Raw genomic sequence first — 61,833 nt, forward strand, 5'->3', positions numbered from 1 at the left:
TATGTAAAAAAATTTAAAAATTTAAAAATTATAGATTATTTGTGACGAACATATTATGTCACAAATATAGGAGTATTCATGACTAAAACTCATTTTCTATCATAAATACTAAAGTATTTATGATGAAAAATTTTTATCACTAATATTTAAAAAAATAAAAAATTTTAAAAATTTAAAAATTATAGATTATTTATGATGAAAATATTACATCATAAATAATGAAGTATTGACAATGAAACCTAAATTCTCATCTCAAATATATTTTATTTACGATGAAAATTTTTCATCGCTAATATGTGAAAAAAATAAAATATTTTAAAAATTTAAAAATTATAGATTATTTATGATGAAAATATTACATTGTAAATGATGGATTATTGGTGATGAAAACAAAATTTTCATCATAAATATATTTTATTTACAATAAAAAATTTTCATCGCTAATATGTGTAAAAAAATAAAAATAAATAAAAATTTAAAAATTATTGATTATTTATGATGAAAATATTATGTCACAAATACATGAATATTTAAAATAAAAATTAATTTTTTATCATAAATACTCTAGTATTTATGATGAAAAATTTTTATCGCTAATATTTGAAAGAAAATAAAAAATTTTAAAATTTATAGATTATTTATGATGAAAATATTATGTCATAAATAATGAGTATTTATGATGAATAGTAAATTTTTTATCACAAATACTCTAATATTTATGGTGTAATATTTTCATCGCTAATACATAAAAAAAATAAAAAATTTTAAAAATTTAAAAATTATAAATTATAAATTATTTATGATGAAAATTTAACATCATCAATAATCAAATATTAGTGACAAAAACTCAATTTCTATCATAAATACTCTATTATTTACGATGAAAAGTTTTCCTCACTAATAAATGAGAAAAAATAAAAAAAGTTTAAAAAATTCAAAAATTATAAATTATTTATGATGAAAACTCTGTTTCCATCATAAATAACATGTATTTATGATAAGAAATTTATTTTCATCATAAATAATTATTATTTATGATTAAAAATTTTTATTGCTAATATTTGAAAAAAATAAAAAATTTAAAAATTCATAAATTATAGATTATTAATGATAAATTTTTTTTATTGAAGGATGTTTATATATATTATAGTAAATTTTTTTTTATATTTATAAAAATAAATATTAGATAGTTTTTAAAAAATAATATGTGCACAAGAAAAGTATGTAGAATATTAAGATATCCTGATCCTCAATCTTTATAAGGCTCTATCTGTGGCATCTTGAACCAATCCAAAATCAATTCCTGAAAGATGGATCAAGAGAATGATGGTTGGAAATTGAAACTGAGGATGTCATCATTCCTTTGGCTGCCCATTTGAATCTCACCCAGATGACGTTTGATCTTTCAGACCTTTTGCTCAAGATCCTCCTCCCGATGAGATTTTATGAGGCACGGAGAGTAGCCCAAGGTCGAATCTCCATTGGAGGAGACCAGAGAATGTTGGCATTATTCTTCATGCTTGGATCCTGATGGGATGGTGATTGTCGATCGATTAGGACAGAATGATGCGCACCTCGAGGGAGATTCTCTGGAAGCAATTTTGTTGGCTACATGAAGAGGGCACTATTTAAGGAGCATGTTGCGGGGGTTGTCATTGCTCTGTGGTTTGCTATAAATGCTGGACCTATCGAATTAGGTTGTTGAATCATTATGGGTCCTCTATAATAGGTGGTGGTATAGGCCCTTGAGGAGTGGATACTTGCACTGCATCACCCATGCTTCGTGAAGATGACTGTCGATGAGAAGCGACAGAATTATTGCAAGTTTTTGTTCTTACCATAGTTCATCCATTTCATTACTAAAATATTCTGAAAAGTTGATATGTTTACTACATTAGTTATATATATATATATACACACATATATACATATATTATTGCATTATTGTGGCTAACAGATGAATGAAAAATTGTTGCTCCTTGGATTGATTTTGATGATTACAAAGCATTTGAAGGGGTACTAATGATTTTCGCTTGAAAAAGACTTATTGCATTTCAGGGGCAAAATCGTAATTTTACCAAATCCTGATTTGAAAGCATGAAGTGATAGAACAAAAGATTTGTGATCTATTAATAAAAATTTTATTATTTTTGAACATGTATTTTGAAAGATATCCATATTTGAAAATTTGAGTCGACCCCATGAGTCGACTCATGGCACAATGAGCTGATTGGCATGCAAAAATTTTGGCTAGCACAGTCTTGGCACAGTTTGTGAGTCGACCCCATGGGTCGATCCCCAGGCATGAGTCAACCCATGAGTCGACCTCTGCTGTTTTTAGACCAAATTTATAGAACTTTGGTTTTCTGTTGGTTTTCTGTTATTTTTCCACAGAGGTCGACCCATGAGTCGACTCCTGTGACGGAAAAGTTTCACAATGGCTAGTTTTTAACCCATTTTAAGTACTTTTAATACTCATTTAATGTGGTCTAACGGCTCTATTTCAGCCCAATTTATTTCTCCACCATTTCTTAAAGCTATAAAAGTGACAAAAAGGTGGGAATCATCAAGAAGAGAGATTTTTGAAAAGAGGATTTCAAGCATATTTTTCAGCCCTAAGCAAGAACTCACTCAAAGCATTCAAGAAGTCTTTAATTCAAGCTCACCAACTCCTCAAGTGCACATTCAAGTCTCCAACCACCTTGAGAAAATCGAAAAGAGTCTTCTTCTCTTTGAGTAAAGTGTATTTAAAGCCTCATTCGCTCATTAAAGGAGCTTCTTTTGTATTTACTGTGCTATTGATTGTTATAATCTGTTTGAGTTATTATTTTTATTTTGGAAGGGTTCTAAAATAAGGGAAGGTTGATCCGAACCTTGAATCGGAGTGTATTGGGTTGGCTTGTACCCGAAAAACAAGTGGACTAGCTTGGGATAGCTAGAGTCGGAGTTTTCGACGAGTGTATTCAGATTGAATACAAGTTAGTGGATTGAAATTCTGAAGTAGGAGCTTGAGGAGTGGATGTAGGTGCAAGGTTGGCACCGAACTACAATAAATCCTTTTATTTGTGTTGTGCCTAATTGCTCTTCTTTAGAACTTCTTTATTCTCTTACATTCTTGCTTTTAATCATTAGCCTTGAATCAACTATACTCTCCCTATTTATTTAGCTATTGTTAAATATTTTTCATAAGACATAAGTTAAGTTTAAAATTTTTAGAAACCTAATTCACCCCCCCTCTTGGGTTGCATAGCTGGGCAACAAGTGGTATCAGAGCCCGATGCTCTAGCCCTACTTTGATCTAACCAATCAAAGAGCTAAAGATCTATGGCAACTCAAGTTGGCACTTCTCTAGCCGAGGGCCAGTCCATTAACTGACCTCCACTTTTCAATGGGTCCAACTATACCTATTGGAAAGCTCGGATGAAAATCTTCATACAAGCACTCGACTATGATATGTGGAGTATCATAGTAAACGGCCCTCACACACCCACTAAAATTATTGATGGTGTGGAATCAGCCAAACCCGAAAAGGATTGGGATGAGGTTGATAAGAAAATGGCACAACTAAACGCTAAAGCTATGAATGTTCTATATTGTGCTCTTGATGCTAATGAATTTAATCGCATTTCAACTTGCTTGTCTGCTAAAGAAATATGAGATAGATTAGAGGTAACCCATGAAGGAACCAATCAAGTAAAGGAGTCCAAAATTAACATGCTCGTGCATAGATATGAACTGTTTAAAATGGAGCATGATGAGTCTATAACTGAAATGTTTACACGTTTTACTGATATTATAAATGATTTAAAGAGTCTTGATAAGTCCTATTCTAACAGTGAGCTTGTAAGAAAGATTCTCAGGTCCTTACCAAGAACTTGGGAAGTCAAAGTGACCGCTATTCAAGAAGCTAAAGATCTAAACATCCTACCTTTGGAAGAGCTTCTTGGATCATTGATGACACATGAGCTGAGCATGAAACAACATCAAGAGGAAGAAGTCAAAAAGAAGAGAACAATCGCCCTCAAATCCACAGCTCAACCAGATGAAGAAACTGATGACACCAAAAATGAAGAGCAAGATGAAGAGATGGCACTCATTACCAGAAGGTTCAAGAAATTTTTGAGGAAAAAGAAACAAGGAATGAGGAAGAGGCCACTCACAAAAGGAGAACATAGCAAAGAAAAGGATAAAGATCAACCCCTTATCTGCTATGAATGCAAGAAATCGGGACACTTCAAGTCCGAATGCCGACAATTGAAGAAGGGTCCCAAGAAGTACAAGAAGAAGGCCATGATGGCCACTTGGAGTGGGAGTGATGACTCAAGCTCCGAAGAAGAAGACTCAACTGAACAAGCCAACTTGTGCCTTATGGCACATGATAATGAGGTAAATTCTGAAACTCCTAGTGACTTTACATTTGAAGAACTGCATGAAGCTTTTTATGATTTAATTGATGAACTAAAGAAACTAGGGATAAAGAACAAAGATCTAAAATCGAAAAATCAATCTTTACTGAAACAAAATGAAAGCATTTCAATTGAAAAATCTATCCTGCTTCAAGAAAATCAAAATTTAAAGAATGAAATTGCCAAGCTAAAACCAATAGTTGAAAAATTCACCTTGAGTTCTAATAAACTTAGTATGATTCTTGAAAATCAAAAGGCCGTGTATGATAAGGCTGGACTTGGCTATAACCCCTTGAAGAAACAAAAGTATCTGAAAAATATCTATGTAAACTCTTCAAGTAACAAGTTTTCTAATATTACTTGCTTCAAATGTGGTAGAGTAGGACACAAGTCATACACTTGCTTCTCTAACAAATTGTAAACTCAAATGTAAAGAAAATATGGGTTCCAAAAGGAACCATTATGACTAATCTAAAAAGACCCAAGAAAGCTTAGGTACCTAAAGCAAAAATTTGACTTTTGCCTACAGGTGTGTCTAGCATCCCAAGGAGCAAACAGGAAATGGTATCTTGATAGTAGATGCTCGAGACACATGACTGGTGATGAATCCTAATTCATCACACTTGATGCTAAGAATGGAGGGATGGTCACCTTTGGAGACAATGGTAAAGGAAAGATCATCGGTATAGGTAACATTGGTATCACTCCCTCCAAGTACATTGAAAATATTTTGCTAGTAGATGGTTTAAAGCATAATTTACTAAGCATTAGTCAATTTTGTGATAAAGGATATAAAGTTATTTTTGAATCTTCTGTTTGCATTGTAACTAGTCCTATTAATGAAGGCATTAAATTTATTGGACATAGATATGGTAATGTTTATATGTAGATTTGAATGATCTATCCAAGATAAACATGCAATGCCTAGTATCTTTGAATGCCAAGATTAATGAGACTAGTTGGCTTTGGCATCGTAGGCTTGCACATATTAGTATGCATTCACTTTCAAAACTCATTAAGAAGGAATTGGTTCTTGGTTTGCCAAAATTGAATTTTGAAAAGGATAGAATCTGTGATGCATGCCAACTAGGTAAACAAACAAGAGTTTCATTCAAATCTAAAAATATTGTTTCAACCTCTAGACCTTTAGAGCTATTGCACATGGATTTATTTGGACCTACTAGAACTACTAGTCTAGGAGGAAAATGATATGGTTTTGTAATAATTGATGATTTCTCTCATTTTACATGGGTTTTCTTTTTGGCACACAAAGATGAAACTTTTCAAATTTTCTCTAAATTTTATCGAAAAGTCACTAATGAGAAAGGATTTTCAATTCAAAATATTCGAAGTGATCTTGGAACCGAATTTGAAAATCAAGAATTTGAAAAATTTTATGATGAAAAAGGAATAGGCCACAATTTTTCAGCACCTAGGACACCCCAACAAAATAGGGTAGTAGAAAGAAAAAATAGAATCCTAGAAGAAATGGCCCGTACCATGCTATGTGAAAGCAACCTTCCAAGATACTTTTGGACAGAAGCTATTAACACGGCATGTTACATTTTAAATCGTGCTTTGATTAGATAAATTTTAAAGAAAACTCCCTATGAGCTTTGGAAAGGAAGAAAACCTAATATTGCATATTTTCATGTTTTTGGTTGCCGATGTTTTGTATTAAATAATGGTAAAGAAAGACTTAAAAAATTTGATATAAAATCAGATGAAGCAATCTTTCTTGGTTACTCCTCATTTAGTAAAGCTTTTAGAGTTTTCAATAAAAGAACCTTAGTAGTAGAGGAGTCAATACATGTTGTCTTTGATGAAACTAACGATCTTCCTTCAAGGAAGAATGAAGGTGTTGATGATGCAGATCCTCTTATAGAAGGAATGAAGGAGATCACTCTGAAAGATTCTACAATTCAAGATGATGAGGAACATGAAGACAAACAGGATGAGGAAGGTGAAGAACATCAAGAACAACCTCAAGGTACAAATGACTTACCCAAAGAATGGAGGTATGTTTACAATTACCCTAAGGAACTAATTATTGGTGATCCTATGCATGGGGTAAGAACTCATTCTTCACTTAAAGATGCATTCAATCATTTTGCTTTTGTCTCTCATCTTGAACCTAAAACTATTGAAGAAGCTGAAAATGATTATAATTGGATTAATGCAATACAAGAGGAACTTAATCAATTTGAAAGAAATAATGTATGGACTTTAGTATCAAGACCTAAAAATTATTCAATAATTGGCATAAAATGGTTTTTAGGAATAAATTAGATGAACATGGAAATGTAATAAGAAATAAAGCAAGATTGGTTGCTAAAGGTTATAATCAAGAAGAAGAAATTGATTTTGATGAGACCTTTGCACCTGTTGCTAGACTAGAGGAAATTAGACTTCTACTTGCATATGCTTGCTTTATAAAATTTAAATTATTTCAAATGGATGTCAAAAGTATATTTTAAAATGGATACATTGCTGAAGAAGTCTATGTAGAACAACCCTCAGTTTTGAAAATCATGCTTTTTCTAATCATATTTTTAAATTAAATAAAGCTCTATATGGTTTGAAACAAGCACCCAGGGCTTGGTATGAAAGGCTAAGTAAATTTTTACTAAATAATAATTTTTCAAGAGGCAATGTAGACACAACCCTTTTCATTAAAAAAAATCAAGATGATATATTAGTTGTACAAATATATGTTGATGACATTATCTTTGGGTCTACTAATGAATCTCTTTGTCAAAATTTTGTAAAGCTCATGCAGGGGGAGTTCGAGATGAGCATGATGGGAGAACTTACATTCTTCCTCGACTTCAAATCAAATAAACAAAGGAAGGAATCTCCATCACCCAAAATAAGTACACAAGGGAATTACTCAAAAGATTTGGAATGGAGAACTCCAAAGCAATTGGCACACCCATGAGCCCTTCATGTAAGCTTGACAAGGATGAAGAAGGTAAAAGTATAGACTTAAAATATTATAGAGGTATGATTGGCTCTCTACTATATCTAACTGCTAGCAGACCTGATATTATGTTTAATGTCTGTCTTTGTACTCGATTTCAATCTAATCCTAAAGAATCTCACTTGAATGCTGTCAAAAGAATTCTTAGATATTTGAATGGTACTCAAACTCTAAGATTATGGTACTCTAAGGACTCACTAATTGATTTAATAGGATATTCAGATGCTGATTTTGCTGGATGTAGATTAGATAGAAAAAATACTAGTGGAACTTGCCAATTTCTTGGAGTTAACCTAATCTCCTGGTTTAGCAAGAAACAAAATTCGGTAGCACTGTCTATGGCCGAGGCCGAATACATTGCAGCCGAAGTTGTTGTGCTCAAATCTTGTAGATTAAGCAACCACTCGAAGATTTTGGTATCAAACTTAATGAAACTCCCATAAGATGTGATAACACTAGTGCCATAAATCTTACTAAAAATCTAATTCAGCATTCTAGGTCTAAACATATTGAAATCAGGCATCATTTTATAAGAGAACATGTTCAAAACAAAGACATAATTCTTGACTATGTTTGTACTGAAAAGTAATTAGCCGACATCTTTACAAAGGCCCTAAGTGAAGATAGATTCTGTGAAATTAGGAGAGAACTAGGAATCCTTGATCCATCTGCTTAAATGTCTCTCTAATCCAAGGGTTCAATGTCAAAAACTCTTTGAACTCAATTCTCATCATTTCTCTTGGGCTTAAAAGCTCAAAATTATCATTCTCATAATTGATCATTGAGCAAATATCCTTCTCCTAAAGTTTTGAATTTTTTGGAAATTGTTCATCATTTTTTTCTGAATTTCTGTGAACCATGAGTCGACCCCCTAGGATCGACCCAATGGCAAGCTTGTAGGTTTGGCCAAAATCCCACGGGCTTCTTCTTTTTGGTTAAAATCCCATTCATTGAGCCGACCCATTCCACCGTCTTCTTCCTCCCTCCAAAACCTTAAGTCCCCTTCTTCTTCCTCTCCAAATCCAAGTCCTACCCCCAAGATTCTTCTCCCATCACCCCTTACACCTCAAACCGACCCTTAGGATTCAAGTTTTTCCCCTTTTCCTCCCTTGTTTGGAACGGATTAAGCGTGCCCTAGATTCTACCCTTCTCCTCCAAATTGGGGTATCACTCCTCCAAAAATCCCTATCCTTCCCTAAAATCCCTCTATCTCTTCACACATTTGACCTCCTAAGACCCTTGCTTGCTCTGGTGGTGGAAATGGCTCCAAAAATGAAGCTCCCACAAAGAAGGAAGTCGGTCCGTGAGTTGGAAGAAGGCGTGCGCAGGAAGAGATAGGTTTCTCAGACCTCATCAGCTTCCATCCCTGTTTCGACATCTACTCCAGGTTCTTTTCGGTCTCCATTAAGCCCCAGTAAAATTCTCTTATCTATTAGAAAGGTAGAATCCGGAAAAAATATAGATTTCAGATTTTTTTAAAAAGAGGGGTTCTCCATTGGTTCAAAAATCAAAGTTCAAGGTTGGGGGTTCTACTGCTCACTTAAAGAAATTACCTATGTGGATTTGGTTAGAAAATTTTATCTGAACTTGAGCTATGGCAATGGAACAGTAACATCCACTGTTAAGGGTATAGATATCTGTTTAGATCCTGTACTTTTGGGAGAGATTCTTCATTTACCCTGTGAGGGATACTCAAACATGGAACTCCCAGTCAAGGAAGAAGGAATTAATGTGATTTTAGGAGGAACCTTCTCGGGAAGCCTAAATAAACTAGAAGCCAAGATCCTTTCCATTGAGATGAGGATACTACATCAAATGGTAACAAAGCTTTTCTTCCCTAGAAGTGGTAGACATGACCTCCTCTCAGGTCGAGACATCTGCATCATGTTTCATGTGATTACCCAAACCCCCCTAAACCTCCCAGCATTAATGATTGAGGCCATGAGAGAAACACTGAATAGATCCAAGGCACATTTGCCTGTCGGTATGGCCCTCATTTTGGTATTCAGGAGGTTTGGAGTTAGTTTTGAGGGGAAGGCAGCAGCTAGGCTTTCTCACTCTGACACCATCAACCAACATACTTTGCACCGCATGGGATTTACTAGGACTGATGGTGGTTGGATCAAAGGAGTGGAAGAGAGAGCTGAGGATAGAGCTGAGGAGGAAGGACCATCTTCACCCCTCCATTATCTCAGGACAGCATCTCCAGACATTCAGTTCATTTCAGATCCCGAGGCTGGCCCATCAGAGTCTACTAGGAGGCACACTCCAGTCCAGCAGCCAGACAGCAGAGTACATCCCTCAGAGATCAGATTGGCTGATGACCAGATTAAGATGATCTCTCAACGTGTGGCTTCCTTACTTTCTCGATAGTGGGGCACTTCAGCTTTTATACAGGGATCCACATCACATGATGTATCTGATCAGACTTTGATCCCTCACATCTCCACTATCTTCCAGATGATTTTAGATCAGTCAGTTTGCATTCAGCAGCTTGAGGGTTATATATTGAGACTGACTGGGAGGATACTTGACTTGCAGGGGTAAGTGTTAGCTCTGGCACATCCATAGCCATAGGAGTGCATCACTGAGGTCTCAGACCTATCTATGGAGGCAGCCAGACTTAGAGGAGTTTTGGAGAGTAGATTTGATTTTCTGAGGAGAGAGATCAGAGGCTCTAGTGAGCATGCATCCACCCAGTTCACTGTACTGCTACAGTCTGTTTTGAGAGCCTTGAACCTTCTAGATACCATCAGACTCTCTCTTGCAGTTCAGTCTGTTGCTTCTCAGCCTTCAGGATTATCTCACCCGCCCACTCGTGCTGGCACCTCCACTCATGGTAGAGGCAGATGGGGTAGAGGATGAGTCCTTGGTCGTGATCCTTCATCTCCCCACCCCATCTCCGATTCATCTGACTCTGATCCATCCAGTCATGATCTCTACTAGTTCCTAGTAGTTAGTCTTGCCTTTAGTTTCATTCTAGGATCTATCTTTTGAGCCATGTAATGATGTTGACTGATTGACTTTTGCATTTTGGTATATGTATTGAAACAACTATAAGGTATCAGTCACTTTTTGATTATATATATATCTACTCTTTGACTTTCAATGAATGACCTTCAAATTGAGTTGCTTTTAATTATGTGCATGCTTAAAATACTATGAATTGCAATATGCTATCCATGATATCTGGCATATCTTTTATGTTTGCTGTATTCAGGGGGAGTAAAACAATTCGCAACTAAGAAACAAGCAATAAAGAAGGAAGCTAAAGAAGTAACATTCGTAAAAAGGGGAGTAAACAAAAGTAACATTAGTAAAATTAATTCCATCAAAAGAAAGAAATAGAGAAAATATATTCAGAAAAGGGGGAGTAAACAATCTTTGTTGATGCTGTCAAAAAGGGAGAGAAATTTAAGAATCAAAAGCAAATTGAGCAAAATGTTAAGCAAATGAGCAGATTTTCAAACTCTTAGGCATGCTCTGATACCAAAATTAAATAATCAAATGAGCAAATGAGCAAATGAGATATTTTCAAATGAGCAAAGAGTAAATTTTTAAAATTCTTAGGCAAATTCTGCTTTGCTCTGATACCAAAAATTCTGCTCTGATACTAAAATCACATAATCAAATAAGCAAATATTTTCAAATGAGCAAATTTTCAAATGAGCAAATGAGCAAATTTTTAAATTATTAAGCAATAGGCAAATTGTTAGGCAAATGAGCAACACAAGCAAATGGGCACATATATCACATGCCAAAGAATCAATCTTCTTTTCAAGCAAATGTACTTATAAGTAATTTTCAATTTGGTAGCAAATTTCTTATTTATCTTCAAACTACCTATGATGCATTTCATTCCTTTGAAATTCATGCTCAATGTTTCATATATATGCTTTTGCTCAAGTATTTTGTCATCATCAAAAGGGGAGATTGTTGCTCCTTGAATTGATTTTGATGATTATAAAGCATTTGAAGGGGTAATAATGACTTATTGCTTTTCAGGGGCAAAATCATAATTTTATCAAATCCTGATTTGAAAGCATCAAGTGATAGAACAAAAGATTTATGATCCATTGGTAAAAATTTTATTATTTTTGGACATGTATTTTGAAAGATATCCATGTTTGAAAATTTGAGTCGACCCCATGAGTCGACTCATGGCACAATGAGCTGATTGGCATGCAAAAATTTTGGCTGGCACAGTCTTGGCACAGTCTGTGAGTCGACCCCATGGATCGACCCCCAGGCATGAGTCGACCCATGAGTCGACCTCCGCTGTTTTTAGACCAAATTTACAGAACCTTGGTTTTCTGTTGGTTTTCTATTGTTTTTCCACAGAGGTCGACCCATGAGTCGACCCATGAGCATGAGTCGACCCATGAGTCGACCCCTATGACGGAAAAGTTCCGTAACAGTTAATTTTTATCCTGTTTTAAGTACTTTTAATGCTCATTTAATGTGGTCTAATGGCTCTATTTCAGCCCAGTTTGTTCTCCACCATTTCTTAAAGCTATAAAAGGGACAAAAATATGAGAATCATCAAGAAGAGAGATTTTTGGAAAGAGAATTTCAAGCATATTTTTTAGCCCTAAGCAAGAGCTCACTTAAAGCATTCAAGAAGCCTTTAATTCAAGCTCACCAACTCCTCAAGTGCACATTCAAGTCTCCAACCACCTTGAGGAAACCGAAAAGAGTCTTCTTCTCTTTGAGTAAAGTGTATTTAAAGCCTTATTCACTCATTAAAGGAGCTCCTTTTATATTTACTGTGCTATTGATTGTTATACTCTGTTTGAGTTATTGTTTTTGTTTTGGAAGGGTTCCAAAACAAGGGAAGGTTGATCCGAACCTTGAATCAGAGTGTATTGGGTTGGCTTGTATCTGAAAAATAAGTAGACTAGCTTGGGATAGCTAGAGTCGGAGTTTTCGACGAGTGTATTCAGGTTGAATACAAGTTAGTGGATTGGAATTTCCAAGTAGGAGCTTGGGGAGTGGATGTAGGTGCAAGGTTGGCACCGAACCACTATAAATCCTTTTGTTTGTGTTGTGCCTAATTGCTCTTCTTTAGAACTTCTTTATTCTCTTGCATTCTTGCTTTTAATCATTAGCCTTGAATCAACTATACTCTCCCTATTTATTTAGCTATTGTTAAATATTTTTCATAAGATATAAGTTAAGTTTAAAATTTTTAGAAATCCAATTCACCCCCCCTCTTGGGTTGCATAGCTGGGTAACAAAAATGAATGGAAGAAAATAATACGGGGAACAAGACTTGATCAAGAGATTTTTTTTTAAATAAAAAATTATTTTTTATTAATTATTAGCAATGGAAAAAATTTTCATCACTAATTATGTAATTAGCGATGAAATAAAAAATTTTTGTCGTCAATAATATTTTTCCAGGGCTGAATTTTTTTAGTGAATTTTTTTTGATAGAAATTATTAGCGACAAAAATTAATTTTTTATCGTAAATATTTTTTGTTCAAATTATTTGCGATAAAAATTTATTAGTAGCGATGAAAATTTACGTCGCTAATACCCCGTATCCCATCAACTCCCATCGAAAAGCCATTTTTCTTCCTCATTCCCCCCTGACAATCTGGCTTCCTCCCCCTCCCGCGAGCTTCCTTCTCCACGGCATCCCGCGTGCCTCCAGTTTCCTCCACCGTCATGATTTCCTCTGCCACCACCGTCGTTGCCGCCATCGAGATGAGTCGACTTCATCTCTGTTTTTCTTTTTCTTTTTGGGGTGGGTTTCGACTGAGGACCAAAATGGGGAACATGCCGGGCATGGTGTGCCTGGGTTAGGACGGCAGGCCTCTGCCACATGGGGCCAGTGGGCTGCTATGATGACGGTGGGCCGCAGCCACGTAGGATCTACTGGCCACGACGGCGACAGTGACAGCGGGCTGTGGACGGCGATGTGGGCCCGACGATGGGCCAGGGTCGACGAGCCAGAGCTGGAGCCGGTGATGTCGACTCTTCTTCTTTTTGGGGGGTGGGGGGTGGGTTCAGGCCGGGGATGGGGATGGGGAACAGCATGGGTTGGCGTGCCACGGTCGGTGTGCTGGGGACGGTGTGCCTGGGTTAGGAGGCGGGCCGCGACCATGTGCGGGCTGTGGGTCACGGCCACATGGGGCCTGCATGCCGGGGCGTGTCGGGGTCTGCGACGGTAGGCCAGGGAGGAGCCGAGGCTGTCGAGCCGGAGCTAGAGCCGACGACGGCGAGCTGGGATGGGGTCGGGTCATGGCTGTGCTGGGGCCTGCAGGATGGGTCGGTGATGGCAGGCCATGGAGGGGCCTGCGAGCTAGAGCCGGAGCCGGCAATGGTGAGCCAGGGCATGACTATGCCGGGGATGGAGGGGCGGGCACACGTGGCCTTCGGGCCCTGAGGCCTATGGGCCAGGCATGCATGGGTTTGGATGGGTCGGGCCTGGGTTGGGGTGGGTCGGGCCTGGATGGGGCTGGTCGGGCTGCCGCGGGTCGGGTGGAGCTGGGTCGAGTCGGGCTGGAGCTGGGGACGGTGGAGTCGGGGTGGGGCGGCTCGAGCAGGGTCCGATCGGGCTGGGGCTGGTCGGGTGGAGCCGGGTTGGGTCTGGTCGGAATGGTGCGGGTCGGGTCGAGTTGGGGCGGGTTGGGGATGGTAGGGTTCGAGCTGAGTTGGTTCTGGTTCGGGCTGGGATGGGGCGGGTCGGGCTGGCGCGGGTTGGGTGGAGCCGGGTCGGGTCGGGCTAGGGTCGGAGATGGCGGAGCCGGGGTGGGGCGGGTTTGGGTCGGGTTGGGCTGGGGCTGGTCGGGTGGAGCCAAGTCGGGTCCGGTCGGGCTGGAGCAGGTCGGGCCAGGAAGGGGCGGGTCGGGGATGTTAGGGTCTGGGCCAGGTCGGTTCCTGTTCGGGCTAGGATGGGGTGGGTCGGGCTTAGACGGGTTGAGTGGAGTCGGGGTAGGTCAGGTCGGGTCGTGTCTGGTTTGGTCCGCGTCGGGTCGGGCTACGGTAGGTGGGGTTGGGATGGGGCGGGTTAGGTCAGGTCTTCATGAGGATGAAATATGATGCTGAAATTATTATAATTATTGCATATTATTTTTTAGTGTTACTGGTGAAGTTAGTTAATTATTTAACTAATTATTTTTCACTAACACAATGCACATTGCTGTTACATATTATAATTAAATTATTTTATATGCTATTTTTGTATGCTGATAAAATTATAAATAAAAAAAGTATTTCTATTTTAGAGAAAACTCTATTGAAATTTTTGATCAAGAAATTTCAATACGAAGTTATTCCTTTTGATAAATTAGAAATCCATCTTCGAATGCACATTCAAAGATGGTACTTAAATTACATTGAGCCATAGATTTCTGTTCAAGTTTCGATCTTTATGGAGATCGAAATTTGGATGTCCCATATTCGGCCTTTTTGAAAAAGTAATAATATTATTATTATTAATAGTTGATATTTCATTTCATTATGTGGAATTTAGAAGTTATCTGTCCATTGTTCTCTAGATATATAGTGGATTGAGTACGTGGGCACCATATCAATGACAAAAAATATTTTCATCGCAAATAACCATATCAACGATGAAAATAATTTTTTATCGAAAATAAACAAATATTTATGATGATTACAAAATTTTGTCATAAAAAAATTGGTCATATTCGGGTCGTGCTGGGCCGGGCCGGGTTGGTGCAGGTTGGGCTGGGTCGGGTCGGTCCATGACTGGGCTAGGTCGGGTCGGTTCTAGTCCAGGTCCGGTTGGGGTCGGGTTAGGTCGGGTCAGGGTAGGCCGGGTCGGGTCGGGTTCAGGTTCGGGTCTGGTCGGGTATGGGTCGGGTCAGTTTTGGGTTGGGTCGAGGTCGGGTCCGGATTGGGTTGGGTTTGGGTCGGGTCGGGGCCTTCGGGGATGGGTCCGGGGATGGGGCGGTCCGGTAGGTTGGGTGGGGCCGAGATTGGTCAGGTCGGGGTGGGTCGGGATCGGGTTGGGTCGATTCTGGGTTGGGTCTGATCGGACCGACTGAAATTATTATAATTATTGCATATTATTTTTTAGTGTTACTGCTGAAATTATTTAATTTTTGACTAATTATTTTTTTACTAACACAATACACATTGCTGTTACTTGTTATAATTAAATTATTTTATGTGCTGTTTTGTATGCTGCTGAAATTATAAATAAAAAATATTTTTATTTTAAAAAAGAATTATTAAAATTTTTAATGAAAAAATTTTAATATGAAATTATTCTTTTTTGATAAATTAGAAATCCATCTTCTAATGTACGTTCAAAGATGGTACTTGAATTACATTGAGCCAAAGATTTCCGTTCAAGTTTCGATCTTCATCGAGATCGAAACTTAAATATCCCGTATTCAGGTTTTTTGAAAAAATAATAATATTATTATTATTAATAGTTGATATTTTATTTCATTATGTGGTATTCAGTAGTTATCTGTCCATTGTTCTCCAGGTATATGGTGGATAGGGTGCGTAGGTACCATATCTACATTGTATACTTGGAGAACCATGGGAAGATACTGTCGAAATTTCTACGAAAATGAGATGAAATATCCACTAATAATAATAATGAGATTATTACTTTTTTGGAAAAGATAGGACTACACTTGTTAGTAATGATTTGAAAAGGATAGGATCATGCATTTTGTATCAAGTGATCTGGATCTAGATCCGGATCGGGACTTTAGCTGAAATTCAGAATACGATTCAGTCCAAAATTTAGATCGAGATCTAGAATATCATTAAACTTATTTTGGTTGTTAATGATTTTATGTTTGTTGTTAGATAAATATCAATAAAAGTTGGATGAATGCTAGAGGTAATTTTTTGCCTGAATATCGAAAGAGAGTTCGAGATTTCATTGACTTTGCATGACATAAGGCTGACAATGCTAGTCGGATAAAGTGTCCATGCAAGAGATGTGTCAATTTGATATATCATCACATAATACTTGTTGAGGAGCATCTACTACAATATGGTATGGATAAGAAGTATACTTGTTGGATATGGCTTGGGGAGGGTGATCCGAATGAAGTGGTACGCGATAATGACGATACTGAAGATGATAGTACTAATGGTGCTGGACTTATCAAATATAGTGGTATTGGAGAATTGTTAGATGATTTACATCAAGGTGCTTGCTCAAATGTATGCATGAATACTGCTGCATTTGAAAGTAATTTTGATCATGAGCATAATATCCGGCTTGAGGTAGAAGAGACTTCTGAACAATTTGCAAAGCTTGTAAAGGATTCACGAGAGCTACTCTATCCAAATAGTACAAAGTTTTTCAAGTTAGAATTTTTGATAAAATTACTTCATATTAAAATCATGAATCATTGGAGTCAGAAGTCATTTGACCAAATTTTAACATTGATTAAAGTAGCTCTGCCCGATGGAGAGAGACTTCCAAAATTATATTCTGAAGTAAGAATATACATGCAGAAAAAGGAACTTGGCTATACTCTTGTACATGCCTGCAAAAATGACTGTATATTATTTTATAAGGATAACGAACAAGCAACTTAATGTCCGAAATACGGTGAGTCTAGATATAAAATCGATAATAGAAAAGCAAAGAAGATACCTTAAAAGATTTTGAGATATTTTCCATTGATTTCAAGACTTTAAAGGTTGTATATGTTCACAAAGACAGCTGAAGAAATGAGATGGCATTATAAGCAGCAGGTTTCGGAAGAGAACATATTTAGCCACCCGATCGACTCTTTAGTGTGAAAAAATTTCGATGCAAAGCATTCGCACTTTGCGAGTGACCCATGCAATATCTCGCTTGGTCTAACGACAGATGGATTTAATCCCTTTGGCAATCTGAGTACCTCTTACAGTATGTGGCCTGTGATGCTAGATGTATATAATGTGTTACCTTGGGAGTGCATGAAAGAACCATTTATTTTTATGCCACTATTGATTCCAGGTCCGAAAATATCAGGTAATGAAATTGATGTATATCTACGACCTTTAATTGATGATCTGAAGGAGTTATGAAAAAAATGGGATACAGACATATGATTCTGTGAGTCGAAGTAATTTTAAGTTGCATGCTTCGATTCTATGGACCATAAATAATTTTCTGACATATGAAAATTTATCTGGATGGAGCACCAAAGGATATCTTGCATGTCCAATATGCAATAGGGATGCATCCTCTTTATATTTAAAGCACGGATGAAAAATATGTTTCACGGGTCATCGACGGTTTCTTCCTACTAATCATTTTTGGAGGATCCGTTATAATCAATATTTTGATGGTAAGTCCGATCGGCATCCACCACCTAAGGAGATAAGTGGAGTCAAAATTTTAGAACAACTTAAAGTCATTAGAAACATCCAATTTAGAAGAACATCGGATACTCGCAAGCGGAAGCATACTAAAGCTGAGCTGAATTGGACGAAGTAAAGCATCTTTTTCAAACTACCATATTGGAAGCAGCTACTACTTCATCATAATCTGGATGTAATGCACATTGAAAAGAATATTTATGATAATATCATCGGTGTTGTATTGAATATTTTAGAAAAAATAAAAGATGGTACAAAAGCTCATCTTGATTTACAAAAAATGAGATCCGATCGAAGTTGCATTTAGTTCGTCGAGGTGAGATATTTTTTATGCCACCCGCATGTTATTCATTATTTGGAGAGGAAAAGAAAAATTTTGTAGATGGTTCAAAACTGTAAAATTTTTTGATGCATACGCTTCAAACGTATCGCGGTGGTGAGGTGAGGGCAAGGTCCTTCGAAGAACCTTGCTCTGGAGCGTTGGAGACACGAGTACTCGAGACAGCATCTCCAGATTGAGATACTGATCGGCTACACCAGACCCATTAGGAGATGGTGTGACCTATAGCAGACTGAGCTGGGCATCATATGCCACAGTTATGCCCCCGTGATGCTCTTCGATTGGCATCACGTTCTATCAGTTCAGAGAGAGATTTTCTACACCCACTTACAGATAAAATAAATTATATTATGAATATTTAATTTGCATAGTATTCTTCTAATATTTGTTATTGGAAGGGTGTATTTGTTATCGCTGATTTTGAGGAAGGTCGTATGAGATGAGCCATCGACATTCAGTTATCATTGCATTTCAAGGACTATCGCCATCACATGCATCAGCATTGGTATCGGGTGGTGTAGGATCATTGGAAGGAGGCAGCGCGGTAGCAGCCCTATGACAGCATCATCATAGATGATTGGACTACTATATGCCGACAGTACGAAGATCCGGCATATCATGTTACATATTTAAATTTTTTTTATAGTTTAATGACTTAATCATTGATTCTTAAATTAAATTTTTTATCTACTAATTTTATTGATAATTTTACAGAGATGATGTGCCCAGAATGTGGTGAATCAGGCGAGATAGACCGTGCCGCATTGTGGGGGTTCGAGATCGTTTGCTCATCACATGGAGCACATGGTAGGTAATTTTTAATTTCTAATTAGCATATAATTCTCTAGTTATTTAAAATTTTTTTAATTAATTCTCAAATTGCAGAGAGATGCTGAAAGTGGCGAGCTTTCTGGTAGGATCGATGTCTACCAATGGACCCACCAGCGATAGTCGGGGAGTGGACGACAGGGAGCTAGGAGTTCTTTATAAATTTTTTCAATTATTTTTCATTCACAATCTAATTTTTATTATAAAATTAAAATAACTATAATTTTAATTTTCAGGATCATATGATAGAGATTAGATTCCAGTCTACCCCTGAGGGCTCGATCGCATCCACAGATGATAAGATCTATGATTGGGTGCTCGGTATGAGATCCTGTTATGTTAGAGGTCTAGGGTATGGGATCACTGCTCCCTTATCCTCACGCACATCTAGGGCAGACATCCATTCTACGTGCGAGGCTTGACTGACAGAGGTGCAGAGGCAGGCTATCGAGGATCGACAGTAGGCTGTCGAGGATCGATAATGAGCTCAGGAGTTGGCTGCACGTGTTGACGACTAACAATGCTTTCAGATTCAGATGATGGAGTGGATGGTGCAAATAGAGCACACGATACAGCTGATGAGATAGCAGCTGACCGATCTGAGCTCCATCATCGGTCTAAGCTCCGTTAAGCACTCCCCATCCCCAGCTTGTTCTTCAGATACCGATATTTGACAGCTTACTGATGTATTTTTTTATTTTAAATATCTTATAATTTTAATATAATATAATAAATAATAAAATTTATTTATCAATTTATTATTTAAATTTATTATTTTTATTTTTTTAATTTATAAAAAATAATATATATATAAATTTAGAATATATATTCATAATTTTTTTTAAAAAAATATGACTAAATTATTAGCAATGGAATTATTTCTAACAAAATATTCATCGCTAAAAATATTTTACTAACATAATTTAATTTATCAATAAATATATAATTAACAACGATGAAAAAATATTCATCATAAATAATTAAGTTATTTATGATGATTTTTTTTCATCGCTAATATTATTCATTTTTTTCTAAATAATTTTTTTATTAAATTAATAATGATGAATTATTTTTGTTGCAAAAATATTTTTTACGATAGAAATTTTAATCGTTAAAACTTTAGCAAATAATAGCGACTAAAATTTTTCATCGTAAATATTTATTTTTAGATTAAATTTTTTCATCCATTTTTTTTAACGATAAAAAATATTCGTCGTAAACATCTTTTATTAGCGATGAAATTTTTTTTCATCGTAAAATATTATCAACGATGGGATTATTTGTGACGAAATATTAGCGACCAAAATTTCGTTGCTAATATTATTAGCGATGAAAATTGATTATTAGTGATGAAAATTTTTCATCGCTAATAACTTATTTTGTTGTAGTGATTATATGAGTAACAACTATTGTTAGTTTCAAATTATTATTATTATATAATATTGGTGTGTGGAAATTTTTACTTGACTGTAAAGATTACAACCCTCTCCTTCCTCTCTTTTTTTTTAGAGTTACAGGTTATATGTGTTTGGCTTTGGTTGCGATCACGATTAGAAGGATTGATTAGGTAGAGCATTATCAATACTAGTCGGATGACCGTATTTGGTAAATTGTGTAAAGTTTGATATTTGTTAATGTGGAATATTTGTCATGAGTTGAGATCAATAATATTGAAGAGATTTTGAGCTTGTAACAGATTTTAAGGCTTGGCATATTCTCTAGGGCCTTGTCTTAAGGAGTATGCAGCCGTGTTGCATGGCCGACTTGGGTGCTGAGTTTGGAGTGTGACAAGTTCTAAGTTGCTAATACCCACTATATGACCTTCCTTTGATGTTTGGTTGATTCTATAAGGAGAAGTTGTGCAGAAGAAGGTTGTGATCCGAGTATATAGCATCCTAATTCGTAGGTCCCATGTGGGATGGTACCTATTGTGCGATAATATTTTTGACTTGTCACATGCTGGAGCATGATTGTGACTAATCTAATACCAAAAATTAGATCATGACTTTAATATATAATATGAATGGGGCATGGATAGTGTTTGGATTGATTGGTCATGCAAGAAATATAGTGTGTGTGTTGGATCAATTTTGGACTAGGATGCAATATTTTGTTTGGCCTACCACATGCTGGAGCATAGTTGTAATTAGTACAATGTTAGAAAGACAAACATAATTTTGTGTTATTATAAGAACTAAGAAAAGGGAAGCATATGGATGAGTTAGCCATGTGTGTAACATGGCATATCAACCAGGGGTTGAGATATGATTTATGATTACCAGTCATGGCCGGAAGCATGGTGTGTATTTAGCATACCATGGGCAAGAGAATGCTTGTGACTGATCCAATGCTGAAATTAAATCAAGATAATGCATTGTGTTTAATTGAAGGATATCTGGATTAGCCGGTATGTGTGAAATGTGGTATTTGTGATGTCAACTACAAGTTGAGATGTGGTTGCCAGCAGCGGATGGAAACATGGTATGTGTTTGGCTTGCCACAGGCTGGAGCATGAGGGAGTCTACTCCAATACCAGCACGATAATATAGTTATAATCCAACTGTATTAATCGGATAATAAAAAATAATTTTACTGAAATATTGTTGTATTGAATTGTTGCTTGGATGATATATAAGTGACATATATCTTGAGATTTCTATATGGTGGCATATATACAACTGAGTAGCTATAGAATTAAACTGTTGATGTGTAGGTTGGTATGGCTTATATATGTACATTTTATAGCATATGTATTGCTATATTGAGAAAAATTCAAAATATTGATATATGAATCTTATTATTTTTATATTGATAAATAGTATTGCAAAGGGATTTCATGTTCATGCTGATATGAGTGTAGGAGATTCTTACTGAATTGTAATGCTCATATCTCTTTTTCCTTCAGAGTTGCAGGATGCATAGTTTCGATCGGATTGGATGTGGAGTTCGAGCGATGGAGTAGTTAGTTAGTTGATTTTCTAATATCAAATAAATATTTTAATCTTATGAACCTTATTCAATAATGATGGATTGGTTTGATTTGATAAATATGGTTGAACTTTTATAATTCTTTTGGTATTCTTATGAATTTGTTTATTATTTAGGTCTTGTATAATCTGATTCATGTGGCCGTATCACATGGTCGACCTAGGAGATGGGTTTAGGCATGACGCACATATTGTGAGAGCTAGTAGGCTTCCCCAAGATTCAACCAAGTATGATATTTTTATGAAGGTAATCCCTTTATTGTTTGGTGATGGCTGTCATAGATCAGTAAGTAAGAATTTGGAGGTTTCGATAGGTAAAGGGGATTGGTGGGCTCCAACACCATATGAAGATCTTATCTAAAAGTCTTCTCATTTAGATGGATAGGCTTGAGAGTATATAAGAATGATGAGTTCTTAAACTATCTGATATGAGACTATTATTCCTCAATACTCTCTCTCATATATAGAGGGCCGAAACTCAAAACGAGAGGCAACACATAGATTAGTAAGTGGAAACAAGGAGATTTCAGTAGGCAAAAAGGATCGATGGGCTCTAATAACATATTAAAATGCAATCTAAAAATTAATGCATTTGTGTAGATGTGCCCAGGAGTATATGTGTGCCATAGTTCTTAACCTATCAAGGTCATGGTCAGGGATAGGGAACCAATATCAATGAGCTGAATCATTGGTTGTGATTTAATATCTTTAAATTGCTATAGGTTAAAATCATGCAAATTGGGGATTCTAGCCTGCACATCAAGTGGTTAAAACTATGTATAGATTCTGTTATTTAAACAATCAATTTTTGGTGCGTAAACATTTAATATATAGTAGAATAAATTATAGTGCATTCACGGATATTAGGTAGTTAACTTAAATTCCAACTGATCGGAGACATATACAATAAAAAACCTTAAAGTTAAGCAGTGTCAAAATTGTTAGTAGTTTGGAGACATCTCAGAGCACCACCTTCCCTTTTCATCAAAAAAAAAAAAAAAGAAAAAAAAAAAGAAAATGAAATCTCAGAACGCCTTTCATACAGAACAACTACAATGAGTGGGGATGCTGTGACTGTACTAAGGAGTGATCATGATTCCTAAAGAACAGATAGAGTGCTTGCTTTGTTGGTACTTTCTGAGGTTTGAAGAAGTGCATGTTGAAGCTTTTGAAGTTGATCAGACAACTAAAATGAGCAGTCCCAGCCCATTCATAACATGCTCGCCGGATTCAATGGAAGTCCATGCTGATCACCATACTCAAATTAAGCAAGACAAATATTTAACTGATAGAAGTAATTCTCTTTACTTGTACAATATAGCAAGCATATCCTTGCTCAAATAAATAGATGCAAACAGAGAGACGACACTTGCTTATTCAAACCAAGCAGTACAAAGAAACCTATCCAAAAGTCATAACAAGTAGTTTGGATATCCTAGTTGGTGTTGTCCATCCAGAATTGTGCCTGGAGCCAATCCACGGTCTTTTTGTCCAGTTGAAAGGCCTTGGCAAGAACTTCATCAGAGATGGGTGGCTTCGCTCCAAAGACCGCATTGGCTATGGTGATCACACCAGGGTTTTGGCTGCTCAGACCGGCAAAGGCAACGGCATTGGTCTTCCCATTGTTGAACTGGAAGTGGATGAGACCTTGAGGAAATACAAACACATCACCCTCGTGAAGGACTTTAGTGAAGAGCTGGTTGGGGTTAGATGTGACGAAGCCGACGTAGAGCGTTCCTTCCAGCACTACAAGGATCTCAGTTGCCCTTGGATGGGTGTGAGGAGGATTGAGACCATAGGGTGCAAAGTCCAAGCGAGCTAGCGAGATGCCAAGGGTGTTGAGCCCAGCAAGTTTGTTCACGTCGACTAGAGTCACATTGGATCCAAGCTTGTTTCCTGTGTCACCGGCCTTGTCGAGTCCAGAGAAGAAGAAATCTTCGGCTTTGGCCATCTTGGGGTCCTTGCAGACAAACCCATTCACAAACACTGCAATAATTATAAAAACGATTAGTAGTTGGACAATGTACAATACCATACGTTATGCATGCATAGTTGCAAATGCCACAACTCATAAAATCAATTGTTGATGAGCAGGTGTACCATCTGAGTGAAGATCAGCGATGCAGAAGTCTTGGAGTTGGCTAGGATCAGAAGCAATGGCATGAGATGAAGCCAGAGCAAGTAGAGCAAGGAAGAGGAAATGGGCAGCCATCTATTCTCTCTTTCTAGCTAGCAGAAGAATAGCCAAGGGATATTGAACAAGGTGTTATGAGAGGAGGAGATATATATAGAGGGAGAGTGGGAATAGGTCTTTGATAAGGCTTGATTTAGTCGTGCGACTTTTCATCAAAAAGATTTAGTCATGCAACTTTTCTAAAAAGAAGAAGAGTAAACCAAGTTAGGTAAATTAATTATATGCCTTGGTTCTCTAATGTTGTCCCATGTATTTCTTATTGTCCGTGTAAAAGTTTGACGAAGTATCGCTGATGACGTATGTGGTGAGAAAATTAGGAAGAAATAGTCCGTCAAGACATACATAGATCATGGTTTCCGTTACTCTCTATTATTATTATTATTATAATTTCTGATATCGGCTGCGGCCTTCTTTCAATAAATACACTTGGAGTTGTTAAAGAATGCTGACAGGAATCGATGCAGTCCATGGCAAATGTTGATCCAACTGTGCTTTTGATCAAATCTCAACGAGAAATCACCAATTAGCTCACTATGCCATACAACTGCGTTTTTTCTAAAACGAGTAACGATGTGATTATGGAAGAGATTTCTAAGGGAGCAGTGGAAGCTACCTGACTGCTTAAAATAGCGAATACGCTGTCGACACCTTGCTTTTCACCGGAAGCATATTATATTCCGTGACTTCTCTCCATGGTTATGAAAGCCTTTTTGACATTGGTTTTGGTAGTGTACAATGGATTTAGCTAAAATCTTAGATATTGATTATTTATTGAATGATTATTCTAGATGCCATTTATTTTTATTTTTTTATTTTTAAAAAATATTTTTCTATTTTATTTTCAAATTTTAAAAATATAAAAATATTTGATCTAGTCAATAGCTTTTAAAATTGCATGATGATAATGGTTAAGATGACCATTGTGGTAGAAGTGGTGGTAGTGGTGATGGCAATTAAAAGGTGCCATGATATTGCTGTAGGAACAATGTTAGTTGGGCCATTAACGATGTGGTGGTTGTAATGATAATACTGATAGTGGTATAGTAGAGATTGTTGGCATCGGTGGTATGGTGAAGATGTTGAGGTTGATAATTGCAGTGGTGTATGGTGGCTATGATAGTAGTAGAAATGGTGGAGATGATGACGACTGCAACAAAGATGGTGATAGTGTAAAGATGGTGGCGCTATGGTGGTAGTGGAAAGGTGATGGTGTGGTGGTGTTACCAATTACGGTAGTAGAGATAACGATAGTTGTAGTCATAGTAGTGATACCAACGATGATAGTAGAAGCAAAAAAGGTAGTAATGGTGATGGTGATGGTGTTGGAGATAATGATAGTAGCGGTGGTGAATAAAAAAATAGAATGCTATTTCAAAATAATGCATGATAAATCAATTTTTTTTTTCTCGATTTATATAAGGGCTAGTCAGTAAAATATTTTTATGTTCAGATGACTGCACCTTACACAAGATCCCGGCCTATGATTACAGGAATGACAGTGGCTAGGAAAAGATGAAATAAAGGAAAGAAATGGTGCAAATAGAGGCTGGCTTGATGGTATTTTCCAGCAAGCAATGCCTTAATGAGATCCCAATTGGCAACAGTGGCCTGATAAAGGGTGAGCTTAGGGAATACGGAGGTACAGCATCATGGCATCAGAGAGGCATCAAGGAGGGTTGCACTAGGAATTTGGCGGCACAAACAATAGAGGGGAAACATTGTGATGATTGGCGAAGAAAGGCGATGATAATTCATGACATCTTGAAGGGGGTCGGGGGCACCTTTAAATTTAATAAAGGTAGAGGCTAGAGTCTCCTAGCATTCGGCTACTTGAGATATCTGACTCCTATTGAGAGTTATCACACACTTTGAATCTCATTGGGAGTCTTATTCTATAGGGATAATGCGTGGAGGGCGTCCCCAGCAACACTTGGATTGTCTAGGCCAATATAGGATGGTCAAGTGCACTAGGCCTAGTTTAAGTTTTAGGCTGGCTAAAGGACCGGGCTTTACAACAAGTATCCAAATTGTGTTGTCATCTGAAAAAGATGAGCCTTTGCTTTTAAGTAAAGACCTTGGTTTCTGTTAAACATCTACCAAATTTGAATTTTATGAACTCCCCATTGGATCAAGGAAGGATGAGATTTTGGATGAGCTTTCTTCTAACCTTTTGGACTCTCGATTGATTTATCTTGTTGGAATCATTACATTTAGAGAGGCTAAATAAGGGCTTTCTTGAGAATCTTATAGAGAATTGTTGCATTTGATCCGAACAGATCCCATCTGGATGTGATCCGCATGAGATTATTTTTATATTTTATAAAATTATCACGGATCATAAAATTGTGAACTTCTTTTTCTCTTTGTACAAATTAAATAGGATATTACAAAGTAATAATAATCTCTACGATCTACTCAGGTAATTATAATGAGTGAAAAATAATCAAGCACTCCCCAAAAAAGATACCATGAAACACCATAATTTTGATGTGAATCTTTTACTATTTAGGATAATGAGATTACTGCAGATCTTTTCTATATCAATTAGAAGTTATACAAATATATAATCATCAGGAATAAATCTTGGCTTTCACAATAAAAAAAATCATTATCAATAAAATAGATTTCAATAATAAATAGGAATAGTGGATATATCTCACCAAACGTATGGATGCTTAAAATAATTAATGAAAAAGACTTTTCAAAGATCAAAATCAATCAATTTGTAGCTCTCAATGTCAAGAACAATATATTAAAATTTTATCAAAATAGGACTACGATCAATCATCTGATCATCTAATAAAGTAGCACCAAAATCCTTTTTCTTCTTCTCTCTACCGTCACCTTCTCTTGCTTTTCCATACCATGCTAGTTTTCTCCACACCACGCAATAACTTTGTTATCTGAATTAAATAGGCCCAACCAATATGAGTCCTACTAGGACTCTTTTTATTTATTTATTTATTTTAAATGGTGTGGGTCTCATATAAGGAGGGATCATACCAACAAATCTCTCCCTCTCGATCATATGAAAGGTTCCACCAAACTCAAATATATGGTTCTCATCAAGGATTTTATCTCCTCCTCCATGGCTTTTAATCACTCTCTCTTTTGCTCATAATTTATGGGCTTTGGGTAGCATTTTGGTTCTCCCCCATTAATGATCATTACATACTCATGAGAAAAATATCTCTGGGAAAGATGATGCTCTCTAGTAGATCTTCTCAATTGAGGTTTAACTAGTAATTTTGGAGGGGCTTGTCTAGCATACTCATTTGGTATATCATTATTAGGTATGGGCTCATCAACTGCGTTACCATTATCTTTCCATACATCTTTTTCATTATCATTTTTCACCATGGTAGGAGGCACTGGATCGAAATCAATATAATTTCTAGTGATAAACTTTGGTTTCTCAATTTTTTTAAAATCTTCAATAGTCTGATTTTCTAGAAATACAATATCTCTACTTCTAATAATCTTTTTATCAATTGGATCTCATAATTTGTAACCAAACTCTTCATGTGCATAACCCAAGAAGATACACTATTTAGACTTCCACCAAGCTTAGATCTCTCATCTTTAGGAATGTGAATAAATATCCTATCGCCAAATACCCTTAAGTGATCATATGAAATATCTTTTCAAGTCCACACTCTTTCTGACACATCACTTTGAAGAGAAACTGAAGAAGAAAGGTTGATCAAGTCCATTGTAGTTCTCATCGCTTTACCATAAAAGGATTTAGGTAGTTTAGCATGAGTGAGCATACACCGAATTTTTTACAAATAGTATGATTCATTTTCTCAGCAACTCCTTTATATTGAGATGTTTTAGGAAGATTTTTCTTAAGCTTGATACCTTGATTCTGCAATATTTCTAAAATGGACCCCTGTATTTACCACCGTTATCTACTTGAATATACTTCAGTTGTTTTTCTATTTCTCTTTCAACACTAGCATGAAAATACCGGAACACATCAAATGTACGTATGCCATCAGATCATAAGAATTTCAGCTCATCAACAAGAGGTCTTAGATATACATCAATGCTTCTACTAGGATGTCGTGGTCCAGGAATGACTAATGTAAGAAAGATGTTATATTCTTTTATGCATATTCCAGGTAGCAGATTTAATAGAGTAATAAAGTTTGGCCAATATTAATAAGGGGTCACTGCATGACTGAATAGTATAATCCATTCGTAGACAGATCTAATCGGACATTGTGTAATTCTTGAGCAAATAAAGGGTGGCAAGCATCAAATTTCTTCCATGTCTTACTGTTTGATGGATGACTCATCATATTGGTATACTTGCGAATTTCTTCTTTGTACTTTCTCATCTGCTTGATAGTACTATTGGACAAGTAAAGCCTCGAAGCCTAGAAGTGAGGGGAAGGTATCGAAGAACCTTTTATGGTATGTCCTTCTGATTGTTACTCTCTTACCTTGGCTTAAATTAGCTTTCACTGCATTTGTCACATGAGCTCTTCAATTAGTCCTTCTTGTAGAAAAGCATGCAATCATTATGGCATGCATCTATCTTCTCATATCCCATGCCCAATCCTTTCATCATTTCTTTTGAAGCATAGAAGCTCCCAACAAGCTTCTCATCCATCAATAGCATCTTCTTTATTATTGCTACCATTCTATCAAAATAATTGATCGTTATATTAAACTCGGCCTTCAAGTTCAACAACTCTAACACAGCTGATAATACAGTATGTATTTCATATTTTGGTCATAGTGGTTCATCAGCATCTTTCAGCATACAATAGAAATCACTGCTGTCGGCTTTTGAATCATCCTCCATATCTCAATCAAATTCAGGACCAGCCGCATCCATAACTATGTCTACCATTTTATTTGTATCTATGTCCTACTGACTTCTAACCCTTGCACTTGTCTCCCATGTCTCACCATATAGGTACCAATGCTTGTAGTTTGACATTAATCCACTTCGATATAAATAGGTAATTATTGTATCCCTATCAAGTATTTCTCTATTAATATATCTTTTATTGTAGTCCATTTTTGAACTAAGATTGCCATATTTTCAAAAGTATAATCACAAAAGTACTTGACACCCTCCTTATATTCAACAAAAATTACCCCGTTGATTACTCGACTGTCTATCCAATTACGATTCATGGCACACTATCTAAGGATTCTGTATATACAAATACAAGAAAAAATACTTATCAATTATTATCATTTAAAATGAGATATAATAAATACATCCTATCATCAACTGATAGGTATAAAAGGTCTATCCCATTCAGAAATTATATTAATTCTATAGATCAATTACAGTAATCAAACGATATGCAATAGGGGTCGAAAAAAATTTTAACAGTATTTTTCCTTAGTTCTTCTCACACGACTGAAGATGTGTGAGGAGAACTAAAAAAAATACTGATTGAAATTTTTTTCGAAACCTCAACATACCGTTTGATTACTATAATTATCTATAGAATTAATTATAATTCTCAAACTATCCAAATTGGATAGTCAATTGATCAATGTACATAATTCTTTCATCCGTACAAAATATATAAATATAAGGATGCCATAGAATATGTACATTAATCAAAAGATAGATCTATGGTTCTATGCAATGTAAAATTTTAAAAATAGATGACTGAGTAGAAAAAAAAGAATAAAAAGTAGAGCAACAAATGGAGACTCAGAAGATGCAATATATGTTATAATAAGGATCATTAATTGAAGATCAACTATCCAAAATCTTCATCATAGTTAGGGCTTGAACTAGGATGGGCCCTACCCCTATCTAAGCTAGCCCAATCCAAAATTTTTTTTGAACTTTAGATCAAGCTTTGGCTTGATGATTTTAGGAAAAACCAGGCCTGGGTCTGACCTTGGCCTAGGCCCAAGCTCGGCTTGAACCCATTTGGGCGAGCCCGAACCATGAGGTGGCTGTAAATTCAGGCTTCGAGTCAAACTTAGGCCTGATGATTTTAGGAAAAATCAGATCCGAGCCCGGTCCTAGCCCAGGCTCGAGCCTGGTTCGAACCTATTTGGGTGGGCCCGAACCATTAGATGGCTGCAAAGAAAGAAGGCTGCAAACTTGGAGTAAAAATTTATTTAAAAAATAAAATGAAAACTTAAAAATAGTTCTTAAATCGGCACCAACAAGGTAAATAAGGGAAAAAGAAAAAGAGCAAGGCTCAGATCTATGATTGAAAAATAAGGCATTGCAAGTTCCACTGCATCTTTAGCCATGAGGTGGTTGCAAGTGGTTGCTTGTGATATAACAGACCGTCCAAGCTTTTTCTGCAACTACAACAACAAGAACAGAAATGCCTCACCTCCATTTCTCTCTAGACTCTTTAGGTGCACCCACAGAGGCAGTCATCATAGCATCTTTATGAATAAAGCACCACTGATTTTAGATTAGTTGCAAGCCGGCAGTATCGGACCTACTCTCGGGCCGAGCCTAGACTGGGCCAAAGATATATTCGAGCCCAGCCCAAAATTCAAATGGACCCTATAATTAGGCCCAAGTTCGATTTGAACTATTTCAAGTCTAGCTCGAAGCCTGACTTGAATTCAGACTGACCTGAAGCCCATCGGGCCGACCCAAACCTAGCTCCAACTCTAATCATAAATAAATAAATAAATTAATTAATTAATTAATATCTAATTAATTAATGAACTAAATATATAATTAAAATTAATTAATATATTAAAATAAAAGGACTTTTAGCGATGGCTCGATCACCATCATCGTCGTCGTCGATAATACTTACTAAAACATAGGCTTAGAGACGTCGGTGGTGTTGGAACGGTGGTGCGGGGATGGGGACGGTGATTCGATGCAGGGACGGTAGATTCGCAAGGAGGGTGATAGATTCGGCAAGGGGGATGGCATATCCGACAAGGGGGGTAGCAGATTTGATAAGAGATTGATGGATCCGGCAAGAGAATGATGGTGCAGAGACTTCGATGGTGGGGAATGGTGAAGGGGGAGGCGACGCTGGGGAACCAGGAGAGGGGGAGAGGGGGGGTCTCGGTCACTGATGGGGAGATGGAAATCGAGGGTGGCGGGGGGAGAATGAGAGGGTGGGAGGGGGTTTGGTTGGTCATCGGTGGGGGAGCCAACCCAAAAATTGAGAGGGGAAAATAAGGGTGGAGAGGGGTCGGGGGTCTCGATCGTCGGATGGGGGAAACAAGGATGGGGTAAAACAAGGGCAATCGCTGGCGGGGGAGCCAACCCAGAAATCAAGAGGACCGGGGAGGGGGGTTGGAGGCCGAGGAGGGGGGTCGAGGGTCTTGGTCGTCGAGTGGGGCAAAATGAGGGAGGGGGAGGTCGCCGGCAGGGAAACCAACCCAGAAATGAGAGGGCCGAGGAGGGGGGTTGAGGGTCTCGACCATTGGATGGGGGAAAATAAGGGCGGGGGGAAATCAATAGAGGGATAGTTAGGGTTCTTAACACCGTCAGTAATAAATATTAACGATGGAATGCTGTCACTAATACGATATTTCCATCGCTAATAATCTTACGGTCTAACTAAAAATAAAATTACTACTTATTAGCGATGTAATTAGCCATCACTAAAAATAAAAAATCCTATCGCTAATTTTTTTTTTCGGTGGCTTATCTTTTGGTCGCCATTGGTGGTCATAAAAGGGGTTATTAGCATGATGGCAAAATTTGAAGGGAAAAAAATTTATTTCTCTTCAGATGACCCAAGTTGCATCTAAAATTTTTTTATTAATCTATATGAATAAGAATCAAATTTTTATCTGATTAGCAGTAGAACCAGAGATCAAATCTCTACTAATCTGATATAAATCTTTGTGGAGGTCTGAATGTGTAGACCCTCTACTTTGCAAGCATGCCAGACACCATAGGAAAGTAAGATGAACTCTGATCTTCACAACCCAATCAAATGAGGGAGGAGATGTGCTAGTGTGACATCTCACACCAATAGGTGGGATGCCAAGGAGGCCCATGCCCAAGGGAGAAGGGGCGGTACCAAAGGATAGAGGCTAAGGAGACGAAGAAGGACTTCTCTCTTCACACGCCTCTCTCTCTCTCTCCTTCTCTCTTCTCTCAATCTGATTTGTTTGCTATTTTGCTATGTATCTATAGGCAGAGATCCTCTCTATTTATAGATGAATCTTATGACCCAATAAGTATAGGAGTCCTAACTCAAATCTGATTTAAATCAGTCCAATACTCATGAAAGAAGGATTCCTACATGAGATAGAATTGCCATCACTTATGACAACCACTTTGCACCCACTCCCTCACCCACATGGGATGCCCCAAACCAGCACCATTCTAGGTGTTGGTGTGCCCACATGAGGGAGAAATCTTAGTGCAAGTAGAATTTCTCATATCTCATCCAAAACGGATCCGATTCAAATCCAATTCAAAGCGGTTTGAAAATAATTTCGAAAGACTGTCAATCTCAAACTATTTAGGATTTTTATACCAAGTCTAACTTAGATTTTGGACCCAATTAAGTCTAAGTAATTTAAATCTAATCTAAAGTCAGTATTTAAATTAATCTTTCATATGCTCCATGGATCATAGATTAGAAACTGTTCATCCCCGAGATCGAACTCGAATCTCATGTATAGTGCTAGCTAGACATAGTCAACTCTTCAATGTCGTTTGATCCATAACTTAATTCTCAATCAACTTAGCTTATATGTTCAATCAAATCAAGTACTTTCAAATTGGACAGATAAACATAGGTCATTTTCTTCTTACTTTGTCTGACTTATGTGTGTGACTCCATAGGTTCAAACACTAAGCCTATAGCACAGAAATCAATTTCTGTACTAATCGAGATACCATCTTGCAATGATTTTTGATAGTTAGATAGGTCGAATAATCATAAAAATATATTTCAGAATCTATACATATGGTTACCGCATAATTCATTCTTTTGACCCGGATGCTCTAGGATAGTCTCAGGTTAACTGTCAACCGAGATTGCTTTATCCACATTATATTTCAACCTTTCAAATTCATCTCATGGATTATCTTGATCAAGACTTTCTTAAATTAAATACAGTGATACATCAACTCCAATAATTTGGAGGGATCAATCCCATCTTGATCCATACACAGACTTTGCAAGTACTTGATTATACTTAGTAGCCTTCCATCACTGCATTAGAAATTCAGATAGTTTGGTACCAAAGTGATCTCAAGTCTGAAGTATACTTAGATCCATATATTTTGCGAGCAGCTCTTGACAGCAGAACACTCAGTAGGTGAGTCACTTGTTCCGTGACGATGTACTCCTATATCTCACCTGTATGCCATACCAGTGTTACCACACTCCTTGATTAAGAAGATAACTAACCCATATGGCACACAATGACCTCCACTCGATAAATGTCATTGTCCTATAATGACGTATCTTTTGATCATGAACATATTTAAGTACTATATGATAAATCATCTCTTTATCGTATATTAGCATAGTTCTAAGGACTTCATCATAGCACAAGAGTTCAAGAAAGATGTTATCTTGTAATAAAAAATATTAGAATAACTTTTATTCAATGAACAGTAATTCATATATAAAGAGAAACTCAATCGTCACATGATTGATTTTAGGACACAATTTTCAACAACTCTCACTTGGACTAAAACTAATCGAGGCAGTATTTTATACCCATCTTCCATTTGAAATCATCAAACTCTTTGATCCCAAGAGCTTTAGTGAAGGGGTCGGCTAAGTTTTTCTTTCTATGGATCTTTTGAAGCTCGACATCATCTCGATTCACGATCTCTCGCATCAAGTGATAATAGCATAGAATATGTTTCAGCATCCGATGCAGCGTTGTATTCTACTTCGCAGATAGAATTGGCCATAGTATGTTGCTTGAAACTCTTTCAGCAAATTGCTCCTCCATTTAAGGTAAATATATAGCCCGACATGCTTCTGCTGTCATCACAATTTGATTAAAAATTAAAATCAGTATATCTTACAAGTTTCAGATCAGTGTCTCCATAAATAAGCCATTGATCTTTAGTATTTCTCAAATACTTAAGAATTACTTTTGCAATCTTTCAACTCTTCTCATTTGGATCAGACTGGTATCTACTCACTATCCCTAATAAATAAACCATATCCGATCTCATACATGTCATAGCGTACATGATAGATCTCACTATCGAGGTATATGGTATTTTACTCATGCACTCTCTCTCCTCAAGAGTTATCAGATAATCCTTTTTGGAAAGACTAATTTCATGATCTATCGAAAGATAGCCTTTCTTGAAATTATCCATATTGAATTGCTTCAACAAGGTATCAATATATGTGGATTGGGACAATCCAAGCAACCTTTTAGATCTATCCCTGTAGATCTTCATCTCAAAAATATAGGATGCTTCTCCCAAGTCCTTCATAGAGAACTATGATGATAACCACAGCTTCACACTTTACAAAGTTGGGATGTCATTTCTAATAACAGTATGTCATCCACATACAGCACAAGGAAGATGACCACAGAATTGGAAGCTCACTTGTAGATGCAAGGTTCTTCTCTATTTCTAACGAAGCCATACATTTTGATCACCTTATCAAAATGCATGTTTCAACTCCTAGATGTCTGCTTAGGTTCATAAATGGACCTTTTCAGCTTGCATACTTTCGACTCATCTGTGGATGTGAACCCTTCAGGTTGTATCATATACACATCTTCTTCCAGCTCTCCATTAAGGAAAGTGATTTTGACATCCATCTACCAGATCTCATAATCTAAGTATGCAGTGATAGCAAGCATAATCCGGATGGACTTGAGCATTGCCACAGGAGAGAATGTCTCATCATAGTCAATACCATAATGCTGACGGTAATCCTTGGCAACTAGATGAGCTTTATAGGTCTTTACCTTCCCGTCCGCTCCTCTTTTCTTCTTGAAAATCTATTTATACTCTATGAGTTTTATCCCTTCGGATGAATCAACTAGTGTCCATACACCATTGATCTTCATAGACTCCATCTCGAATTTTATGGCCTTAAGCCAGTTCTGAGAGTCGAACCTTTGCATGGCCTCCATATAGGTGATCGGATCCTCATCATTCTCATCAAGTTCAATGGGGCCACCATCCCAGATCAGAAAATCATAGTATCTGTCTGGCTAATGCAGTACTCTACCAAATTTTCTCAATGGCACCTCTATTGGCTCCAATTCGATGGTCCAAACAAACCAATTCTATACATGTCGGTCTTTCCACCTCATGAACTTCATCAAGTTAATTTTACAGGCATTAGTTCCTTCACCAAGAAACTACTTTTTCAAAAAGACTGTCTGGCTGCTGACAAACATCTTTTGTTCTACAACGAGATAGAAGTAGTACCCTTTATTTTCTTTAGATACCCTACAAGCAAGCATCTATCAGACTTTGTTCCAAGCTTATCTGTCTTTAAATGCTTGACATAAGCTGGACACTCTCAGACCCTAAGGTGTGAGAGCACCAGCTTACATCCAGTCCATATCTTATATGGAGTTTTATCGACAGACTTTTTGGGCACCTTATTCAAAATATAGCAGGCAATTTTTAGAGCATATCCTCAAAAAAAGTTTGACAGACTCGCAAAGTCCATCATAGATCAGACTATATCTAACAAGGTTCATTTTTCCTCTCCGACATCTCGTTATATTGTGGTGTCCTAGGAGGGATCCATTGTGAGAGAATCCTATTCTCTTCTACATATGTCATAAACTCACTGGTGAGATATTCATCTTCTCAGTCTAACCGAAGGATCTTAATATTCTTTTCAGTTTGTTTTTCTACTTCAGCACGGAATCATTTGAACATTTCAAATGATTCTAACTTATGCTTCATAAGATAGACATACCCATACCTCAATAGGTCATCTGTAAACATAATAAAGTAGTAGTATCTTCCTCTGGCACTTATGTTTATAGGTTTGCATACATCAATATATATTAGACTTAAGACATCGCTGGCTCTTTTATCTTTTCTCTTAAAAGATAACTTAGTCATCTTACCAAGTAGACAGGATTCGTAGGTTGGTAATAATTCACAATCATCTATCTCAAGGATATGTTTCTTGATCAACCTGTCAATCTTTTTCTTGTTCACATGATCAAGCCTACAATGTCAAAGGTAGGCTTCACTGATATTATCTAATCTAGGATGTTGGCTGGCTGTGTATATTACACTAACAGACCGTGATATTATGTATATGCCATATTTTAATTATTCATATATAATTACAGTATCATTTATAATGATATCAAAAAAATCATCATTTATTATAAACTTATAACCAAATTTGGCCAAAAGGCCTACAGAGATGACATTCATCAAAAAAGAGGGACAATAATGACAATCATCTAACATGACACTACTGGACTCGAAGATAAGCTGCAATGTTCTCAAGGCCAGAACTGGAACATAACTTTCATCTCCAATGTTAAGGAACCATTTGCCCTCTCGAAACTTCCTACTTACTTGCAGTCTCTGCAACGAATTGCATATATTAATAGGACTTTCAGTATCCAATATCCAGGTAGTAGTATCACAAAAAGAGAAATTACAAGGAGTTATCATATAAGTACTTTGTGAAGCAATCGATTACTTCTTTCTCTTATTCTTAGGCCTGTTTGGGTCAAGAGTAGCTGTATAAGCAGGATAATTCCTTTCTCAATGACTTAGCTTTTTGCAAAAGAAGGACTATACCTGACTCTTATCAACTTTTGACGGTTTGCTCTACTTAGGATTGGCGGCATGGGATTTTTGCACCTTTTTCTTCTTTCCTCTCTTAGAGGATCGATGCCCTACAGATGTACCTCCTACTAAATTCACTAGCTTCTTTTGGAGCTGGTGATCATTCTAAAAAGTCTATAGTAACCCTAGCAAACTATGAAAGTTCACCGCAGGCTTTGTCATTCTATAATGATTGAAAAATGATAGGTAGAATTTGATAGCGAATTGAGGATAGCATCCTTACCTAACTATTCATGCAATAGGATCACAATGACACCCCTACTCATCTATTTTGATAGTAAAAAATCTATTCATTTTTTTTCTTCATGAAATAGGATCACAATGACACCCCTACACATCATAGGAGAACCCATCGAATAGGCAAAAGAGAGATTAATCTCTTCAATCTCCTACGACTGGATGATCTGGTGATCTCATCAATCTGAGTACTAGGCTATTAAGATCTGAAATCTAATTTCATATATAATTACGTCAACATGCAATTATTGACAAAATAATTTTGTGTCATGAATATATCCTTGATCTTATCAATTATATTTTTCATCTAATCTAATTAGATTTGATGTATCATATATATCATATCAGATCTAAAATATATCTTATACTGATTATAAAATATCAATTTCAGATTTGATATCATATAAAAAATTAATTAGATGCAAACATGAATGTATAAGAAATAAATTTTTGATAAAATCTATTTTTACACAGTGCTGAATTCTGATAGGATTTAGATCTAAATATCTATCAAAATAGATCTAATTTAGATCTAAAATAAAGTCTACTTCACAATAAAATAATAATATTAAAATTTTATTAAAATAAATTTAAATAAATTTTAATTCATGTTGTTATTCCATCAAAAATTCAGCAATAGTAGAATTCTGTTATAATAAACTTATAACAACCTTAATTAATAATTGATTAGGCTCATCTAATCCTATCAAAATCAGATCAAAAATTTTATATAAATAGATGTAAATTAGATTTAATATCTTATAAAAAATCTTAATTATATCTTATGTAATTAATCTAAAAAAATTTAATTATACATATATATATTTTAAACCTGCTCTGATACCAATTGAAAAGAAAGGAAACTGTTTCTCTTCAGATGACGCAGGTTGCATCTAATTTTTTTTTATTAATATATATAAATAAAGATCAAATTTTATCCGATTAATAGTAAAACTAGAGATCAAATCTCAAATAATCTAATATAAATTTTTACAGAGGTCTGGATGTACAGACTCTCTACTTCGCATGCACGCTAGACGCCGCAGGAAAGCAGGATGAACTCTGATCTTCGCAATCCAATCAAATGAGAGAGGAGATGTGCTAGTGTGATACCTTATACTAGCAGGTGGGATGCCCAAGGAGGGCCCATGCCCAAGGGAGAAGGGACGGCACCAAAGGGGAGAGGCTAAGGAGACGAAGAAGGACTTCTCTCTTCACACACCTCTCTCTTTCCTTCTCTCTTCTCTCAATCTGATTTGTTTACTATTTTACTATATATCTATAGGTAGATACTCTCTTATTTATAGATGAATCTCATGACCTAATAAGTATAGAAGTCCTAACTCAAATTTGATTTGAATCAGTCCAATACTCATGAAAGAAGGATTCCTATATGAGATAGAATTACCATCACTTATGACAACCACTTCGCACCACTCTCTCACCCACATGGGACCATCCAAACTGACACCATTTCAGGTGTTGGTTGGCCCACATGAGGGGAGAATTCTAGTATAAATAGGATTTCTCATATCTCATCCAAAATGGATCCAATTCAAATCCAATTCGAAGCTGGTTCGAAATAATTTGAAAGACTGTCAATCCCAAACTCTTTAAAATTTTTATACCAAGGCTAACTTAAATTTTAGACTCAATTAAGTCTAATTAATTCAGATCTAATCTAGAATCAATTAGCATTTAAATCTAATCTTTCATATACTTTATGGATCATAGATTAGAAATTATTCATTCTTGGGATCAAACCTGAACCTCATGTGTAGTGCTAGCTAGACATAGTCAACTCTTCAATCCCGTTTGATCCATAATTTAATTTTAATCAAGTTAGCTTATATATTCAGTCAAATCAAGTACTTTCAAATTGGACATATAAATATAGACTATTTTCTTTCTACTTTGTCTGACTTGTGTGCGTGACTCTATAGGTTCAAACACTAAGTCGGTAGCATAGGAACCAATTTCTGTACTAATCGATATACTATCTAGCAATGGTTTTCGACATCCAAATAGATCAAATTATCATAAAAAAATATTTTAAAATCCAAACACATGGTTACTGTATAGTTTATCCTTTTGATCCTAGATGTTCTAGGATGGTCTCAGGTTAACTGTCAATCGAGACTATTTCATCCACATTGTATTTCAACCTTTCAAATCCATCTCATGAATTATCCTTACCAAGACTTTGCTAAATTGAAATACAATGATACATCAACTCCAATAATTCAGAGAGATCAATCCTATCTTGATCCACACACAGATTTCATAAGTACTTGATATCCCCAGTAGTCTTCTATTACTGTATTAGAAATTTAAATAGTCCGACATCAAAGTACAGTGAGTTATTTGTAAGTCATTATAGTGATCTCAGGTTTGAAGGATACTTATACCTATGTGTTTTGTGAGTAGCTCTTGACAGCAGAATGCTCAGCAGGTGAGTCACTTGTTCAGTGATAATGTACTCCTACATCTCACCTATATGCCATACCAGTATCACCACACTCTTTGGTTAAGAGGACAACCAACTCATATGGCACACAACGATCTCCACTCGATAAACATCATCATCCTGTAATGACATATCATTTGATCGTGAATATATTTAAGAACTATATGATAAATCCTCTCTTTATCATACACTAGCATAGTTCTAAGAACTTCATCACAGCACAAGAGTTCAAAGAAGATGTTACTTTATGATGAAAAATATCAAAATAATTTTTATTTAATGATCAATAATTCATATATAAAAAAGAACTCAATCATCACAGATTAATTTTAAGACACAATTCTCAATAAAATTACCATCGCTAATGGCCGTCGTTAAAGAATATTTTTCTGGTAGTAAGATCCTTTAGACCAGCCACTATTAATGCCTTACCATGGGCTTGAAATATGACCTAGTTGTTCAAGATCGAGCCCTTATGATCCTCTAGCCACTTTATTAGTGCCCCACCATGGGCTTGAAATATGATTGTTGTAGTTCAGAGTTTAGCATATGCAGTCCTTTAGGCTAGCTATTTTTCTTGGTGCCCCATCATGAGCTTGAAATATGGTTGTGGTAGTCCATAGAGCTAATCACTTTGTTATCCTATCATGGATGGTTGTGGTAGTCCATGGGACTAGTCAGCTTTGTTGCCTTATCATAAGCTAAAAATATGGTCATGGTAGACCAAAGCTGAGCACCTTTATATGATCGGATCCAATGTATGTTGCTTGAGATAATTGTATGATATGACTCATTCACAAAAAGATATATTTGCTATGCATGTTTTATGAATCATGGTATCTTTTGACATGATTTACACTACAAAAATGCCACTTTTTATGATAAATTTATTTATGATGAAAATATATTTCATCACAAATAAGGATATTTATAATGAAAACTAAAATTCATCACTAATAATTATTTATTTATGATGAAAATAATTTTTCATCATAAAATATCTTCATATTTGTGATGAAAATAAAATTTCATCATAAATACATATTATTTATGATAAAATTAATCATCATAAATAATAAAATATTTATTTTAATTTTAAATTTTCAAATATTAGCGATGAAAATAGTTTCATCATAAATAATGGAAGTATTTACAATAAAAATTAAATTTTTATCATAAATACATGTTATTTAAATAAAAAATTTTAATCACTAATATTTAAAAAAATAAAAAATTTTAAAATTTAATAATTAAAGATTATTTATGATGAAAATATTACATTGTAAATAATAAAGTATTGACGATGAAACCTAAATTTTTATCACAAATACATATTATTTATAATAAAATTTTTTTATTGCTAATATGTAAAAAAAATAAAAAAATTTTAAAAATTTAAAAATTATAGATTATTTGTGATGAATATATTATGTCACAAATATAGGAGTATTCATGACTAAAACTTATTTTCTATCGTAAATACTAAAGTATTTACGATAAAATTTTTTATCACTAATATTTAAAAAAAATAAAAATTTAAAAATTATAGATTATTTATGATGAAAATATTACATCATAAATAATGAAGTATTGATGATGAAACCTAAATTCTCATCTCAAATATATTTTATTTATGATAAAAATTTTTCATCACTAATATATGAAAAAAAGTAAAATATTTTAAAAATTTAAAAATTATAAATTATTTATGATAAAAATATTATATTGTAAATGATGGATTATTGGTGATGAAAACAAAATTTTCATCGTAAATATATTTTATTTACAATAAAAAATTTTCATCGCTAATATGTGTAAAAAAATAAAAAAATTTAAAAATTTAAAAATTTAAAAATTATAGATTATTTATGATGAAAATATTATGTCACAAATACTTAAATATTTAGATAAAAATTAATTTTTTATTATAAATACTCTAGTATTTATGATGAAAAATTTTCATCGTTAATATTTAAAAGAAAATAAAAATTTTAAAAATTATAGATTATTTATGATGAAAATATTATGTCATAAATAATGAGTATTTATGATGAATAGTAATTTTTTTATCATAAATACTCTAATATTTATGGCGTAATATTTTCATCGCTAATACATAAAAAAATTAAAAATTTTAAAAATTTAAAAATTATAAATTATTTGTGATGAAAATTTAACATCATAAATAATCAAATATTAGTGATAAAAATTTAATTTCTATCATAAATACTCTATTATTTATGATGAAAAATTTTTCTCACTAATAAATGAGAAAAAATAAAAAAATTAAAAAATTAAAAATTATAAATTATAAATTATTTATGATGAAAACTCTGTTTCCATCGTAAATAACATGTATTTATGATAAAAAATTTATTTTCATCATAAATAATTATTATTTATGATGAAAAATTTCTATCGCTAATATTTAAAAAAAATAAAAAATTTTAAAAATTCATAAATTATAGATTATTAACGATAAAATTTTTTTTATTGAAGGATATTTAGATATATTATAGTAAATTTTTTTATATTTATAAAAATAAATATTAGATAGTTTTTAAAAAATAATATGTGCACAAGAAAAGTATGTAGAATATTAAGATATCCCTGATCCTCAATCTTTATAAAGCTCTATCTGTGGCATCTTGAACCAATCCAAAATCAATTCCTGAAAGATGGATCAAGAGAATGATGGTTGGAAATTGAAGCTGAGGATGTCATCATTCCTTTGGCTGCCCATTTGAATCTTATCCAGATGACGTTCGATCTTTCGGACCTTTTGCTCAAGATCCTCCTCCCGACGAGATTTTGTGAGAAACGGAGAGTAGCCCAAGGTTGAATCTCCATTGGAGGAGACCAGAGAATGTTGGCATTATTCTTCATGCTTGGATCCTGATGGGATGTGATTGTTGATCGATCAGGACAGAATGATGCGCACCTCGAGGGAGATTCTCTAGAAGCAGTTTTGCTGGCTACATGAAGAGGGCACTGTTTGAGAAGCATGTTGCGGGGGTTGTCATTGCTCTGTGGTTTGCTATAAATACTGGACCTATCGAATTAGGTTGTTGAATCATTATGGGTCATCTATAATAGGTGGTGGTATAGGCTCTTGAGGAGTGGATACTTGCACTGCATCACCCATGCTTCGTGAAGATGACTGTCGATGAGAAGCGACAGAATTATTGCAAGTTTTTGTTCTTACCATAGTTCATCCATTTCATTACTAAAATGTTCTGAAAAGTTGATATGTTTACTACATTAGTTATATATATATATATACACACATATATACATATATTATTGCATTATTGTGGCTAACAGATGAATGAAAAATGAATGGAAGAAAATAATACGGGGAACAAGACTTGGTCAAGAGAATTTTTTTTTAAATAAAAAAATTATTTTTTATTAATTATTAGCAATGAAAAAAATTTTCATCACTAATTATGTAATTAGTGATGAAATAAAAAATTTTTGTCGTCAATAATATTTTTTCAGGGCTGAATTTTTTCAGCAAATTTTTTTTTGACAGGAATTATTAGCAACAAAAATTAATTATTCATCATAAATATTTTTTGTTCGAATTATTTGTGATGAAAATTTATTAGTAGCGATGAAAGTTTACGTCGCTAATACCCCGTATCCCATCAACTCCCATCGAAAAGCCATTTTTCTTCCTTGTTCCCCCCGGTAGTCTGGCTTCCTCCCCCTCCCGCGAGCTTCCTCCCCCACGGCATCCCGGTGCCTCCAGTTTCCTCCACCGTCACGGTTTCCTCAGCCGCCACCATCGCTGCCGCCATCGAGGTGAGTCGACTTCATCTTTGTTTTTCCTTTTTTTTTTGGGGTGGGTTTTGATCGAGGACCAAAATGGGGAACATGCCAGGGATGGTGCGCCTAGGTTGGGACGGCGGGCCTCTGCCACGTGGGGCCAGTGGGCCGCTACGACGACGGCGGGCCACGGCCACGTAGGATCTATGGGCCACGACGGTGACGGTGGGCTGGGGACGGCGACGTGGGCCCGACGATGGGCCAGGGTCGACGAGCCAGAGCTGGCTACATCGACTCTTCTTTTTTTTTGGGGGGGGGAGGGTGGATTCGGGCCGGGGATGGAGATGGGGAACAGCATGGGGCTGGCGTGCCATGGTCGGTGTGCCGGGGATGGTGCACCTGGGTCAGGACGGTGAGCCGCGGCCATGTGTGGGCTGCGGGTCACAGCCACGTGGGGCTTGCATGCTGGGGCGTGCCGGGGCCAGCGACGGCAGGCCAGGGAGGAGCCGAGGCCGTCGAGCCGGAGCTAGAGCCGACGACGGCGAGCTGGGATGGGGTCGGGTTGTGGCTATGCTGGGGCCTGCGGGTCGGGTCGGTGATGGCAGGCCATGGAGGGGCCGGCGAGCCAGAGCCGGAGCCGGCAATGGTGACCGGGGCATGACTATGCCGGGGATGGTGGGCCGGGCACACGTGGCCTTCGGGCCCCGAGGCCTACGGGCCAGGCATGTGTGGGTTTGGATGGGTCGGGCCTGGATGGGGCTGGTTGGGCTACCGCGGGTCGGGTGGAGCTAGGTCGGGTCAGGTGGAGCTAGGTTGAGTCGAGCTGGGGCTGGGGACGGCAGAGCCGGGGTGGGGCGGCTCGAGCAGTGTACGATCGGGCTGGGGCTGGTCGGGTGGAGTCGGGTCGGGTCCGGTCGGGCTGGGGCAGGTCGGAACAGGATGGGGCGGGTTGGGGATGTTAGGGTCTGGGCCAGGTCGGGGATGTTAGGAGCAGGGTCTGATCGGGCTGGGGCTAGTCGGGTGGAGCCGGGTCGGGTCTGGTCGGGCTGGAGCAGGTCGGGCTAGGATGGGGCAGGTCGGGGATGTTAGGGTCTGGGCCGGGTCAATTCCTGTTCGGGCTAGGATGGGGTGGGTCGGGCTTGGGCGGGTCGGGTGGAGTCGGGGCAGGTCGGGTCAGGTCGTGTCTGGTTCGGTCCGCATCGGGCCGGGCTACGGTAGGTGGGGTTGGGATGGGGCGGGTTAGGTCAGGTCTTCATGAGGATGAAATATGATGCTGAAATTATTATAATTATTGCATATTATTTTTTAGTATTACTGCTGAAGTTAGTTAATTATTTGACTAATTATTTTTCACTAACACAATGCACATTGCTGTTACATGTTATAATTAAATTATTTTATATGCTATTTTTGTATGCTGCTAAAATTATAAATAAAAAAAGTATTTCTATTTTAGAAAAACTCTATTGAAATTTCTGATCAAGAAATTTCAATACGAAGTTATTCCTTTTGATAAATTAGAAATCTATCTTCGAATGCACGTTCAAAGATGGTACTTAAATTACATTGAGCCATAGATTTTCGTTCAAGTTTCGATCTTCATGGAGATCAAAATTTGGATGTCCCATATTCGATCTTTTTGAAAAAAAAATAATAATATTATTATTAATAGTTGATATTTCATTTCATTATGTGGAATTCAGAAGTTATCTGTCCATTGTTCTCCAGGTATATAGTGGATAGGGTACGTGGGCATCATATCAATGACAAAAAATATTTTCGCCGCAAATAACCATATCAACGATGAAAATAATTTTTCATCAAAAATAAACAAATATTTATGATGATTACAAAATTTTGTCATAAAAAAATTGGTCATATTCGGGTCATGCTGGGTCGGGCCGGGTTGGTGCAGGTTGGGCTGGGGCAGGTCGGTCCATGACTGGGCTAGGTCGGGTCGGGTCTAGTCCAGGTCAGGTTGGGGTCGGGTTGGGTCGGGGCAGGGCAGGCCGGGTCGGGTCGGGTTCGGGTCTGGTTGGGTCGGGTCCATTTTGGATTGGGTCGAGGTCGGGTCCGGATTGGGTTGGGTCCGGGTCGGGTCGGGGCCTTCGGGGATGGGTCCGGGGATGGGAATGGGGCGGTCCGGCAGGTTGGGTGGGGTCGAGATTGGTCAGGTCGGGGTGGGTTGGGATCGGGTTGGGTCGGTTCCGGGTTGGGCCTGATCGGGCTGGGCTGAAATTATTATAATTGTTGCATATTATTTTTTAGTGTTACTGCTGAAATTATTTAATTATTTGACTAATTATTTTTTTACTAACACAATACACATTGCTGTTACTTGTTATAATTAAATTATTTTATGTGCTGTTTTGTATGCTGCTGAAATTATAAATAAAAAAAATATTTCTATTTGAAAAAAAAATTATTGAAATTTTTAATGAAAAAATTTTAATACGAAATTATTCTTTTTTGATAAATTAGAAATCCATCTTCGAATGTACGTTCAAAGATGGTACTTGAATTACATTGAGCCATAGATTTCCGTTCAAGTTTCGATCTTCATCGAGATTGAAACTTGAATATCCCGTATTCGGGTTTTTTAAAAAAATAATAATATTATTATTGTTAAAAGTTGATATTTTATTTCATTATGTGGTATTCAGTAGTTATTTGTCCATTGTTCTTCAGGTATATGGTGGATAGTGTGCGTAGGCACCATGTGCACATTGTATACTTGGAGAACCATGGGAAGATACTGTCGAAATTTCTATGAAAATGAGATGAAATATCCACTAATAATAATAATGAGATTATTACTGTTGGTGCAAAAATCCACTTGCGTCGGAGAAGCTGGAGTCGGGGGAGTCGTGGTCGCCGCGGGACCTGCAAAAGAAGTCTAAACTGGAGGTGGGGTTGCTCCGCAAGACCTTCCGATGCTCAAGTCAGTTCTCTGTCTCAACAAGAATGGAGTGCTCGAACGAAAATTTTAGCAGAGTTTGGGATAGAAAATTAGGGCTTATAGAATAATGTATCTGGGGCCCCCTTTTATAGGCAAAGGGGGACAGCAGACTGATAGCGATATCCGTAACCGCCTGACAGTGGGCTGCTCAGAGTCAGGCGGAGTTTGTTGCGAAGAGTAGTGGAGTGGGATCATGGCCACCGCTGAAATGTGCCACGTGGAGTCTGTTGCGGTTAGTGGAACGACATCCGTTGTCGCGACTTGCCAGGGGGTGGGAAGAATCGCGCGGTATCCGTCGCAGGGAGTGGAGCAGAATCATGGTCATTATGGTGATCTGCCAGGGAGTGATGGAGCCGTGCGGAATCTGTCGCAGGAAGTGGAGCAGAATCGTGGTCGTTACTGCGGCTTGCTAGGGTGTCCAAGCCTGTCGGCCAAAGCTTGGTTGAGGCGCCTGATGGAGAGAAATGGCTATCCATTTGAAAGGAGATTGGATGTTGCTGGCGGGCCGCATCGAAGTCGGGGGCAGAGTCCGGCTCCCGTAGGAGTCCGGACGGAGTCTGCCTGCAGTCGAAGTTGGGGACGAGGTCCGGCTCCCGTAAGAGTCCGGACAGAGTCTACCTGTAGTCGAGGTTGAGGATGAGGTCCGACTCCCGTATGAGTCCGGACGGAGTCTTCCAGCAGTTGAGGTTGGGGACGAAGTCCAGCTCCCGTAGGAGTCCGACGGAGCCTTCCTACAATCGAGGTTGGGGACGAAGTCTGGCTCCCGTAGGAGTCCGGACGGAGTCTTCCTGCAATCGAAGTTGGGGATGAGGTCCGGCTCCCGTAGGAGTCCGGACAGAGTCTACCTGTGGTCGAGGATGAGGTCCGGCTCCCGTAAGAGTCCGGATGGAGTCTCCCAGCAGTTGAGGTTGGAGACGAAGTCCGGCTCCCGTAGGAGTCCGGATGGAGCCTTCCTGCAATCGAAGTTGGGGATGGGGTTCGGCTCCCGTAGGAGTCCAGACAGTGTCTACCTGTAGCCGAGGTCGAGGATGAGGTCCGGCTCCCGTAAGAGTCCGGACGGAGACTTCCAACAGTTGAGGTTGGGGACGAAGTCTGGCGCCCGTAGGAGTCCGGACGGAGCCTTCCTGCAATCGAAGTTGGGGATGGGTCTGGCTCCCGTAGGAGTCTGGACGGAGCCTTCTTGCAATCGAAGTTGGGGACGGGGTCCGACTCCCGCAGGAGTCCGGACAGAGTCTACCTGTAGCCGAGGTCGAGGATGAGGTCGGCTCCCGTAAGAGTCCAGATGGAGTCTTCCAGCAGTAGAGGTTGGGGACGAAGTCCGGCTCCCGTAGGAGTCCGGACGGAGCCTTCCTGCAATCGAAGTTGGGGATGGGGTCCGACTCCCGTAGGAGTCCGGATGGAGCCTTCCTGCAATCGAGGTTGGGGATGAAGTCCGGCTCCCGTAGGAGTCCGGACGGAGCCTTCCTGCAATTGAAGTTGGGGATGAGGTCCGGCTCCCATAGGAGTCCGGACAGAGTCTACCTGTAGCCGAGGTCGAGGTCGAGGTCCGACTGTCGTAAAAGTCCGGACGGAGTCTTCCAGCAGTTGAGGTTGGGGACGAAGTCTGGCTCCCATAGGAGTCCGGATGGAGCCTTCCTGCAATCGAAGTTGGGGACGAGGTCCGGCTCCCGTAGGAGTCCGGACGGAGCCTTCCTGCAATCAAGGTTGGGGACGAAGTCCGGCTCCCGTAGGAGTCCAGACGGAGCCTTCCTGTGATCGAAGTTGGGGACGAGGTCCGGCTCCCGTAGGAGTCCAGACAGAGTCTACTTGTAGCCGAGGTCGAGGATGAGGTCCGGCTCCCGTAAAAGTCCGGACGGAGTCTTCCAGCAGTTGAGGTTGGGGATGAAGTCTGGCTCCCGTAGGAGTCCGAACGGAGCCTTCCTGCAATCGAAGTTGGGGACGGGGTCTGGCTCCCGTAGGAGTCCGGACGGAGCCTTCTTGCAATCAAAGTTGGGGATGGGGTCCGGCTCCCGTAGGAGTCCGGACAGAGTCTACCTGTAGCTGAGGTCGAGGATGAGGTCCGGCTCCCGTAAGAGTCCGGACGGAGTCTTCCAGCAGTTGAGGTTGGGGACGAAGTCCGACTCCCGTAGGAGTCCGGACGGAGCCTTCCTGCAATCGAAGTTGGGGACGGGGTCCGGCTCCCGTAGGAGTCCGGATGGAGCCTTCCTGCAATCGAGATTGGGGACGAAGTCCGGCTCCCATAGGAGTCCGGATGGAGCCTTCCTGCAATCGTAGTTGGGGACGAGGTCCGGCTCCCGTAGGAGTCTGGACAGAGTCTACCTGTAGCCGAGGTCGAGGATGAGGTCCGACTCCCGTAAGAGTCCGGACGGAGTCTTCCAGCATTTGAGGTTGGGGATGAAGTCCGGCTCCTGTAGGAGTCCGGACAGAGCCTTCCTGCAATCAAAGTTGGGGATGGGGTTCGGCTCCCGTAGGAGTCCGGACGGAGCCTTCCTGTAATCGAGGTTGGGGAGATGTCCGGCTCCCGTAGGAGTCCGACGGAGCCTTCCTGCAATCGAAGTTGGGGATGAGGTCCAGCTCCCGTAGGAGTCCGAACTGAGTCTGGTTGTAGAAATCTGCCGTTGGTGAAGTTCGGCCGTTGGCGAGGTCCGAGGTAGTTTAGATTGGAGTTGAACCTGGTTGGAAGGAGTCTGGAAGGGATTCGGGGAGCAGCCGATGGTCGTAGGAGGTCGGCTGGCGGTAGAGCCTAGTGAGCGCTTTGGGCGGCTTGATAGATGACTGGGAGAACTCATGTTGAAGGAGTTTGGGGTGGTGCAGTGGGAGTTCGTCCGTCGGGGGAGTTCAGTCAGCACCGCGGAAATCCGACTGTTGGAGAAGTCCGGAGAGATACCATCTGCAGTCGAAAGCCGGATGAGTCTTGGGAGGGTCAATCCCGTTGAGAACTTCGGCTGAGGGTATTTTATACCCAACACCAGTCCCCCTACTTTCGAGTTCGAATTTCGAATGAAGAAAGTACAGAGAAATTTTGCAGCCGAAGTTATCCCCTTGAATCCTGTGCACGATTACCCCCAGATATTTTGGCATTTAATGCGCGTGCGCTGGAGTCTTTTCAAATCGAGGCGATCCGAAGAGGCTCTTTTGGAACCTGTAGCGGAACGACGCTCGAGGCGTGGCGCAATAAAGGCACTGTCAGTCGTCTACCGCTTTTTAACCGCCCGCTTGGTGAGTGGGACACGCGGCGAAAAAAGACCGGCTAGAGGGGATTCGCAATCATCATTATGCCGGATCTCAGGGCCTATTTAAACCTGCACTCCTCCTCCAAGAGTCCCGCTCTATCCGACGGTCTCTTTCTGGCATCCTTCTTCTTCCTGAGAACTTCGATTTTTCTCAGCGCCCTTCCCAGCCTTTGGCATTCCTCGAGCCATCCCCCCTTCCGCACCTTCGTACTTCTTCGAATCGCCTAGGTTAGTCTCAGAACTCCTTCCTCTTTTTGTCCTTTCTTTTGCCGTTCGATTTTTCTTCCTCTTGCTCTGCACATCAGTCCCCCGGGACCTTGTTCGTGATTTTCCCCTGATTTTTAGGGATTTTGCCTCTGCAAGTGGTCTTCATGTGATTCTAGATGTCTTCTAGGGGTTCTTCTTCTAGCGGCTCTAGGAGTTCGTCTGTCTCAGTCTCCCAGGGTCCTCAGGCGGTAGATGAGTCAGTAGGTAGAGCTGAACCGCATCCGATTTTTGTGTCGGATGCCATTCCTTGTTCTTTGACTCCGGACGAACTTCAACTGATAAGAGTTCAGTATGGGGTTCCTCCGGAGTACGAACTGGAACTTCCTGGCCCGTCCGATCGGGCCAGTGCCCCTCCTCCCGGCTGCTTCTGCCTGTACCAGGAGGCCTTCCATGCCGGACTCCGGCTTCCTCTGCCGCCCTTTGTCATTGCTCTTTTTCATTTCTTAGATATCTCTTTAGCTTCAGTTGCTCCAAATTCTTTTAGGTTTTTGATAGGGTTCCTTTTCCTCTGCCACGTAGTCGAAGTCCAGCCATCCCTTTCTCTATTTAGATACTTCTACACCTTCAAGCGTCACCCAATGGCAAAGGATTGGTGGTATTTCTTCCTCAGTTCGGTAGGAAGGGGTTACTGAAGGGTGCCCCTTCTTCTATCCATAACTGGAAGGAGAAGTTTCTTTATGTTCGATGCCCGACCTTGAGGGTAGAGTTGCCCCCTTGGGGCTCCCTGAGGGACTCTGTCCGTCGGGTGCCCAGCCTGGAGGGAGACGACCATCAAGCCTCCCAGAAACTCCTCAAATACCCAACTCTTTCTCTCCCCAACCTCCTGAAGGAGTAGCTTCTGTTCAACATCGGTCTGAGCCCCCAGGATCCTGCCAGTATTTCATCTCTCCCCGCCCCCTTTTTTTTTCTCTTCTTTTCTTCTTTTTCACGCCTCCCTTTTCTTTTTCTTTCTCTTCTCTCTCTTTTTTTTTTTAAGGCATGGACGTCGAAGAAGTGCAGATGCTTGCCAGGGGCCTGAAGGCTCTCAAAAGAAAGGGCGCCACGACATCCGGGCCAGCGAAGAGGGCCAGAGCGGAGGGGACTAGTTCGGCCGTGCCCGCCCGAGCGACCTCAGCCACCGACGTCCTTCCAGACACTGAGCATCCCGTCGCCCGGGCCTCCCTGAGGGGTTTGAGTTCTCCTACCGAGGTCCCCGCTATGGAGACCCGTCTTGAGGAGGTGCCAGGGGGTGAGAGGGGGAAGAGGAGAAAGACCTTGGCTCACAGGGTCGGCAGTCGCCGGGCTGCCACTGAGGAGTCCCGTGGCTCTAAAGAGGAGCAGGGGGATGATCCCTTTAGTGACAGGGATCTAATAAAAAAGCTGGTAGACGGGTGCTCACTACCCGAAGTCGTCCAGAGGATCGTCCGCATCGATCCTACACAATTTGTTTGGGACTCGCTGGGGGCCTTCCTCGAGGTAAGTGGATTCATCCTCCTTTTTCCTTTCGCTTCTTCATTTAGTTAACTTTCCAGCTCCCATTCTAACTCTCCTGTTGCCCTTGCAGCTGGATCATCAACTCCTCACCAACATTAAGACGACAAACAAGACGGTGGAAGGCCAGCAGGCCGAGGCTGCCCGCCTTAAGGAAATGGCCCTCGAGGTGGCTGGTCTCCGAGAGGCGCTTGAGAGAGAGAGGTAGACCTCGATGGAACAGAAGGCCGACCTGGAGGAGATGGTGAGGAGGGCGGAGGTCGAGGTTTCCAACATGGCGGAACAGATCCCGACCCTGGTCTCGGAGGCCAGGAGTCAAGCGGTGGAGGAGTTCAAGACTTCCACCGAGATGAAGAAGTTGAAGGTTGAGTTCGGTCAAGCCGCATTCAATAAAGGGTTCGAGCTCTGCCAGGAGAAGATGGTCGTAAAATTCTTTGAGCTCGACCTCAGCTTCTTGGATGAGGTGTCCGAGGACGAAGCCGGTCCCTCCACCGCTGTTGCAGCCACCGCGGTCCACCCCCCAGAGGTGCCGAGTCCCCCGTTGACCCAGAGGTCCAAGACCTCTAACTTTGTATTCTTCCTTTATTGCCATTTTTCTTCTTTCTTTTGTCTTCAAGAAACGTTCAATCAATAAAATGGGTCTCCTCCTTTTGAGGGATTTTTCTTCTCTTCTTCTTCGTAATGAGCTGCGTTTTAACACGCTGACCTCCCGATGGCAGCGCCCCGTCGAAGCGCTTCCCTTGCCTCAGGGGATTCCGCTGAAGTCCACGATCCAGCGGCTGAAGAAGGAAGTCCTCCACTTAACAAAAAGGTCGAAAAAGATGGAAGGTGAGCTTCGCAGGTTGAGGGAGGGTTACTCTGAAGCCACCTCGGAGGCCACCCACTTTCGAAATCTCCACGTGAAGGAGATCATGGAGTACAGTCGGAGGAAGGCGGACTTTGCGAAGGAGCTTGAGAAACACAAGAAGAGCACCAGCGATCGAATTTGGGCTCAAGCTGCCAAGATCAGTTCTCTCAGGGTGGAACTGTCAGCTGCGCAGGAGAGGATTGGCCAGCTGGAGGGAAGTTCGTCCCAGCTCTTGGCTCGGGCCGACGGCGATCGGGAGTGGTTGAAGAAGGTCGCTGACCTTCAGCAGCAGCTTCAGGATGCCGAGGTGAGCTATGACGTGCATCGGACCGACTGGCGCAGGCAGGTGGATGAATATAAAGGGAGACTCAGGGTGGCGACCGACAAAGTCGCCCGTCTTCAAGGGCAGCTGGCTGACAGGGCTCAGCTCGCTTCCTCTCGGGATTCCAATGAACTCCAGTCCCTAAGAAGAACTGCAGAAGGGCTTTCTGTCACCCTTGGGGAGAGGACGGCTGAGCTGCAGTAATTGAAGATCCAGCTGGCATGCGAGTAGCAGGCCGTCAAGGATGCGGAGGCGGAATCCGAGGTCCTGAGGAAGAGGCATCGAGAGGTAGAGAACGAAAGCCAGCGACTCCGTCGGGCGCTCCAGGATGCGCTGCTGAAAAAGAGAGAGCTAGAAGAAGGTTGAAAATCTGAGGCAGTCCTGGATAAGGGGTGAAGCAGATAATTCGAGGTCGGAAGGAGCAGAGCTTCCCTAGGGCTCTTTTTGACCTTCCGTCTTTCCATGCATACATTTTCTCTTTTGTTGTTTTGTCTTGCTTTTGTCATTTTGCTTTTCTTCCTTTGGCCTTCTGGGCTTCGTGGTGTATATTTCACAAATGGAATGAAAAGAAGATTTTGTATTACCTCATCCACGTATTGTATTAAATTATCACCCGCCAAACTTCTTTTGTCTTTTGACTTGTCCGACGTTGACGTCGTTTGGAGGTGCCCAGTCGTTGCCACGCTGATCTGCTTTTCTCATCGTCCATGGCCGTAGGCTCGAGCTTGGTGGTTCGAACTCCGCATTACCTCGAAGGTGTCGCTATTTTCTTGACCTGTGTCGAGAGCCTTCTTAGAGGTCGGGGATGTTTGGTAGGAACTTCCCATCTTTGTTGAGACAAGGTTCCTTAGGTCTTTGGTGTGGTTTGTTTTTTGTCTGTTGCCGGCGTAATTCGTCGCTTTCCTTTTTAATTTTCTTCCTCTTTTTGAGTGAGGGTCCCCTCCTTGCTTTTTGAGGGGTCGCGCAGGAGTGTAGAGGTGCCATTGAGGGGACTTTTCCCTTTATCCAATTTGATTGGGTGATCGAGTTTTTGTCATCGTTGAGACGAGGTTCTCCTTCTGTTCTTGATGTAGTCGATCTCAGCTCAGGTCGGGATGAGGTTCTCATCCTGTTCCCAATGGGGCTGTGGGGGCATATAAGGATCGTCGCAAGGGCCTCTCCCCCCATCCGGTTTAAAAGAATCGGACCTTCGACTTTGCTCATGTTAGGGCGAGGTTCTCCTCCTGTCCCTAACAAGGCTGTGGGAACACATGTGGGCGCTGTTTGGCCTCTCCCCCATCCGGTCTAAGAGGAACCGGGCCTTCGACTTTGCTCACGTTAGGGCGATGTCCTCCTCCTGTCCCTGACATGGCCATGGGGGCGCATAAGGGCGTTGTAGGGCCTCTCCCCCCATCCAGTCTAAAAGAACCGGGCCTTTGACTTTGCTCACGTTAGGGCGAGGTTCTCCTCCTGTCCCTAACATGACTATGGGGGCGCGTAAGGGCGTTATAGGGCCTCTCCCCCCATCCGGTCTAAAAGAATCGGGCCTTTGACTTTGCTCATGTTAGGGCGAGGTTCTCCTCCTGTCCCTAACATGGCTCAGGGGGCATCCAAGGGCCGTTATATGGGCCTTTCCCCTGATCCAATCTTAAAATAATCAGACTTTCATTTGGCTCATGTTAGGATGAGGTTTCCCTCCTATTCCTAGCATGACCTTGTTTTAATTGTTTAAAGGGGTCATCCCCAATCGTAACAAATCCATGCCAAAAGGGAAAAACATGCAAAGTCGAAAGGAATTTAGATTCAGGGCAAAGTCGTGAGTAGTATATTTACAGGTTTCTCGAGTTCCATGATCTTGGAAGGTCTGCTCCTCCTTGAGGCCCTCTCGTGATGGAGTCGATGGTTCTGATTGGAGGCCGATCTCCGGGCTGCTCCTCCCTCCTTGGCGGTTCAGGCTGCGGCAGGGCCCTTGGCCGATCTTCTCTACCCTCAGGCCGACGTCGGATGAACCTACCGAGTCGACCTCGCCAGATGAGCTCCTCGATCTCGTCTCGGAGCTGGATGCATTCCTCCGTGTTGTGGCCATGGTCGCGATGGTAGAGACAGAACTTGTTGGGGTTGCACTTCCCAGGATATGTGCGCATCCTCTCTGGCCTAGGGAGCTGCTCCCTGACCTCCATCAGCACTTGGGTTTTCGAGGCATTAAGGGGGGCATAGTTGCGAAATCTTTCCGGTGGAGAACCCCACCGGACTCCGCAGTCCGAACTTCTCTGCCTACGTACCCAGGGAGGAGTATGGACACACTTGTGCCCGAGAGGAGTTCGAGAACGTGGCCGAGCTTCTCTCAACCCTTTTTTGATTGCGGGCTTACTCGAGTCTCCCGCCTGCCATTCTCTCGCAGTCTCCTCATCCTTCATTTTGAAGGCTTCTTTCGCTCGAGCGTACCCTTCAGCCTGAGCCAACAGATGAGCAAAATTTCTGGGGTACTTCTTCTCCAGGGAGAACAAAAGGTCATTCTTCTGAAGGCCGCCCTTCAGAGCGGCCATTGCTACCGACTGGTCTAAGTTTCGAACCTCCAACGCGGCGACATTGAAATGGTTGATGTAGGCTCGAATGGACTCCCCCTCCCTCTGCTTGATATTGATGAGGGACTCCGAACCCCTCCGGGGGCGCCGGCTGCTGACAAAATGGGCCACAAATTGGTGGCTCATCTGATCGAAAGAAAAGATGGTACCCGGCTTCAGCGCTGAGTACCAGTTTCTCACCGCTCCCTTCAAGGTGGATGGGAAGGCTCGGCATAGAATGGCGTCGGGTGTGCCATGAAGCAGCATCATCATCCGGAAGGCCTCCAGATGATCAACCAGGTCCGAAGTCCCGTCGTAGCTTTCGAACTGGGGGAGTTTGAAGTTTGGCGGGATCGGTTCCTGCATGATCATTTGAGAAAAGGGAGGGTCAATGCAAATATCCTCACCATAAGTGGGGGGAGCGTGGCGGAGTTTTTCGATCCGTCGGTTCATCTCCTGGAGTCTCCGGTCTAGAAAATCCTCTCGACTTCGGGTCTCGAGGGTCCTCTGACAGAATGGGGGCAGGGATCTTCCAGGGGTAGAGTCATGATCCGATTGAGGGCTCTCCACCCTCGGGTTCGTCTTCTTAGGAAAAATGGGGCGGCTGGCCCAAGTGGCCCACCCCACCATCGGATTCTGGTGTTCCAGTGATACCCTTTCCAGGCGCACCGATGCCTGCGGCTGTTTCTGCTGCTGCATGGCCTGCACAGCTTCAGTGAGGCCCCTAACCTGCTGTGCTAGCAGATCAAATTGCTCCACACCGACCGCCGTTGCCGGAGGAGGAGGAGGAGGCTGAAAAACTGGAGGTGAGGTCAGAGCCTGAGATCTGGCCGCAGAGGCCGTGGATCACCGCGTGGATGCCTTACGGGGAGGCATCGGGCAAAGACCAAGTGGAGGAGGGAGGAGAGGGCACCGGAAAAGATGCCCGGGGGCAATCCCATTGAGCGCTCCTTTAAGAACAAGGGTACTGCGAAGGTTCGTGACCCCTTCCTCTAGCACCAATCCTGTTGGTGCAAAAATTCGCTTGCGTCGGAGAAGCTGGAGTCGGGGGAGTCGCGGTCACCGCTGGGACCTGCAAAAGAAGTCTAAATCGGAGGTGGGGTTGCTCCGGCAAGACCCTCTGACGCTCAAGTCAGTTCTCTGCCTCAATAAGAATGGAGTGCTCGAACGAAAATTTTAGTAGAGTTTTAGGATAAAAAATTAGGGCTTATAGAATAACGTATCTGGGGCTCCCTTTTATAGGCAAAAGGGGACAGCAGACTGATAGCAATATCCGTAACCGCCTGGCAGTGGGCTGCTCAGAGTCAGGCAGAGTTTGTTGCGAAGAGTAGTGGAGTGGGATTGTGGCCACCGCTGAAATGTGCCACGTGGAGTCTGTTGAGGGTAGTGGAACGGTGTCCGTTGTCGCGACTTGTCAGGGGGTGGGAAGAATCGCACGGTATCCATCATAGGGAGTGGAGCAGAATCATGGTCATTATGGCGATCTGCCAGGGAGTGATGGAGCCACGCGGAATCCATCGTAGGAAGTGGAGCAGAATCATGGTCGTTACTGCGGCTTGCTAGGGGGTCCAGGCCTGACGGTCGAAGCTCGGTTGAGGCACCCAATAGAGAGAAATGGCTATCCATTTGAAAGGAGCTCGGATGTTGCTGGCGGGCTGCGATCGAAGTCGGGGGCAAAGTCCGGCTCCCGTAGGAGTCCGGACGGAGTCTGCTTGCAGTCGAAGTTAGGGACGAGATCCGGCTCCCGTAAGAGTCCGGACAAAGTCTACCTGTCTGCTGAGACCGGCAATAGCAACAGCATTTGTCTTCCCATGGTTGAATTGGAAATGGATGAGACCTTGAGGAAATACGAACACATCCCCCTTGTTAAGGACCTTCGTGAAAAGTTTGTTGGGGTTAGATGTGACAAAGCCGACGTAGAGCGTGCCTTCTAACACTACAAGGATCTCAGTTCCCCTTGGGTGGATGTGAGGAGGGTTGAGACCATAGGGTGCAAAGTCTAGGCGAGCTAGCGAGATGCCAAGGGTGTTGAGCCCAGGAATTTGGTTCACATTGACTTGAGTCACATTAGACCCTAATTTGTTTCCTGTGTCACCGGGCTTGTCAAGGCCAGAGAAGAATAAATCTTCGGGTTTGGCCATCTTCGGGTCCTTGCAGACAAACCCATTCACGAACACTGCATCAACAATTGCGAGAAAGGTAAGTATAAATGAAGAAATGATAAGAACTACACAGCATGCAGGCTAATTACATGTGCAGTAACTAATTATAAGATAGCTGTTGAAGAGGAGTACCATCTGATTTACGATCAGCAACACAGAAATCTTGGAGTTGACTAGGATCAGAAGCAATGGCGTGAGATGAAGCCAGAGCAAGGAGGGCAAGGAAGAGAAAATGGGCAGCCATCTGCCCTCCCTTAATTTCTAGCTAGCAGAAGAATAGCCAAGTGTTAGGATTTGACGCCTCGAGATTCAGCCCACATTGAGCCCACAGCGAGGTTCGCGGCGAAAAACGGAGTCCAACGAGACCAAGATCACCTGAAACAGAGTTCGGAAGGAGGAGATACGAGCTTTTGAAGTCGGCACGAGAATCGAGGCGGTGGAGGACCGCCGCCGGCGGGCGGCAGTGGCGTGGCCGCAGGCGGCAGCGCGCGGGACGCACGACCCAGGCCCGCGCGGGACGCGCGACCCAGGCGACCTAGGCCCACGCGGGACGCGCGACATAGGCCCGCGCGGGACGCGCGACCCATGCCCGCGGCCCCTTTGCCCCGGTCCACCATGGACCGGGCGGTCCACGGCGGGTCCTGTGGACCGCGTGGGCGTTTCCCATGCGTTTCTCGCAGTCCACGGCACTATTCCGTGGACCGGAGCGCGATCTAAGGGCCCAGAGGGCTCCCGGTCTTGATCCGATGGTCTGGAACGTTGATTTGGCTTGTTTAGGACTCTTAAACCTAATCTAATTAGGTTTTAAACCGTGTTTAAGCCTTTAAAAATGCCTGTGATGAACAAACAGTGGTGTGGTTCGGGTTTCTCGCCGTACAGCGCCGTACGAACCCGAGAAGAGAGAGAAAGACGGAAGCATTGCTGTGAGAGAAGGAGCAGGGCTCCTGGACAGCGGTCGCCAGGCTCTTCAGGGATTCAGGAGGGTCTTCGAGAGAGAGAGCTTTTGTGAGGGGAACTTCTAGTGAGAGAGAATTGGGTGTACAAGGGTTGAGGGTGAGGTCTCCTCTTGTAAAATTTCTTTTTCATAGTGAAGTTTGCATGCCTCATGGAGGCGAGCCCTTTTGTGACTGATCCACGTATTTTGATTATTTTTCTTTTATTTTATTTCTTTTTTCTTCCTACTGCATCGCGTGGTACTGGAAAGATCTTGGGAGGTGGTGTCCTGGCCAGACATCCACCCAACACCAAGGATATGGAGATAGGTAGTATGGCCAAATAGCTTGGAGGAATTGTATATATATAGAGGGAGATGTACGTGCCTGTTCAGCGGCTTGAATCAGTCATGCAATTACTTTTTCACTAAAAGAGAGAGTATTCCCATGTTAGGTGACGGTTTTCTAATGTTTCCCATGTGTTTGTTCTTGTCCAACTCTCATTTAGACAGAGTCGTGGCGTCTCGGCGATAATATGTGTGGATGGAAGACTGTGACAAAGTAGTTTAGAGACAAAAGAAAACGCGATATTGTTATATCAATCCGTCCACCCATTGGTTAAGGTTTGTCTCGTTCTCTTACAATATTTTCTTATATCAATCAATGGGGATCTTGGTGCAACCAATACCGAGTCGTTAGAGAACTGCAGTCCATGGGCGGGTATGTATATTATATTCAACTAAGATTTTGATCTGGTCGCAATAAGCAATCATCAACAGACCTATTAGCTCATGCCGCTGTGATTTACCAGGGAGAATGACGTGCTACGTACAGAAGCACTTATGCTTTCCAAGGCAGCAGTTGAAGCCACCAAACTGGCTGAAATAGCTAATAATGACGCCCAGCTATTGACTGGATTTGCTTTTTCTAGGACGTATTAAACCAAACTATTTTTCAGTTATGTATTCGTATAATAATATTAGCATCTCAAAGCTTCTTTCAGGCCTGTTTTATCATAGCCAATTAAGCAATTTTCCTGGGAGAATTTAATTAGGCCTTGTTGGGGAAGTGGTGGTGGAAAATGTTAAGTAATATAGGGATCTTCTGTGGGTTAAGATCATTCACTTTTTCTTTATCGATTTAAAAAAGCCTTTAACATTGTAAGGGCCCGCTCCATTGATCGACAGGTCCCATAGTTTTGTTTCCCTTGCACAAATTCTAAAGCATCTAGAAAAAAATGAGAAAATGTTGCATGTGCTATGCATGTGAGAGGGAAGGAAGACTTTTGATGGGAGTCTTCCTTGTCTGATTTCGACTAAGAAAATGTCCCTAAGGCATGCCAAAACCTCGAGATTCTTTCTCTTGTCTGATTCCGATTGAGAAAATGATCCTAGACCATGCCTAAACCCTAGGCTCCTTGGTCTACAAAGGGGAACTCTTCTCCCTCGTAACCACCTCATTGCAAACCCGATCCATTACCAGCAAGCAAACTTTTGAGTTTTGTTCTTGATCTTCTAAGAGGGATCCTTGGGTTTTTTTGACGAACCGATTGCGAGATCTCATCAGATCCAACATAATGTATAGATCTTGTTTTTCTTTTTCTTTTGGTCTATAGGGGGTTGTTGCTCAGGATTTAGCTTGTGAAGTACTAATGCTAGATTAGTGTTGGAACAAGGCATCCCCTATTTTTTTTTCCTTTCGTTGCACTGGTGATCGTCATCAGACTTGGCCGTGATGGGATCACTGTAAGTGGTTGCCACAACCCCCACTATTGAGGGATTGTTGCTATGGCCACTATTGAGGGTTCTAATCTCGATTTGTGGAGAAGAGAGAGATGAAATCTCGCCTGTCTTAATAGAGAAGAGAGTTTTCTTTCTTTTTTGTGCCTTCTCTCCTAACCTCTTGTTCTTTCTTCTTCCTTCTCTCTCCTCTCCTTTCCTTTCTCTCTCATTGATTCAAGGGGGTTAAGTGGAAGGATTCAAGGTATTTAGTAATGGATCTGTAGGAATTCAATATAAGTTTTGCAAGGATCCGATCTTTCAAACAGATCTTAAAGCAAAAAAATAGAAAGAGTCCCAATTGAACTTTGTTTCTCCCTTCGAGTACACCATGAAAAGGGACTCCTAGGGCTTGTTGGATTCTGGTGAAAGCCCTAGGAATCAACCTCACAACTAGACAAAGGTGATTTACTATGGAAAAAAATTCCCTCCCAATTTTGACAGGTTTTTCGACAAAAAATATTAACTATGAAAATTTTTTAGGGAAAAAAATTTTCTTGTAAAATTCCTTGCAAAAGTAATTTCCAAGGTTTTTTTTGAGGGATTTTCTCCTCATAAATGAGTTCTCAGTGAAAATTTTTTGATGAAAAATATTCTCTCCAAAAATACCTCAGAAATTACTTTTGTGAGGGATTTTTCTCTCATAAATAAGTTCTTAGTGAAAAAATTTTGATGACTAAAGTTTTCTCAAAATGTTTCTCACAAAAATAGTTTTCAAGGGATCGATTCTTCTCTTAGAAAAGAATCCTTTGGGTAAGAATTTTGATTAAATGAGTCCCTCAGAAAAACCCTTGAAAAATCAGTTTTCGAGGGATTTTCCAAGGGATATTCTGAGAGATTTTAAATAAATTATTTTGTTATATTCTTTTCTGGGAGATTTTTCTAGAGATTCTAAATAAATGATTTTTTATATTATTTTTTGGAGATTTTTTGATGGATATATAAAAATTATTTATTTAAATGGTTTTCCAAGAGATTTTTTGAGGGAACACCAATAATTTATTTATTTAAATGGTTTTTCAAGGGCTTTTCCAAGGAATTTCAAAAAAAATATTTATTTTAATGGTTTTCTGAGGGATTTTATTGAGGGATTGCCAATAAATTAATTATCTAGTATATTCTTAACTCTTAACTATCTAGTATATTCTTAATATTAATTAACTCTTATATATCTTGATTATATATGCATAATTAAATATTATCGAATATATATATATAAGTGGCGAACAAGTAGGGTCGATCAGGCTGGTTCGAGTTTTGATTTTTGATACTTTTGTTGTCTCCGATTCAGATGGATTTGGATCGAGTCGGGTTCGATTCGGATAAATTTTTATGTAATTATTTCTATTTGATTTATTGATTATTTTATACTATTTATTATTACTTTATATACTAAAATGAATTAGTTTTTTATTATTCATAATCAGCTTCTTAGTTATTTTACAATTACATATTGAAAGTTATATATTAAAGTTGAATTTTTATTTTTACAAACATAAAAGCATGTCAAGCAATAAGAGTACACTTGATAAACATAAAAGACCATTTTGACAAGACTACCACTTTTGGTAACTTTTTATTTAGTCAATGCATAAAAATTGAATTTTGACTATTTCATTGCATTAAAAATCATAAAAAACTGCCATAAATATTATCTTATCCTGTGCCCTTAGGGCACATATTAGAAAAATCCATATATGCACACACACATAAGAGTTACTTAATCAAAATGTATAAGAGTTAATTTTGATATAGTAATTAATATATATTCATAATCAATAGTTAGTTATAATTAATTAAGAGTTAATTCATAATCAATAGTTAGTTATAATGAATAAAGAGTTAATTATATTGTTAATTGAGAGTTAGAGTAATATTAGTATAATTTATAGTTGATATTAAAAATATTAAAACATGGGGTGAAATTTAAACATGAAAGTTATGTTGTTTAAGTGGTAATAGCTTAACTCTCCATGAGGTACTTGTTTCAATTCTCCAAGAGTGCAATATCTTAAGGTTTTTACCCTTCTTTATTTGAGATAAA

The 61,833-nt window shown here is 39.9% G+C and overlaps 2 protein-coding genes across 2 annotated transcripts; both read right to left on the minus strand.

Annotated features, from left to right (window-relative positions):
• Positions 1–23,136: 23,136 nt before the first annotated feature.
• LOC140859185 (putative germin-like protein 2-1) lies at positions 23,137–24,099 on the minus strand. The gene is made up of 2 exons (XM_073260816.1): positions 23,957–24,099; positions 23,137–23,842 (listed from the first exon to the last, which is right to left on the minus strand). Exons 1-2 carry the CDS (start codon positions 24,066–24,068, stop codon positions 23,292–23,294), a joined length of 663 nt encoding a protein of 220 aa, XP_073116917.1. The 5' UTR covers positions 24,069–24,099; the 3' UTR covers positions 23,137–23,291.
• Positions 24,100–25,511: 1,412 nt separating this feature from the next.
• Positions 25,512–57,323, minus strand: LOC140859256 (putative germin-like protein 2-1). Its single transcript, XM_073260947.1, has 3 exons — positions 57,212–57,323; positions 56,687–57,093; positions 25,512–25,658 (listed from the first exon to the last, which is right to left on the minus strand). Exons 1-3 carry the CDS (start codon positions 57,321–57,323, stop codon positions 25,512–25,514), a joined length of 666 nt encoding a protein of 221 aa, XP_073117048.1.
• Between the last annotated feature and the right edge of the window lie 4,510 nt (positions 57,324–61,833).

Source organism: Elaeis guineensis, chromosome 7, assembly GCF_000442705.2.
Source record: "Elaeis guineensis isolate ETL-2024a chromosome 7, EG11, whole genome shotgun sequence".
NCBI lineage: Eukaryota > Viridiplantae > Streptophyta > Magnoliopsida > Arecales > Arecaceae > Elaeis > Elaeis guineensis.

Bases quoted from the DNA above. Each gene is read 5' to 3' on its own strand.
- LOC140859256 (XM_073260947.1), bottom strand. From the start codon at position 57,323: ATGGCTGCCCATTTTCTCTTCCTTGCCCTCCTTGCTCTGGCTTCATCT. The intron at 57,094-57,211 runs GTACTCCTCTTC...TTGTTGATGCAG, and splicing joins TGCTGATCGTAAATCAGATG to TGTTCGTGAATGGGTTTGTC. The intron at 25,659-56,686 runs GTAGACTTTGTC...ACCCTTTATCAG, and splicing joins TTGCCGGTCTCAGCAGACAG to GCCACTGTTGCCAATTGGGA.
- LOC140859185 (XM_073260816.1), bottom strand. From the start codon at position 24,068: ATGGCTGCCCATTTCCTCTTCCTTGCTCTACTTGCTCTGGCTTCATCT. The intron at 23,843-23,956 runs GTACACCTGCTC...TAATTATTGCAG, and splicing joins CGCTGATCTTCACTCAGATG to TGTTTGTGAATGGGTTTGTC.